Source organism: Lactuca virosa, chromosome 3 (assembly GCF_052849685.1).
Source record: "Lactuca virosa cultivar CGN04683 chromosome 3, Lactuca_virosa_CGN04683_v6, whole genome shotgun sequence".
NCBI lineage: Eukaryota > Viridiplantae > Streptophyta > Magnoliopsida > Asterales > Asteraceae > Lactuca > Lactuca virosa.
The window spans coordinates 129,197,732-129,269,820 of NC_136428.1; the positions used below are offsets into that span (position 1 = coordinate 129,197,732).

At 34.4% G+C, this 72,089-nt stretch overlaps 2 protein-coding genes and 1 long non-coding RNA gene across 8 annotated transcripts; 1 reads left to right on the forward strand and 2 right to left on the reverse strand.

The window, feature by feature from the left end:
• The first annotated feature begins 4,452 nt into the window (after positions 1-4,452).
• On the forward strand, positions 4,453-6,820 carry LOC145166542 (uncharacterized). Of its 6 annotated transcripts, none has more exons than XR_013740588.1 (7): positions 4,453-4,545; positions 4,818-4,850; positions 5,015-5,209; positions 5,289-5,436; positions 5,718-5,859; positions 6,287-6,422; positions 6,598-6,820. It is a non-coding gene; the product is annotated as an uncharacterized LOC145166542 (long non-coding RNA). The 6 variants fall into 6 exon arrangements; XR_013740586.1 differs by having other exon boundaries at positions 5,015-5,061; XR_013740590.1 differs by lacking the exon at positions 4,818-4,850 and having other exon boundaries at positions 4,460-4,545.
• Positions 6,821-23,221: 16,401 nt separating this feature from the next.
• On the reverse strand, positions 23,222-25,073 carry LOC145166544 (uncharacterized). Its single transcript, XM_079085552.1, has 2 exons — positions 24,723-25,073; positions 23,222-24,252 (listed from the first exon to the last, which is right to left on the reverse strand). Exons 1-2 carry the CDS (start codon positions 25,037-25,039, stop codon positions 23,373-23,375), a joined length of 1,197 nt encoding a protein of 398 aa, XP_078941678.1. The 5' UTR covers positions 25,040-25,073; the 3' UTR covers positions 23,222-23,372.
• Positions 25,074-34,910: 9,837 nt separating this feature from the next.
• Positions 34,911-36,384, reverse strand: LOC145166545 (uncharacterized). The gene is made up of 2 exons (XM_079085553.1): positions 36,047-36,384; positions 34,911-35,958 (listed from the first exon to the last, which is right to left on the reverse strand). Exons 1-2 carry the CDS (start codon positions 36,361-36,363, stop codon positions 35,079-35,081), a joined length of 1,197 nt encoding a protein of 398 aa, XP_078941679.1. The 5' UTR covers positions 36,364-36,384; the 3' UTR covers positions 34,911-35,078.
• Positions 36,385-72,089: the final 35,705 nt, after the last annotated feature.

Consider the following 72,089-nt stretch of genomic DNA (forward strand, 5'->3'; position numbering starts at 1 on the left):
TGAGAGCATTGACCGATTTCAAAGTTCTCTATGGGTAATTCATGATGAATTGGTTGGAGAGTCACAAAGCTTTTTATTGAGGACTGCGGTAAAGATGATTTGACTACCGCATAATAAGTCTGAGTTGGGACTTCAGTGGGGCTTTTGTGGAACTTCTGACTACAGTGTGAGACACTGCGGTCTGAGGGCAGAGATGAGAAGTCTTTCGAGACTTCGGGGCCCTCAATGACAATTTCTTCATCCACTACGGATGAGGTCTGAGAATCTGAATGGACTGTGCCATAGATAGGAGTCAGATCACTTGTGTGATCCGAAACCTCAGGCACAATTTCCTCAATGACACAATTATTACTTAGATCACGAAGTCTACCGAAGTGTGTTCTGATATCTTTGGGAAAAGTCTTGTCATTGACTGGGAAATGAAATTCTCGGTCAGGAGGGACATACAGTCGATCTTTGTTAAACCGGGGTGAGGAATCCGTTGCGGTAGGATATCCATTTGACCAACCCCAATTGTATGTATTGTCCACAGTTCCATTATTTACCAAATTTTCAATAGCTTCACTTTCATTGAACAATTTTTCTATCAAAAGATTTAAGCGTACAATTTCACTCTGAGCTAAATCTCTTTGGTTCAAAGCTATCTCTAATTGTGTTTCACTCAACATTCTTGCATCTTTTTCTAACTCTAAGTCCTTTTCTAAGATAGCCATTTTGAGTCTTTTGTTATCCAGTCGTCCTCTCACATGGAACATCTCTTGGGACGCAATGTTCTTCTCATCTAAGGCTTTGTTATAGTCTGTAAGGACGGCAGCACATGTGTCATTAAGATTATCTATGAAGGGTTGACAGTCATGCATGTTATAGTTTAGAGTTTGGATCATGAGTTTTACATGTTCGACGATGCTTAGAGTTCCATCCTTAGCCATGTAGCAGTAATTCTTTTCCAGCTTTGAAGAGCCATCATCTTCCGCAGTTGCCAGCATGCAGATTTTTCCCATTCCTTTGATACTGCTGATGGTTTCTTCTTCATCTCCAGATGACCAAACTTGGTGGTCTATTTTGACATGGGCTACGTATGCCTTTGCTTTTTCCTTATCTTCCAATTCTTGATCCATTCTAAGGTAGAATGCTCTGTCTTTCACTACATTGGCCTTACAATCTCTTGCAAAATGATTCTCTTTGTTGCACTTGTGACAAATTACAACATCAGTTTTGTCTTCTGAAGGAGTACCGAAGTCAGTGGTTTGAGTAGACTGCGGTGCCTCCTTTGGTTGAGTATTTTGAGATTGCGGTGGTGGATGAGAACTTTTGGGGTAACGAGAATGGTTATTCTGTGGATTGAAGTTACGGTTGAATGGAGGTTTGTTGAACTGCTGATTCTTGCGAAAGGAAGGAGGTGGTAGTTGATTGAACTGTTGGCTAACCAGAGCAATAGCCTTCTGAAATTCTTCTTCATCATTATACTCTAAGTCAGCTTCGTATGACTGCAGAGGAGTGTCATACGAGGGAGAGTAGGATTGATTATGTGGAGTTTGTGCTATGAGAGCCAGTGGTCCTCCGAAGTCAGCACGGTCTTTGAGTACGGTGGATTCTTGTGCTTGCAGTTCCCCGTAGAGCTTATAGAGAGACAAAGAGTGAATCTTTCTATCCCCTTGAACTATCATCTTGGCCGTAGTCCAATGTCTTCCCAAACCATTAAGAAACTAAAGATTTGTTTCATGGTTACTGCGGATGGTGCCCGCATTGGATAACTTGGTGACTATCACGTTGAACCTTTTGAAGGAGTCTTCCAAACTTTCGCCAGTATGAGCTTTGAAATTGTTGAATTCATTGAGTGCAGTTGTGAGCTTCTTGTCTTGAGCTTGTTATGAGCCTTCATACAGGTTTTTGAGAACTTCCCATATCTCTTTTGTTGATTTGCAATTTATGATAATATCGAAGTTGTCAGGAGCAACTCCACAAGAGATTTCATAAAAAGCAACAACATCATTTTCCATTTTATCGAGATCATCCTTGGTGGGACGGTTCATGACTGGTTGACCTCCTCCTAGTCTGGTAGTAGCGCCGTCAGTTTGGACTGGTGTAAGAACTGGGACATGTGGTCCTTCTTCTACGGATCGCCATATATCTCTACCAAGTCTCCTTAAGTATCTTTCCATTCTTTGAGACCAGTGATGATATTCATTTGCCACTAATATTGGGGCTCGATTAGAACCACCAACACTGTTGGAAACATTCAGAGATAACGATTGTGCCATATTTCCTTGTTTTTGAAATTTTTTTTAAGAAATGAGCTTCAGTGGTATAGAAGGCCCTTTGAAAATCAGAGTTCCGTTTTTCAAAAAGCAACCACTATGGCTCTGATACCAATTGTTGAGAGAAAAACTTTGAGACACACTTGAACAAATGTTAGAACAAGTATAGTTGCGGAATTTAGTTAATCTCGAAGGATCTAAAAGCTCAACAATAATATTAATAAGTTAGAGTTAGATAGTTAGAGAGTTAGTTGCGGAAAAGTAAAGAAATAGAAATGACAACAATTGTTATATCAAGAATACACATAAGTTGATTCATAACGAGGAATGCATTCAAACCAAGTTAATAAGTGAGATCAAACTTAGTGATTAAGTCACAAGAGACTTGCTCCGAAGAGAGATTGTAATCAATTATATTCTAGTAAAGTTTGGGAGTAAGATGCGTAATCAGATAGAGAGATAGAAAAGATAGCTTCAAGAGTTGTATTGAATAAGTGAGAATGAGCTCTATTTATAGAGTCTCAAGAGTTACACTAGATTACGTCTCTAAGAGTAGCCATGCAAGGCATACTAGACAATAGAGAGTATTACAGAAAGATAGATAAAATAAACTAAGTAAAGTAAGAAAACTGCGGTTGGCTAGATGACTTCGGATGAGGCTGCTGATGGGAGCTTGACTGCGGATGCTTGTGGACTGCGGTAGGCTAAGTTAAGAGGGTCACTTCATGTTTCAACAAATTTTCTATTGGTGCATTCATGCACACAATAGTTGCTAGAAACATTTGAACCTAGCTCTCTCTCTCTCTCTCTCTCTCTCTATATATATATATATATATATATATATATATATATATATATATATATATATATATATATATATATATATATATATATATATATAGAGAGAGAGAGAGAGAGAGAGAGAGAAAGAAAGAGAGAGAGGTAGGTTCAAATGTTTCTCACATCTATTGTGTGCTAGAATGCACCAATAAGAATTTAGTAAACATTAGATGTATATTAAATGATATCCATATTTATAATTCATTTTATGGAAACTAATTAAATTCGTCATTAATGTTAACAATAATATTCTTTCAGAATGAATTCGTATCTAGAAGAATGAGAGTATATTCTAGCAGAACGAGAGTATATTCTACTAGAATACACTCTCATTCTTCATATTCCATGCAACTTTATTGTATTTTAAGTGAGTGAGTCCTGAAAAAAAAAACAAACCCATACATAAAAATCTAGATACGAATTCATTCCGAAAGAATTGCTGACATTAATGACGAATTTAATTAGTTTCCATAAAAAGAAAATTATAATTATGGATATCATTTAATATACATACAATTATAGAAATTATTTAATATCTATATTTATTTAATTAAATAATTATTTAATTTTACTAAATTTCTATTGGTGCATTCTAGCATACAATAAATGTAAGAAACACATTAATAATTATTTAATATATATATATATATATATATATATATATATATAGGGCTAGGTTCATGTGTTTCTTACATTTTTGTGTGGTAGAATGCACCAATAGAAATTTAGTAAAAATTAAATAATTATTTAATTAAATAAAGATAGATATTAAATTACTTCCATAATTGTATGTATATTAAATAATATCCATAATTATAATTTTTTTTATGGAAGCTAATTAAATTCATCATTGATGTCGACAATAGCATTCTTTCAAAATGAATTCACATCTAGGTTTCATGTATGAGTTCGTGTTTTGTTTATGGACCCAGTCACTTAAAATATAACAAAGTTGCATAAATATGAAGAACGATATTGTATTCTACTAGAATACACTTTCATTCTGTTAGAATATACTTTCATTATTCTAGAATAAGCTCTCATTCTACTAGAATACATTATCGTTCTCCATGTTGTAGACAACTTTGTTGTTATTTAAAGTGAGTGGATCACGAAACAAAATACGAACCCATAAATGAAAAACTAGATGCGAATTCATTCTGAAAGAATATTATTATTGATATTAATGACGAATTTAATTAGTTTCCATAAAAAAAGAATTATAACTATGGATATAATTTAATATACATATAATCATGAAAATCATTTAATTAAATAATTATTTATTTAATTAAATAATTATTTAATTTTTACTAAATTCTTTATTGGTAAGATGATTGATTACATAGGTATACTCTTGATTTTCTGATTTGGTTTTGTCCTTTGTAGTTATCCTTTTTGATTTTCGATTTTGCAGGTTTCATTCTACATATAGACTCGATTAAAGGTATGAAATCACCCTTCTTCCCACATTTTCTTTATTTTTATAGTGTTTGAATTCATGGATTTTCATTCGGTCATGAATTGACTTGATGTTATAGTGATCCTCTAATTTGTTTGTTTGTGGATGTGTACCTTTCAATCCTCGATCTATTGTTTTCCTATTCTTTTGGATTAGAAAAACCTTGATTTTTGAATTCTCTCTTTCTGATATAGGTTTTTCAAAATTACTTACAGTTTCTGAAAAATCCGTGTGTTTGTGTGTATCTGTTTGTACAGGTATTGGATGTGAAAAATATCAGGGATTTACAGGTTTCCATAAATAGTTTAATCATTTAAAACAATTTCATGATTATATGATTTTACAAAGGCGAAAGCATTAAAAACTAAGTCCATACCCTGTTACCTTTTTACCATCCTAACTGTTGGATTAGATTTTACATTTACATATGATGTATGATATTGAATTTGTGCAGGTTATGTGAAAAAGCACAGGCTATAGTACATGGTGATATGCATATGGGTACGGTTATGGTTACCCATGAGCTAACTCAAGTCATTGACCCAAATTTTTTTGTTTATGAGTCAATGGGGTTTAATATTGGTGCTTTTATTGGAAATCGTTTTTGGCCTATTTTGCATAAGATAGACATAATGTTAATGACATAAAAGTATGTAATTTTCATTTGATTTGTAATCATGCTTTTATAATATTTTGGGTTTTATAGTGGTAAAATATTTTGAATGCAGACTACAAAACATGGATAATGGATACAATAGCAGACACTTGGAATTGTGGTGCTTTGATCTCTCATCATGACTGCGTTTGTGACTGTATGTGAGTGTTTGTGTGAAAAGGTGGGACTGCGTGATGTGTTGATCTGTGTGTCTGCAAGGGGTGGGTAAACCCATTACCATTTGATGTTTTGATTTTATCATTAGGTCTCCAACAATGAGGAATCACACAGTCAATTCTCTCTTTCTCTCTCAAAACATCCTAGATTAACCATTCTGTAATATCCATTTTTCATTTTATGATTTTGAAGTGCTAAAAATCTGTTAATGGCTTCTTTTTGTTCTTCTTCTTTATGGTTAGGTAGTTATAAATGTTGTTCCACTCTATATGTTCGATCAAATGCCTCAAAGAGTGTTTAACCAACGTTTTTTTTTTATTTTCAGTTAGCTCGAGAATGATTTGGAGACAAGTGAAGAACGAGTCCAAATAGGAGGTGTGTGGAGGTTGCCATTCAAGAAAAGCTCCAACAATTTGTAAAACAATGATTGAAATTAGGGGTTCTGTCACAGCAAAACTTAGTTCATGGTAGTTATTCTCCTTTTCAATTATCAATACAACCTCTAATTTTGATTTTGTCATCTCAAGCCACCTTTTGGTATTCTAATGTTCATTATTGTATTCCATTTCAAACAAAAGTGACTAATCTTCACAATCATATATATCAGATCTTTTATAATTTCTTATGAATCATTTGTTTTTTTATAGAGGGCTTGTGTTGTGAAGTCTATTTCGTAGAATCCATCTCTTATCCAATATAGCCTTACAGTGAAGAGTAATGTGAAATCATTTTTTTTTCCTTCAGTTTTTGGTTTTTTAAGCATTTGCATTTTGCTCTAAGATAATTCGATAGTCTGTTTATTTTCTTTGCTTTTGTTATGCACATATGACAATAATATATTACACTTAATGGGTTGAGATCTTTGTGGTTACTAATGTAGTTGTTTTTTTGTAGGTGACATGTCCTTTTCTGTGTTTGAATCGTGCAAAAGCCAAAGGTCCTTTGGTTGTCTTTCTATAATTTCTTGATTTACTGCAATGATGTTGATTAACCTTAAACATTCAGTCATCAGATTTCTCCCTCATCATGAGTAAGTTCTACTTTTATCTATACCTGGTGGATTTTAATAAGTAGTCAAAAATACATATAATATTTGGAAATTTGTTGGCTACAGGAGAGAAACTAGAGTAGTTCACTAAATCATATCAAGAAAGAGATTAATGTATGCATGTTTAATAAATTAAATAATGGTTTCATTTTTCCAGTTTTTCCAAGAAGGATGGAGACGTTGAACGTGATGGAAGCATCTGCAAAGTATTTTTAAACATTAAAGTTGTGGGCTTATGTGCTTTAAAAAATTCTCATCTGAACCGAATGAGCTACGTCTTCTTTTATTAGAGCAATTAACTAATTTAATTGTGGCCAATATTACTTGACTAAATGTTTTTTTTTTCTTTTGTAGCTATGTATACATATTTCTTTTGTTAATCAATTATGCATATAATCTATTTGTTATACGTTAACAGGATAACTTTGATTTCTTTTCCTATATATTTAGCATTTAGGACTTATCCGCCAACTTTTGTAATTAAGTTAAAATGATGTGTCTGATTTTTTATTATGATATTACAATAACCTAAGTAAAACAAAAATAATGTGTTAATAAAACGATATGGTAATTTGAAGTATTTCATTGAAATCAAAGGAGTTAAAAACGAGCTTACGATAACATGCTTTTATTTTGAACACCAAACCAAAACGTACTCATATTTTAAAATCAAAACAAAAAGGTACTTTTATTTTGAACTCGAAATAATGATATATTTATATTTTTAAAGCAGAATGAAAACAACTTCTATTTTCAAACCAAAACATAAATTTAATTAATTTCAACAGAAAAAAACCCACCGAAACGAACTAATCGACACCCTGGAATTATTCATCAAAAATATACTATGTGCTTTGATTGATGCAATCTTTCCATCAGTGGAAATTAATACTGATTCAGATTATTTTATTTTGCGCGCAATATTATCCACAAGAAATGATAGTGTCGATGATATTAATGATTATTTGATCAGCCGATACCACGGAGACGAAAGAATTTACTATAGTTTTGATGAAGCCGTAGTCGATATAAATAGCTTCCATCCTGCGAAAATTTTGAACACGCTCAGTGTGTCATTGGTTTACTCCTCATTACCTACAACTGAAACTTGGATGCACGATAATACTGTTAAGGAATCTCGACCCATCAAACGGATTGTGCAACGTTACTCGATTGAAATGTAAAAGTAGCTTCTAGCACACTGTTATTGATGTCGAAATAGATGTTGGTCAACATGCTGAAAAGATGGTATTTTTGCCAAGGATTCATCTATCTCCGTTTGAAGATGACATGTTCCCGTTCAAGCTGAAGATAAAAAAAATTCTCATTTGATTACGTTTCGCGATAACAATAAGGGACAAACATTTCTAAATATAGTAATTTATCTTCCAAAATCAGTTTTCTCTCATGACCAACTTTATATGACATTATCCAGAGGAATATCACGTGCTAATACAAAAGTATTAATGATATCTGACAAACAATTCAACGGTAGTCAAGTATATACATCAAATATGGTGTATAAAGAAATGTTGCATGATTTATAATGTACAATAAATCATGTGTTCATGTACATTTTTGTATTAATTCTTAATGATTTCATTTATACTAGGATGATTCTTATTGATGATTGTTTAGATGTTGTAAACTATTTGCAAAATAACTAATCTCCTCTAAAAACTAATTTCTAAAAAAACTATTAACACCCGTCGCTTGGCGCGGGTAAACGGCTAGTATATATATATATATATATATATATATATATATATATATATATATATATATATATATATATATATATATATATATATATATATATATATATATATATATATATATATATATATACACACACACACTTTAGGGAGTAAAGATGTACAAGATATTACACTTTGGCTTCAAGTGTTATTAATATTTGTTTATATCTCATGCTGTCGAATATTAGTTTAACCTAGTTAAAGCTTTATTTAAATTTTTTTGGAAACGAAAAGCTTTATTTAAGTAAGTGATGTTGACATGTGATCTGTATATATGTATGTGTATGTGTACATGAGTTAATGATATAGGAGGGTAATAAAGTTTTAATGTTGTCCACATTAGGTCTCTAAGGTTTTTTTATTGTACATATTATACTAACATAACATGGTTGTTATAACTGTTTAAAAAGGGTAATAAAGTTTTAGTTTTGTCAACATTAGGTCCTTAAGGTCTTTTTTTGTATATATTAGATCAATATGGTTGTTATAACCGTTTAAAAATGGTGTAATAAGGTTTTATTTTTGTCCACACTAGGACCCTATTTATAATAATTTTATCATTTCATCTAACTTTTTATTAGTATCTAGTTTTATCATTTCATCTTCTCATTTTACTCGCCCCTCCACCACAACCACAGTTTCAATTGAATGATTACATAATAATTTTTTGTTATTTTTACAAAAAAAAAACTAATAATAATCAAAGTCTTAATGATTAAGGCTATGTTTGGCGCACTATAGCTTGCTGATAAGCTAGTTTATTTTACGATATTTTTTATGTTGTCATGTTTGGCAAACCAAAAAGTAGCTTATAAGGTAGTGTTTTAAAAAGCTACTTAGATTTGTTTTTAAAAAAAAAAATTTCCAAATATACCCCTTAACTAATTAAGAAAACATATTTTTTAAATGTCCTTTTATGTCATTATATAAATTTCAGATAACTTATAAGCAATGGCGGAGCCAGAGTCAAAGTAAAAGAGTATCCTCGAAAAGTAATAGGGTATCCTCGATAAGTAATGGCGTATCGGGGATACCCCATTGGCGGAACCACTATTTATCGGGGATACCCCATTACTTTTCAGGGAATCTCTTTTACTTTGACCTTGGCTCCGCCACTACCTTATAAGTTATCTGAAATTTATATAATGACATAAAAGGGCATTTAAAAAATATGTTTGCTTAATTAATTATGGGGTATATTTGGAAAACTTTTAAATTTTTTTTTAAAAAACTAATTTAAGTATCTTTTTAAAACACTAACTTATAAGCTACTTTTTGGTTTGCCAAACATGACAATTTAAAAAAGATCGTAAAATAAACTAGCTTATCAGCTAGCTATGACGCTTCAAACATAGCCTTAATCATTAAGACTTTGATTATTATTATTATTATTATTATTATTATTATTATTATTATTATTATTATTATTATTATTATTATTATTTTGTAAAAATGACAAAAGAAATTGTTATGTAACCTTTTAATTGAAACCATGGTTGTGGTGAATAGACGACTAAAATGAGAAGATGAAATGATGAAACCATCTAACTAAATACTAATATAAATTGTAAAAGAGTTAGACGAAATGATAAAAATATTAAAAATAGAGAGCTAATGTGGATAAAATTAAAACCTTATTACCCCCTTCTTTAAACGGTTATAACAACCATGTTGGTATAATATGTACAAAAAAGACCTTAAGGACCTAGTGTAGACAAAATTAAAACCTTATTACCCTTTTTAAACGGTTATAACAACCACGATGGTGTAATATGTACAAAAAAAACTTTAAGGACCTAATATAGACAGAGTTAAAACTTTATTACCCTCTTAGGTCATTAACCCATGTGTACATGGGTAATTGTGGTACTCGTTGATTTGGCTGACTAAGGTGCTGTTTGTTTTTTAAAAAAAAACCTCTTCAAACCACTTTTTGCTGCGCGGCGCAGCACACGCGTAACACTTTCCCTCTCGCAGCAGTTTGTTTTTTGGAAGACTTCAGACTGCAAAACCTCTGCGCGTGTGTTGCGTGGCAGCAACACTTGACTTGCCTCTTCAAACCTCTTCAGCTTTCAATTTTTTGAAGTGTTTTTTTTTAGAATTTTGGTATAACTTGTTTTTTTTTTTAACTTTTATTTACGGATTTGATACAATTTCTTATTATAGTTTCCAGAAATTTTTTTAAAAAAACTTTGATTTTTATAATTTTTTTTACCGTTTCTATTAATAATATTTTCAGTTTCAATTTAATCTTTTTTAACATGTGTAATTTTTTACGAACTTTGTAGACATCGTTTGCAATACTTTCTTAATTTTTTTATTATTTTCTTTTTTATGTTTTTTAAAATTAGTTTTTTTCTAGAATAAAGCTGTTAGCTTCTTTTATATTTTTGCAAGTTTTTTTTTTTTAAGTTTTATATTTTTGTTTTTTTACATGTTCTTTTTAATACTCTTTCAATGTTTTAAGACTAGAATTATTAAAATTTCGGTGTTGAGAACTATTTTCAGTTTATAAAATTAGTTTATTTAATTTCAGCTTACTGCAGTAGTCTGCAGATGTTTAAAAACAAACAAGCTTCTTATTATGGGTTGCAACCGTTTGTTCCACCTCTTCTGCTACAGAGGATTGCAGAGGTGGTCCGCAGACTTCATGAATTTTCGTTTCGAAAAAACAAACAACACCTAAATCTAAGGGATCTAAATCCATCATTTATTCCATCCACATACATACTCGAATAGGACAAAACTTTCACTTGTAAATTAAGAAACTGAGTTTCTAACAAAAGGATCGACATTTTCCACCGACTAAAGAAGATCTACACGATTACACATCTTGCTTCCTAAAATAAGAAAGATTCAGTGATCATTATAATTAAACCAACTTGGATGTAATGCTACCCTAAAACTTGATAGTCTCTAGTTGTTCAAGCTATGCAGTCAAGCTTCTTATCTAGCTAGCCTATACCCAAAAGCTAAGGATCCAGAATTTGGGGGGCTTAAAAAAATACCTTTAAAGACACAATCTTCATGGATTAAGAAGACAAGAAGAAGTTGATAGTCAAGCAAATTGGAAAAAAGACACATGATACATACCCTTTAAGTGATCCATGTGGTTTTATTGCATAGTAGCGATGTGAAGACGACAGTTGATTAAGAACCGGAATGAAGACAATTTCATCATAAGAAACTTGTTGATATTGACCGGACCATGTTGTATAGCGTGCGGTCAATATTTTGTTCCGAGAAAAGGGCAACATTGCAAGAAACGAAGAGCTTGAGGATTGCTCTTATAGTGAGAAAGTAATCATGTCGCATACATAGTGAGACTTATTTGTAGTGTTTGAAATTGGTTGTGTTGATGTGATTTTTTATATACAATAAAGATTTGATACTTAAGTGATCAAGGATATGCTAAAATAAGTAATTTGATATATTATTTTATTGTGATTCCAATTTTGGCAAGTCAATTGTTGACTAAAAGTGTGGACATGAATACATGATCAAAGATCATCCAGTATATAACTATCTATATGGCTGTACTGTGGGCCAATAACTATATATTAATGAAAACATACATGTACTATACTACGATGGGCCAAGAATTTGCATTTGTAATCGTGGTTGGTACAGAATGGATTGCTCCAAGATTAGATTACTTCACGCAAGGGTCTCAAAATATTTTCAGAGCAAATTATAGAAATTGTCAACGTACTTATATAGAATTCATCATCAAATATTTGAAATTATATTTATTATTCTTTTTTCTATAATAGTAAACATTGCCGTCTAAACGGATTCATAAGTCATAACGAACCCTTCCACAACTCATAATATAGTGGTAAATCACGAAGTACTAACAATGTTTTATATGTATCATTGAACAATGGATCTTCTGTGTAGAATTTCTCACATCGACCGTACATGGGTCGAATACTATATGTGGGACAAATACTATAGGTTGGAGGGCATATGATAAGTTGATAACCACGAACATGACCCAAAGTAGCATGGTCGTGAAGGGGTGGGCCAAGGGTCTTAATTTGTGGCTTGGGCCTTAGGAAACATGAGCTAGAGGGGATGGGCTAGGAAGGTCTTCTAGGAACTTGTATGATGGGGCTTGGGCATGAGTCATAGACTAAAAATGAAAAACGATTAAATAGAACACGACATGACAAGCTATAATAATTTTTTAGGAGAGGGCAAGATAGTGAAAACCACTATGGTTGGTATGAAAACAAAGAAAGACACATGGAGTGGTATGTGGAGCAAGTATGTTTTCGCTACCTCTACCGACAAATTATAAAACAAGTCCATTTTATCTTCCACACGCCTTCTAATTTTGTTCATTAGTCGTTATCATACACTAAGTTTTTCCGGACATGATTACTTTCTCGCCGCCACTTCTCGCCATGGAAGTCGTCGTCAATTTGGAATTAGCCAAATTCAATCAAATCGGGTTCCTAGATCCTAAAATAGAAAAGAAAAACCACACAATGATGTTAGCTTTTCGATTGCGACGATTCATCTAATAAAATTAATCCAAGTATTTATTCATTTTTGTGATTAAACGTGTCAGCCACAAATTTGACACGATACGAATACACGAAGAGAAACTAGTGGTGTACCCGCGCAAAGTGTAACATCCATAAAAATTCACAAAATTTAAAACTTTTTCAAATACCTAAAACCACCATGTAATACAAAATTGTTTTCAAATAGTTTGAACATCAGAGTATCCCAATAATCAAAATCATAACATGTGAGGATGTGTACGGTCACGCCTTCGCCTTCCCGCGATCATCTGAAGTACCTGAAACAATAATCCATAAATGTAAGCTCGAAAGCTTAGTGAGTTACCCCCAAAATACCCGTACACAACAATACATATATAATAACAACATACTATGGGACAAATCAACCATCGGGTTGGAATGCCCCAGACCCTCAACCATCGGGTTGGAATGCCAACATACTATGAGTCCAATCATCCTCGGGATGGTATACCCCCGACCCACAACCATCGGGTTGGAATGCCCACATGTTATGAGTCCAATCATCCTCGAGATGGAATACTCTCGGCCCACAACCATCGAGTTGGAATCCTACATACTATGAGTCCAATCATCCTCGGGATGGAATACTCTCGGCCCACAAACATCGGGTTGGAATGCCCACATACTATGAGTCCAATCATCCTCGGGATGGAATACTCTCAACTACCAATCAAACATGTGCACCTATATCAGATAATCATAGAACAGTCTATAAAGACAACATATTATGGGTCCAATCATCCTTAGGATGGAATACCCTCAACTACAAATTAAACATGTGCACATATATCAGATAATCACATAACAGTCTACAGACAGTCAAGCAGATCTAGCAGATCACTAAGCATATCATCATCCTATCTACCAGGATACCGATCTAACAGATCATAGCAGCACACAATCATAAGATAATCAGGATAACAATCCAAAGGGTCGGCCTTGGTGCCTTAGACCCTTGAGTATAGTGAGGAGAACTCACCTCACAAGTAGTGCTGTAGTGACAATATCAAACTCGCAAATCACAGCTCTGAACTCAACCACATGTAACCACCATATAACTAATTCCATTAAAATCCCAATTTACCAAAATACCCTCAGAAGTCAAACTTGGTCAACCCTTGGTCAAAGTCAAAGTCAACAGCCAAGGTCAACAGTCCATGTTGACCCAACTCGTCGAGTGCAGCTACTGACTCGTCGAGTTCCTTCAAAACTCAGAAAACCGCGAAAACCTGAGTCAACTCGCCAAGTTGTCAAAACAACTCGTCGAGTCCATGCAGTGTCCACAAGATCGGGAAAAACTCTAACCAACTCGTCGAGTTATCTCACCAACTCGCCGAGTTTACTCTGAATCCAGAAAGTGGGAAAACCCGACTCAACTCGTCGAGTTGGCTAAGCAACTCGTTGAGTTCCTTCAGCCTTTACTCGTCCAGACGCTTTTAAGCGAAACCAAGGCTCCAAAATGTAGATCTAATCTTCTGAGGCTGAGATACTATGTAAAGGTGCAAGCTTTACGTCCATGCATGACATTAAGGGGGCTAACTTGCTAAAACGAGGCTTAACAAGGGGTTTAAGGTATGGAAGTTGGCCAAAGCTTGATAAAGCTTGAGTCTTTAGGCCTATGGAGGCCTAGAGGTGTCCAGATCTGAAGTCTTATGTCCAGAACATACTCAAGTCCAAGAATGATCCAAGAACAAAACTAAAATGACCCTAAACTCTCCAATGAGGAGATCTAACAAATGAGTGATCAAGGTGGCGACTTTTTACCTCCAAATGGTTGCAAAAACAGTGAAGCTTCTGGATCTAAGGCCTTCTATGCAATCCAACCTCTTCAAGCTTCTAGTTTCCTCCAAAAGGAACAGAAGTTTTACTCTCCAAAGCACACACACTCAAGAAAGTAGTAAAGCACGACTAGGGTTTCTTTCTGGACGAAAAGGTGGTAAGGGAGGCTGGTGAGGGGACTTAAGGTCCTTTAAATAGGGTGCAAACCCTAAAAATTAGGGTTTTCATGCACAACATCAACTCGTAAAGTTGGGGTCCTCCAACTCGTCGAGTAGGTTCCAAAATCCACGCGGCTATCTTAGTCTCTACATGACGAGTTGGAGCCTTCCCACTCGTCGAGTTGCCCTGAAAATGTAAATATAAAAAGCTTTAAATTCATACATGGGAATCGGGATGTTACACAAAGCGGCGACGGCGAGTTGTTTTGGACGATTATTAATTCTTTTCGGTGATTAGAATATGTAGCGATTAATAGTATAGTTCAGCGAATAGTTTCTATGAGGCAATTAGTTTTATTTCGACATGTTGTTTTGGATTAAAAGTAAATTATTTCGGCATGTTGTTTTGTATTAAAATAAAAATATGTTATGATTGACAATGGTTAAATAGTATGAGTGCTAAGTTTTTGAGAGAATAAATTGTGGAGATACCACTATTGAATCGAACATGCACATCACTCACCGCCTAATGTTTTATATATATATATATATATATATATATATATATATATATATATATATATATATATATATATATATATATATATATATATATATATATATATATATATATATATATATATATTGATCTTAGAATGAATCATGATTTCATAATCTACATAAAAAAAATCTTGCAACCATCATTGTATAAAAAAAATTGTTTGATTTGTGTTGATTCAAAAGACATAGAGTAAATTACAGGTCCCTATGGTTTAGGATAATTTGCATGTTTGGTCCCTAAGTTATTGTTTTAACTGGGAAGGTCTCTACTGTTTGTTTTTGTTACGCGTTTGATCCTTGTCTTATCTAAAAAGACTATTTTGCCTTTGATTTATTTATTTATTTAAATAAACACACCCCCAACCCCACCCCCTTACCTTACCTTACCTACCCCACCATTTTTTTCCTATTTAAATAGCAGTCTTTTTAGGTAAGAAAGAGACCAAGCGCATAGCAAAAACAAACAGTAGGGACTAAGCGCGTAACCAAAAGAAATAGTGGAGACATTCCGAGTTAAAAAAATAAGTTAGAAACCAAATGCGCAAATTACCCCAAACCATAGGGACCATTCGTGTAGTTTACTCAAAGATATGTTAGAACAAGAGTGTCTTGTATTTTTTAAATGATTACTTTAAATTATTTTATTCAAAAAGTTAAATTGTTATAAAAACCATAAAATTGTCATAAATAGTATTCTAGTCGATGGTGTTTGACTCAGATATTTAATGCACTTAACGTTTTTAAGCAAACAACCCACCATGGTAATATTTGGATAATATAATAATCACAAGATGTAGATAATACAATAATTTGAACTTCAACTTAAGTGATATGGTTATAAGAAATCATTTGTGTTCGTTCTGCTTTATATGAGATAAGATTTAGTAATGACTTTATTAAAAATAAAAAACTTAATGGTTCCCTTTTTTACATGATAAACCTTATGAATAAAAAAATAAACCTTATAAATATATTGTTATTTTCGTTTAAAATAAAAGTTATATTGTTATGTATTAATTCGAAACTTTTACGTTTTACCAATTTTTTTAGATGATCTATTGGTATTTCTCAAACTATTCAACACTACTTCCAAACTTGTCATTTGTCAAAACTCAAACTTGAGCCAATTATTTAATTCAAATTTTAAGGGACAAACTAAAAAGAAAATCCGATAACCAGCCAACAACCAAGGGCCAAGGGACAACTTGACTGTCTTATTTAGTAGGCTAGCAACAACCAATGGCAGAAAAATTATTTTTTACGTTTCATTTTATTTTATTAAATAATAAATAAAAGTAGTGATAATTAACGTAAGTCTGTTATTGTTATAATGCATTTGATGAAGGGCTTCTAAAAAAAATCTCTCTTGATCGCATGCCTTCCTTACGGTAAAAAGACATCTAAAATTCATTAGGTGTCCTCTAAAAATTGTAAAAATTAAAAAAATTTCATATGCAGTTAAAATGTAATACACCTTAATTTAAAATTTATAAAGAGTTATAAATTTGGTGTACTATTTGTTAGTTTTGGTCTATAGGAAAAATGGTCATTTTAAAAATGCAACACATGGCTATCAACTTAGACAACATAGAGAATAAAAAAATTATGGAACTTCAAAATACGAAACTATATTGCAACAGATGTTTTAGGGAACAAACTCTGTAAAAATTAGCTATATTCTTGGATCAAACACCTCATATCCATACATTAATAGTATTCTACTTTAGTTTCGTCATAAACTTATTAGTTTAATAGCTTCCTACATTAATAGTATGTTGATCTCAGATGGCGGCCTTGCTGCTCTACCAGATGTTTGTATGGTGACCTCCTGCAAGCACAATCTTGAAAGTTTATAAATTAACTCCATGATTGTTGTAAACATTCTAGAAATATCACCAATCTTGAAAGTTTAGGCTTTAAGCCGACCAAATGTTGCTGCTCAAATAATAACCTAATAATAACATGTAAGAAAAAAAACTAAATCGGAAAAAGAGAGGGTAAGTGGTGTGTTTTAACTAAGAAACATCAACGTTTTAACTAAGATTAAAGATGCAATCCCTGTAGCCATGTAAGGTTATTATTGTAAATTTGTAATTACCTAGTTCTTTTACCACTATTAGGAAATCAACTCCCTTATGTTATATTAAGGAACACCTTCACCTATAATGGCCACAACTCTAATTGCACGTTTTTTAAGAGCAAGCTTAAATGAAGCTGCAACACCGCATAAATTTGTAAAATATTAATAATAGTTAATTACCATAATAAAAAAGAAAAGACAAAACTGCAAATTTTGTCCTTGTGGTTTGCAAAAATCTTTGGATGGGGTCCAAAAAGTTTCCAGCTTGCACAGAAGGTTCAAAATCAAGGTTTTTTTTGGGTTTTTAGTCCAAAAAAACTTGAAAAGACGATTATACCCTTTTAATTTCTTTATTTTATTTTTTACAATTATTCTAATACCATTTTGTCTTAAAAATAAAAGGAAAAGAAATATATTATCCCCCACCCACCCATACGTTCTCTCTCTCTCTCTCTCTCTCTCTCTCTCTCGCTCGCTAACTCCCTTCACCAGTTATGCATCTCTAGCGTAGGAGGAAACCGGTGGAACTAGGAGACCACCAATCGCCACCATCACAGTACTCCTCCTCTTCCTAATATGCTCACCGGTCTTAGCCAAACACCCCCCTTTCATCGTTACTGCTACTGCTCAAATCCATAGCCTACAACAAGAAGGGAAACAGTCGAGTGGAGCACCGAAGCTACCCCCTTCCTCCGTGGCGATTGGTCGAGGAACACCATCCAAACACCCCTAACTCCTTCACTGCCGACGATGAGAAAGGAAGCCACGACGGGCCTACCGGAGACGTCGACTGTAGCCCCTCCTATTGAAGAAGAATCACGCAAATGCTTCCGATGAGGTTTTGTTGTTGGTTGATTTATGTTTGCTGTGTTTGTTGGTTGATTTATGTTTGCTTCGATGAGATTGAATCAATGAATAACTGTGTCTTAAATGAATCTGATTTCTCTGAAAGGTTTCTCGATCCAAATATTGAAAAAGGAATCCCGATTCATTTCTCCAAGAACAACATAAGACCAACATATGTTTCCAATTTCTTCCCTGTTAAATTCAAGAACTGGAAAGCTTTCAACTTTCACTGGTTGAGAGATGTGTGAGTCATTCAGCTGCGAATCGTGTTTTGGCTGAGAGATATGTGGAGAGGGATTATTTTGATTTTATTGATGGTGATTCGTTTGGGAGTGATTCCAGTTTCTTCAGGTGTGCATCTGATGTCGTATTCCAATCTCCTGATAATCGTTGAGCACCATCGATGATACATCAACAACTTCAGATCCAAGCTTTGACGATTTCGGTGGTGGAGGACGATTCATCGCTAATCAAGCCATCTTCAAAGCAGGTGAAGGGTGAAGAAGAAGAAGATGGGAGAGAGAGTGAAAGAGAAAGGAAAGGGTCGGGTGGAGTAAAAGAGAGAGGGGAGGGTCGGATAGAGTGATAGGGTGGGATATGTTATTTTTTTAATTAAAAAAGGTATTAAATAAATATATAAAATACAAAAAAGAAAATAAAAGGGCATAATCGTCTTTTCAAGTTTTTTTGGACTAAAATCGCGGAAATGTTTTGATTTTAGACCTGCCATGCAAGTTAAAAACTTTTTGGACCCTATCCAAAAATTTTTGTAAACCACAAGGACTAAATTTGCAGTTTTGTCAAAAGAAAAGTTCCATAGCCACTAATTACATAGGATAGAACTAACCTTCTGAGCCACTCCTCGCTGTTCTCCTAAATAAATGGAATATTTCATAATTCAAACCACCACAAGCTTCTCTTATAGTGGCATCATGGAGCATCCTGTTCTTAACTTCTTTTGGTGGTAAGGCTATGGGTGTGTTCACTACATATTCATTAGAAAAGTGATGTCTCGTATGTGCCACATCACCCCCAGTACATGTTCACTAGCCTTGGAAATGGTTATCACTACACATTGTTTTTTTTTTTGTTGTTTTTTTTTGTTTTTTTATATTTAGATTAAAATTTAAAAAAAAAACCTAAATTAATAACATAATTAAATATTTCACATTACATAAAAACACATTACATAACTTAAATTACAAAAAAACATAAAACCATCAAATTTCAAACCTAAATTACTAAAAACCATAAAAACATAAAAAATTAAACCTAAATAACTAAAAAACCATAGAAATTAAACATAAATAATAAAAACGTTAAAACCTAATTTCCATACTTTTTCCGAACTTGTTGTTGGATTTTCAGAAACACGGCTAGATTTTCTGGGTCGATATCCGATTGCGGCTTCATGTTTAAAATTTGAAGATCGGTGAGTGCTTGTTTCCGGCGCCGAGTTTCCTCCATTGCTTCTTTTTTTTTTTTTTGTAAAAAACTTAGAGTTTTGTCGATTCTTTCCGCAAGTACGTCTTCGTTACTCGCTTTTCCGCTTAAAGACGCAACCTTTTTCCCTTTATCCATTCCCGGTGGTCGACGAAGTTGGACTTCCGGTGGACCCTCCCCTTCGGTCCCATCGAAGTCGTCATTGAGGCCGACACCAAAACCCACATCCGACTCGAAAGTTCTTGACCTTTTGTTGGAGCCGGTGGTCGATTCCGAATGCGAAGTCTCCGGGTTAAGGACCCATTTTGGACCCTTACGACAAATTTCTCACACTTTTTGGTGGCCGAACGTTTTACCGCCGTTGGTAACCTTGTATTGTTGGCAAGCGGTTGATAAAATATTGAAATCTTTGCTACCACTTTTATGCATATTTTTCAGATTTTCAAATATGCCGTGAAACTTGGTGCAAGCCACTCGTAGTTCACGCCATTTTCCATTGACCGCGTCATACGTTCGGCCCGTTTGTCTTCCCAAAAGCAAGTGAAAGTGATCTAAAACACGAAGCCAAAAATTGTTTCTCATTTGCGCATCGCCCGTCCTCGAGTCACACGATATAGAAATCCAATCTTTAGCTAAATCTTCCTCCTCTTCTTCGATCCAAGCCGTTCCTATTTTATTTGTAGCTTTTCCTTTTGCTTTCCTTCTCCTAGATGGTTGTGTTTCTTCGACCCGGTCGTCGTCGTCGTTGTCCAAATTTATAGGTGGGGATTGAGAAAAAGGGACTTGAGATTGTTGTGTTTGGAATTGTTGAGATGGTTGTGTTTGGAATTGTTGGGGTTGCAATTGTTGAAAACCTTGGAATTGGGGTTGATTGAATTGTTGTGGTCTTTGTTGTTGGAAGTAGTTTGGTTGAAATGGAATGTTGGTAAATAGAGGTTGTTGTTGGATTAAGGATGTTAGCATTTGAATGTAACCTTGATATTGATCATTTGAAGTGTTTGGGGTTGTTGGGGGTGTTTGGAGTGGTAGAGGTATTTTGATTTTGCTCCATACTTTTGAAAAAAAATGAGCAAGTAGAGAGATATGTGAAGGATCTTGTGGTGTGAAATGGTGTAAATTGTTTGGTATTTATATAAGTTTAAAAAGTTAATTTTTTTCTTTTTTTATTTCCAACGGCTCAAATATTGACCGTTTAAAACATTTGACATTGATTGGTCATAACAACGCATGAATGGCATCAATCCGCACCACGTTTACGGACAAGGGGGGGCGGTGTTCACGCGTAGGAACCCCCCGCCACGTCACCTTTATGCGTCAAAATACGTACCACACCCAATGGCCTAACTGCACATATATCACCAGTAATCATCGGATTAAACAATTCTTCAATTAAAATCAAGGTATGTTTTGAAGGTTATACTGCTTCTTTTTCTTCTCATTATCAGCATCCTGTTGTAAAAGAAGTATCATCTAGTTAGCCAACAATAGAGTAATGGAAATAAGAACATCAAAAGTAATTAGCAACGTTTGACAAAAAGTGTATCAATCACTTGTAAGTTTGTTAATAAATCTGAATAGATTGAATTCCTGAAACAAATTTTAGGCATCTTGATGAAAAAATTTACCTCATCCCAAGAGGAATTGTCCATTCGAAGATCCACGCCTAATGTAAACTTCAGTATCAGTAGGAATGTGTAATAACCAATCAAGAATTTGAAATTTACACAAATTAAGTGAAAAACCCATCAACTAAGATCTAAAAATAAGAAAAATATTAAAGTTTTTGTGATCCTCTGTCTTTTCCAGAGAGAAAACGTGTCCCTGTTTTTGTTGATCCAAACTTTGTTAGGATAAATCTCGTTCAGGCAGATAACTACAAAAACAAAAAAAAAACCAAAATGCTTATACAGATCAAAGATTTGAAAAAAAAACTAAATCGGAAAGAGAGAGGGTAAGTGGCGTGTTATTTGGAACAAAACGTGCACATCAAACCAAACAGTATCAGATGTGATCTTGCACAAAAACTCCATTTCGGGTTTGAAATAAAAGAGAAGCTAGGTAAAAAAAACTTTACCTGGAATCAAAGAGAATCTAGGTCAAATCTATTTGGTTTGCCCAATCAATGAGTTCCCCTCGACCTGCGCACCCAATAGCAAAAGAAAAACCATTTTTAGCTTTACTTGGTGTGTTCTTGGTCGGGAGATTGAAGAGGCTGACACCATAGAGAAAATCGATTCTAGGGAGCTTTGTGGTGGCCGATAACAGATGGTTGGGTGTAGAGAGAAATCCTAGGTGGTCTCCTAGCTATAAAATGTCAAGATCGAGGTGAGTTTTAGGGATTGAAATCTAGATAGAGAGTGAGTTTAGGGCGTGATGGCGGTGGTGCGAAGTTTTAAAAGAAAATTATTTAGATAACCATGAACAATAGCAAATACATGTATCTGAATTCGATTTTGAAGTCAGTCCATTAAGGTTCTTTGGCTGATTTCACCCTTTTGAAGCCGATTTCGCTCTTCTTAGCACCATCCTTCATGATATTCCAACAATTCTTTTGGTTCCCTGCACACACAAAGTGAAGAGGTTGGGATGAGTCATCGAGAAAGGGAAAAGAAAGAGCAGTGGCCGGTTCGTAGAGTGGGAGGATTTAGAGAGATAGATGGAGAATTTGATTCTTTCGAAGCGATTTTTTTGGGTACGTTTTAACTTGTACTTATTGTATTATTTTTTTGTATGATTTTATATAAAAGGGCTAGTTTAAAATTTAATATTATTTTATTAGTGATTATTTGTACTTTAAGCTTAGAGACTTGAACGTCTTAAAAATGTATTATTATTATATTGAATCTATTTATAGAAATAATGAGATTTCTTTTATAACATAGTATATATAAGTTTTATCACAATTTTCAAGATGTATTCGTGTCATGACGTGTCACTCACAGATTCGTGTATTCGTGTCTCGAATTGGCAGGTCTAGTATTCATGGTGGTGGTTGTTGTCACTGCTGAAACACATGGTAAAGGAGCAGGAGGTTGATGGTGGCTGTGTTGATAGAGCCAGAGAGAGAAGGCTCATTAAGAGTTGGTTTTGTTTGTTTTTCCTTCTGATTTTTGGTTAGTAGGAGTTTGTGGGGGTGGAAATAGGTGGACGATGGTGGTAGCAATGGACAACAGTAAGAGTATGTGGTGGTAGACTGTGGTCGGAGTACGAGCTGGTAGCGGCATACGTTGGTTGGAGTAGATGTTAATGGCGAAGGACGATGGTGTTCTTAAATGTTGAGAGATTGAGATGGAGAGAGGTACAGGGAGAAAAGTATTTTAGACATTTCATATATTCCTGCTAGTAATTAACGGTATTGACCTAACGATGTTAGTCATAAGGACCCGTGGTGTTACTACTTTTGTCAAAAGGGACCAATGAAGTACTAAGTTTTGTCGAAAGAGCCCATTAATGTAAAAAGGTTTCATAAGAATTGTTTTGGGGACAATTTTAAAAGCACAAGCATCATTTATGAAATTTTGTCTATTGTAATACTCTAAAAATATCATCATATAAACATAAAAATATCATCATATAAAACATATGATTTTAACATTTAACCATATCTCACCATAATAACAATTCAAACTTTATTAATTTCACCATAAAATACAAGAGAAAAACAAACACCGTCTGACATATAATGTACATACTTATAAAATTACAGGATATTAACATATTATCGTCTCATTCTTATACAAAAAAACATATAAATCTTATTCAAATATGGTTTTAATTTGATGGATATGACGGAAATCATATGCCATTACTAAAGTTCCATCCATTCTTTTGAGCACAAATCTTTCAACCAAAACATAACAACCAAATCTCTTCCATCCACCACTTCCTTCAAACTTCTCTTCTCTCGTAACCATATGTATCCTGTTCTCTCCACCATCAACCCATCCAACTTTTTCTTCTTCCCACCTCATTCTTTCAACAATTTCTCTTCTCAACCCTACACTTTCTTCTTTTTCATTATCACCCCCTCGACAGAAAAACCATAAGGTTCCATCTACCATGTCTTTCTCATCCCATATAGCCTCCTGCTGACTCTCACCAATGAAAACCGCTTCATTTTGAAATGAAGCTTTCAAAAACACATCATTTCCTTTGTCATTATGCTCGTTTTCCTGTTCGAAAACTCGTTCCCATTTTTGTTCCAATGTCATTTCATAAAAGATAGACATTTTCACCTGTTCGTTCAATCTTCCTTCTTTTATGAACATAAAAGGACAATACCACTTGCCAACGACCACTGAATTGGAAGTTTTGGTGGAGGGTGGGAAACTAAATTCAGGGAGGCGTGAACGAAGGGAATCATTGAGTCCATTTGCTTCACGTAACTCATAATTTTTAGGAGTTTTAGTGTAGATTTCCCAACCTTTTCTCCTTAAGAAATGTGGAGGGTATCCATCTTCAGCGACAGATTTGGCATTAAAGCTTCCATCACCTCTACAAGATGCTTTGTAAGGAACGATCTCAAACTGTTGGTACACATCATTTGGCTCCAATGGCCTTGGTTTTACATCACTAACACAATTACAGAAACAACATGGCGTCATGTCTTCCTCCTTGGAGCATGCAAAAGCTTCCCTGAAAAGCCTTAACGTTAGTTTATTCGACATCAATAGGACTTGTGTTTCTCTCATGCTTCTATTGTTCTTCTTGAGTATGCTTATTATTGTCTGTCCAAACTTTTTTTTAGATAAACGGCGTTGTACTTTTATAAATTTTTATGTTTTGATCCAATTTCTGATATTTTAACTTCCTGAAAGTTACATAATGATACGAAAACTTCATATTTTATACCTTTACCATTATTTATAGTTTCCTAACATTGTGTCAGTTACATAAACACCCTTAAGGTTTTATTCGATCATCATTATAAAATCATGTGTTAATAATATATATGTGTGAAATGACATTGATGGATTAAGAAGACAAAAAGAGTTAACAGGCAAGCAAATAGGAGAAATCAGAAAACACATGATACATATCTAAAGGATTACTTGAGGGAAAAAGTTACTTCACAAAACTAAGCAATGTATAGCATATACACATACCCTTTATGCGATCCACGTGGCTTTATTGCATAGTAACGGTTTGAAGACAATGGTTGATTAAGGACAGGAATAAAGACAACTTCATTGTAATAAACACGTCGATGTTCACCATTCCCTGAAGCGTAACGTGTGGTCAATCTTTTGTTCTGAGGAAAGGGTAACCCTGCAAGATACCTATTCTTGTAGAGCCCAAAGCATGAGTAAGTTTCAGACTCTTCATCTTGGATTACCAAGCAACCCGAGTTTGGACCCTCGGGAGGCTGATAAAGAGCTTCCGGAGAGCTCTTGTAATGAGAAAGAGATCGAGTCACATACATATCAAAACTTATGGTTTTAGTTTGTGGTTTTGAAAATAGGTTGTTGATGTTATCATATATATATATATATATATATATATATATATATATATATATATATATATATATATATATTAGAGATTTGAGATTTAAATGATTATCTTGGAGAAGTTAAACAAGTAATTTGAATTTTCTTTTAATTATTCTATTTTGACCAAATCAACTACTGTTGACTTTTTTGTGGACATTAAAGATATTATCTGATACAGATCGAGGTTTTGGATGTTTAATATATTATGTTGGAAACTTCGTTGCATCCGTGTATGATTAGAGATGAAGATCCTAGGTAGCTTCACGGAAAGTGTTGGTATTTTAAATTGGAATGTTAACAAGCTAGTTAAGTGATATTGTCATTTTTAATAAAGACAAAACTTCAAAAATGGTCCATGTGGTTTTCGAAAATCTGAAGTTTAGTCCTTCATTTTTAAAAACTTCACAGATGGTCCATGTGGTTTCAAAACTTTTGACAAATGGTCCTTTTCGCTAACTCCGTTAGCTTTTGACCGTTAACTGAAGGGCATTCTGTCATTTCACTATCACAGGACCATTTATGAAGTTTTGCCTTACTTAAAAAAAAAGAAAAAAGTATAATTATTTAATATTAAAGTCTCTCTCTCTCTCTCTCTCTCTCTCTCTCTCTCTCTCTCTCTCTCTCTCTCTCTCTCTCTCTCTCTCTCTCTCTCGAAAAACAAGAAATTGAAAATTGGGTGAGAAATCCTTTTGCCCCTTTTAGGTTGAAACCAAACAAGGAATCCAAAGTTATGTTCATCACAAATCTTTTAGAAATCCATAATTAGGTTCGTGTCACCAAAAAACACTCAAATCAAACTATTACAGATCATAATAGGCACATTCACCAGTTTGAATCCTTTCTGTGCTAAATAGATCGACAATGGAGTCTTCCCTGTTCGTCAAACACCACCAAGAACAATGTCTGATTTATGTAAGTTCTGGGATAAAGTTTCGTCATCTTGTTTTATGGTGAATTCAATTGCATCGATTCTCTTGAAGTAATCTCCAGTCAGGGGGAATTTTTTGCCCGAAGCACCGCGATACACCACTGTTCACCCACTCCTTCCCAACCACCGCCGGTCTTAGAACCAGATGTAGAACCATCTATAAATATGTATTGTAAATACGATGAATTAGGAAAATTGAAGTTGTTAGCCTGTTACAACTAGGGCTAGACAACACCAGCGATGGCAACAAGTAAGGAACATTACGGAATTGAGTTACATGATAGTAATCAGTTCTACCTAGAACATTAGGGCATTTTGACAATTTCTCATACAGAAGAACGGGAAATAGATATTGTGAATTGAGTATTCATCTGAATGGAATCATCTGGACTTCCTCAAACATTGCGAAGATTCCAGATAGTTGGAAATCATGAAATCACTTCATTTTATTCATCTTCGCCGCGTCCTTCACATTTGAAAGCTAATGAAACGCCGCCACGGATCACCGCCCCACAACCGTCACCCCCTCGGACATCGAGGTATGCAACAACTTATTTGAAATAAATAGGGTTATTAAATCCAGGGGTAAATTGCTAATTCTAGAAAGTAGAATTGACAAAGTGTGAGTGTGTGTTTTGTGTGCGACTGGAACGAGAGAGAGAGAGAGAGAGAGAGAGAGAGAGAGAGAGAGAGAAGCTGAGAGAGTTTGAGATCGAGATGGACTCCATGGATGCTCTTTCTAACAATGTTGAAATTAATGGGAGAACAAGAAAGATACATTCGTGTTCTCCGGCAACGACATTGGGGAAGAGAGTGTGATGTCCGTTTTGTTCATGGGGCTGATGTTGTGAGTAATGCTTGGGTCGGATGCATTTTTCTTGTTCGTGGTTGCTTCTCGTCCTTCCGGCAACACTGAAAGATATGAACTCCGGTGAACTTTGTCTCCCGGTGAGCTTGGTTTTTCTTTTTGTTTCCGTTCATTTGACGTCAAATGTGTGCACCAATGGAGAGAGAGAGAGAGAGAGAGAGAGAGAGAGAGACCCTTTAATATTAAATAATTATATATATATATATATATATATATATATATATATATATATATATATATATTTAAATAAGACAAAACTTCATAAATGGTCCAATGACAGAAATGCCCTTCAATTAACGGCCAAAAGGTAACGGTGTTAGTGAAAAGGATCATTTGTTAAAAGTTTTGAAACCACAAGGACCATCTGTAAGATTTTAAAAATTAGGGATTAAACTTCAGATTTTCGAAAATCACACGTACCATTTTTGAAGTTTTGTCTTTAATAAATAAATAAATAAAAATAAAAAAAGAAAAAGAAATTCTAGTCGAACGTGAAGAGATGTTTTTTACGAATCTCAAAAAGTTGACACAAGCTCCTAAGCTACACGTATCATATCACATTTTTACATATTAATTATTTTTTTATATGGTACTTTCGATTGGTTCATTTGAAACTCTGTTGATTTATTTTATATTTTAGAGTAAACTAGTACTTTTATTGGCCGTACATAGAAATTAATTTTATGTTTCTAAATGTAACTAAAAATAACCACATAAAAAAAAGTACGCCTAATTTTTATAAAAAAACATACCAAAAAAAAACAAGTAAGTTTGTTTAAAAAAAATTAACGAACCAAAGTTCTAAAGTTACGTCAAAACGTTGGGCACCTCAAATCTATACCAACACATATAAAAATATAAACGTAAAAAATAATTTTTCTTAAGATAACGAACAAAAGCTATCTTGAAAATCAAATTTTATATATATACTAAAAGGGATAAACATTAAAAGTTTAGAAAGTGAAGGAAGTAAATCAAATGAATGAAAATAATATTTTGAAAGGTATATTAAAAAGTATCTTATTACAAATTAAAAGTATAATTACGACGATAAAAATCAAGAATGTCTAAGGTGTTGTTTGTTTTTTCGAAATAAAATATAGCACCCTGTTTATTTAATAAATAAACAAATAAATTAATGAATGAATAATAGCCCTGAAAGCGGAATAGGCAAGGAGTTAGTTTCGGGGATTAAAAAGTTATAATTGAAAGTTAAGGGGTTAAAATATAATTTTCGGATTTGTTTTTAAAGGATTTTGAAGTCAGGGGCTGAAAGGTAAATATTGGATTAAGGTTGAAAATATTTTATGGAGTAAGGGGCTAAAGAGTAAATTCTGGACCAATTTGGAAAGGATTTCTAGAAGGAGGGGTTGTTGGTAAAATTCGGATCCAATTTCTAAGGGGTTTTGATTTCAGGGGTTAAATGGGTAACTTATGGACTCATTTTGAAAGAAAATAAGGAAGGAGGGGCCGATTCCGTTATTATGGAAAGGAGTTTAGAGGCACCGGGTGTATAACCCTTACGGAACCCTAACCATAGCCTCATTTTCAGCCGTCACCATCTCCGGATCTCCCTTCTGCCGTTTGCCATCTCCAGCCGCACACTCCTTCTCGTTCCGATCGATCAAGACCGCTAGATGCTACCGTTCCATCCTCCGCCACCCTGTCATCGAACGCCACCATAATCTTCTTTGCCGCCTCCGATGAAGTCGTGAACGGCTGGAGAAGCCCCACCAAGAATGAAGGCGGAGCTGTGACCGGCGGACACGAGTCGTAGGAACGCTCTCGGTGAGACTATATCTCATCTCCTTCTTCCATTTTTCTAGTTGTTTGGGTCGTAAACGCCGTTGGTCGCCATTTCAGTGGCGTTCCGACGATGTCCCGCCACTTTGTAGGTGGCTAAATGCATGTGTGTTGCCTTAAAGGGCCGTATGGGGAGCTAATCGGGTTGTATTTGCGTTAATTTGCTCACAGGAATCAAGAGAACCGCTGCCACCACCATGAGGTGGTGGCTGTCATCGCAAATTCCACCGCCTGCCGCCATTCCTTCCACTTTCCGGCGTCGCTGCCATCGTGAATAGCTGCGGCTGCCGCCGTGTACCACCATGGGTGGGTGTATTTTCGTATGTATGTGTGTTTGTAATTAGATTAGGGTGTGAGTGTGATTATCGGATGGGCATTGTAATTGTAACAAATCGGTATAGTGGAAAGGAAAAAACCAAACCACCACCGTGAGGTGGTGGCTGCCGCCTCCTGCCGCCATCGACCGCCGTGTCGGGTGGCAGTGTGCTTGTCTTGTGAGTTTGATTAGTTTTGGAGGTGCTTGAAACCCTAATGGGCCTCGTAAGCCCTAATGGGCCCAATAGAGCTTAATGGGCCTAAGGAAAACCCTAATGGACTTAATGACTTTCTAGTGGGCCTAGTAGGCCCGATAAAGCCCTAATTGACCTAAAAGCCCAACAAATTGATAAATGGGCTAGTAGTTGGGTTGGAAACCCTAAATAGGGTTTGGAAAACCCTAATGCCAATAAAACCCTAATTTTTGGGGAATTAATCGGAACACGCGAGAATTATTTAATAACTTGAAATACTAAATAATAATCAATGGCACAAATTAATCTAAGCAACATTGGACTTAATGGATTAAGTCCTTAATGGGTTAAGTAGGAAACTTAACCCTAATCATCATTTTATGTGAAACCCTAATTTCACTTGGGTTTATTGTTGGGCCTTTCTATTGGGCCTTGATGATTGAATTATTATTGGGCCATCCAAAGTCAAGCAATTGGACTAGAATAATTAATGGGCTTTGAGGTAAGACCCATATGAGGAGTTGGGCCCAATTTGGAAAATTCGGCCATAGATGGGCCATAGTCTGGGCCTTAATGATTATATATGATGTTGGGCCTTAGAATAAGGTCATGTATAGACTTGGGCCCAATTTGGAAAATTGGGCCATATGTTGGGCTTTGAGTCCTAGTCGACTTTGGGGGTTGGGCTTGAATGAGCCAAGCTAGGGGTAATGTAGTAATTACCCAAAGCATGTACTTATGGTTATGTAGTGGAACCCAATTATTAATTGGGTAATGTTTTGATATTGACAGATCGGGAATCTGTCATCCAGCAGCTAGGGTTGAGTCTTCGGGACTTCAGCAGTGTGGGGTTGAGTCTTCGGGACTTCAGCAGTGTGGGGTTGAGTCTTCGGGTAGGGGTGGGTCTAAGGCCACAATGTCGGCCCACCAACAGGGGTAGTTGGTAGATAATTGTCTTTGTGATAATTATCTTGGTATGCTTATGTGATATGCTTATGAGATATGCTTATGAGATATGCTTATGTGATATGCTATGTGTGTCAGTGGTAGTAGCAGGGAATAGTTCTTCCCTGACTCAGTCATTAGGATCGAAGGGTAGGTCAGTACCCTAGATATGTCTGACTGTATGATTATATCCTGTTATTATATGATAGTGGTAGGGGTGAAATAGTCCCCGATTACCGGTTGAAAGATACCGATGACGGATACCGGTTGAAAGATACCGATGTCGGATACCGGTTGAAAGATACCGATGGCAGATACTGGTTGAAAGATACCGAAGGCAGTTACCGGTTGAAAGATATCGAAGGGGTATACAGAACCCATGCAATGCTTATCTGTCTGTTTATGATGTTAGTATGTGATCAACATGTTTATGATGTTAGTATGTGATCAACATGTTTATGATGTTAGTACGTGATCAGTATGTTTATGATATATTACTATGTGATAGTGGTAGGGGTGAAATAGTCCCCGATTACCGGTTGAAAGATACCGATGGCAGTTACCGGTTGAAAGATACCGATGGTATTATGTGGTATGTGGTACGATGGGGGAACTCACTAAGCTTCGTGCTTACGGTTTACAGTTTTGGTTTCAGGTGCTTTGTTTTCAAAGGAAAGGAGTCGGCTCGATCGCAGCGCATCACACTATGTTTTCCGCACACGAGATCCTTGGGATTACACTCTGATATGGTTTCATGATATTATATTTGATTATTAACACTTTGGTTTTGACATGAGACATTATTATGAATGTTTTTATACTAATGGTTTTATGTAATAACTTATTTAAAAATGAAATTTTTTGGCCTTGAATTTTGGGATGTTACAGAAAATCTATGAAGTCTGCGGACCACCTCTGTAATCCTCTGTAGCAGAAGAGGTGGAACAAACAGCTGCAACCTATAATAAGAAGTATGTTTGTTTTTTTAACATCTGCAACAAACAGAAATTTAAATAAATTAATTTTATAAATTGAAAATAATTCTCAACACCGAAATTTTAATAATTCTAGTTTTAAAACATTGAAATAATACTAAAAAGAACATGTAAAAAAACAAAAATATAAAACTTTTTTTTAAAAAAAAAAAACTTAAAAAAATATATAACAACTTTATTGTAGAAAAAACTAATTGTAAAAAACATAAAAAAAGAAAATAATAAAAAAAATTAAGAAAGTATTGCAAACGATGTCTACAAAATTCGTAAAAAAATACACACATTAAAAAAGATGCAACTGAAACTGAAAATATTATTAACAGAAACGGTAAAATAATTAAAAAAATCAAAGTTTTTTTTTTTAAAAATCAAGTTAGAAAAATTTGTGGAAAATACAAAAAGAAATTGTATCAAATCCTTGAAAAAAGTTGTAAAAAATCAAAGTTTTTTTTAAAAAAAAAAAGTTATACCAAATTTTTTTTAAAAAAATACTTGGAAAAAATGAAAGTTGAAGAGGTTTGAAGAGGTAAGTCAAGTGCTGCGCCACGCAGCATACGCGCAGAGGTTTTGTAGTCTGAAGCCTTCCAAAAAACAAACTGCTGTGAGAGGGAAAGTGTTGTGCGTGTGCTGCGCCGCGCAGCAAAAAGTGGTTTGAAGAGATTTTTTAAAAAACAAATAGCACATAAATGTCATTTGAAAAAGTAAAGGTATAAAGTTTTATTTTAACAAGGAAAAAGTAGTTGAAATAAATAACCGACTTTTGATTTTAGTATGTATATAAGATAATTACAAGACCAATATTTGAAGTAATTTATTTGATTGTTTTTTTTAATTTTTTTCATTGGAAATGTTCTTTTATATATATATATATATATATATATATATATATATATATATATATATATATATATATATATATATATATATATATATATATATATATATTCAAATGTGGATGAACAAATATTGTATGGATGTAGGGATTAATATGGCCAAGTATTATTTAATTTCAATAAATAATTAATTAAATCATCTACCCTTTAATTTAGGCAAATTAGTTGATTGAAATCCCTATTGTCTCTTCCATCGACACCCACAAAATCGTATCCCTCCCGCTTCCATCGACCTTCGGCCCCATCAGATGATCTCACACCACTTCTCTTATCTCTCGCCATCAGTTGGAAACTGATGCATGCTCTTTGCTTCCAAGTTCCACCATCTTGAAATCAAGAACACTGTCGACCTCCGATCTGTATAGAATTTGTTGTTATCTTTCGGTTCAAGGGTTTTAAAGAATCGAGATTTTAATTGGTTTGTCAAACGACGAGTTCATATTCATCATATGTTACGGTTTTGAGGCTTTCTCAAGTAAATTTTAAGAACATCATAGTCTTGTGATTTCCGTTTATCAGACTCTGTTTACATACCCAATATAATTTATATTGGGTTTAGTTTTAGTATAGATAATTTTACAATGTTCTTAATTTTACTTATTGTTTAGTGGTATTTGACCAACAACAAAGATAATTTAATGTTCTTACTTTTACTTGGATACATGTATAGAAACAATATATATAATTAGGTTGAGGTTGAAAAGAAATAATTATAGGTTGGATTTAATGTTCTTATAGAATGAAGATTTTTTCAAGAATAACTTACTATAAAGCTTGTATTCTTATAAAATGTGGCAAAAATTCAAAAAATGTCATTGTATTTTTATAGAATGTGACAGTAAAAATTGTTTTTTGTTTATTTTTGGACCTTAGATTCTTCAATAATGTTAATAATAAATGATTATTCTTTAAGAATGTTGTTATTCTTCAACTCATGATTCAAAAATTTGTTATTCTTCAAAATGTTCATTCAACCAGAATATGTATTCTATCAGAATTTATATTCAATGAGAATATGTATATTAAACTCTTGGTCCACATTTATTCCTACATCCACACAATACTTATCATCCACACTATAACCTATATATATATATATATATATATATATATATATATATATATATATATATATATATATATAAACTAGTTATTGATCCCTTTTGTTACATTGTGGTGACCTCAAACAAAAAAACATCAATAATATTCAAAATATAATAATTTATAATTTCATTTGTTTAAAATCAAACATTAAAGTTTTATTATTTTCCAATGTACTATCAAAATAAATTGTTATATAAAATTAAATAGAAATAATAAATAAAATAGGATGTTATAATCTACAAATATAACAATATTTATTCTTATATGTTAATGGATGTAAGTTTATTCTTTTATATATATATATATATATATATATATATATATATATATATATATATATATATATATATATATATATATATATATATATATATATATTCTAATTCTTTAAAACTCCTTCAACACAAACACATCATAAATTTTTAGCAATTTTTCACATCATAAATTTTTAGCAATTTTTCATTTATTTAGAAGGTTTACAACTTATATGGTTGTTTTAGTATTGTTGTTAAAAAGCTTATAAATATAGCCTTTAATTCATTGTTTCCATATATTCTAAATCTCTCTCTTTTATCGACTATTATAATCCATATACAACTTCTCGTGTAGTGTATTTTAATATGTGTATTGTTTCCATCCAAATTTGATTTTGTTTTATGTTTTTTTTCTCTTTTTAGATTAAACGAATTTTATTAGGCACTAGGTGTGAAACCCGTATGTTATACGGGTTTGATAAAACAAAAAATTAAATATGAAGTTTAAATAAAAATTTATTTAAATTTGAAATTTTAGATTTGAAATTTAAAATTTAAAATTTGAATTAAAAGGAAACATATTAAATAATATATGAGTACTAATATTGTAATTTATTTGTTATTTTCAATTAAGGTAATTATTAATTGAGATGTAGATATGATTGTTAATTAAGAAAAGATGAAAAAAAATGAGAAAATGACAAATGAAAAAAACATTTAATCAAAAATACAAAAAAATGACATGTGTCCAAGTTAATGAGAAGTTGACATGTGACAAAATTATTTTCATTTATTAGGGAGGATGAGTATTTAGTATCAAATCATGATTTTGTGCTGATACGAATTTAAATATATGAGACCGTACACAGTACTCTAAAATTACAAAAAATGGGATTTGGTATTTGGTATCCTTTTTCAACCCAATTTGGTATAAGATTTTCTCGGATCGGTCCGTATCCAATATCATCCTTATCCCTAATATATATCACCCAGTGATTGTTCATTAGTTTTGGGCAAAGAGACTTTGATTAGGCTTGGTGAATATTTTTCCATATGTCTTGTTTATTAAAAATGGACTATTTATCTATAAAAAAGACTACATAACACAACTTCTACATATAATTTTTTAAATTAGGGTTGTTTGATAGTTGACTGAATCATATTTGATTGAGCAAAGGTCTGGTTATAAACAATCCTAAATCTAGCCGAGTAAGAGATATATCAGAAGAATCAGGACCAAATCAGAGGCTTTTAAGTGTGTTATCAAATGGTCAAAATCTGACTGAGTCAAATTCAACCCCTTACCATACCGAATAGAAGACATATCAGAGAGCCCCTTAATCTTAAAATGCTAAATTGTGTTGAAAATTATAGCTACCTTCTTAAAACAATAGTATCATCATTTAATACATATAGATTATGAAATGTTATAAGGTTTTAAAATGTATCTCCTTTTATAAACTAACCACGTCTTATACACTTGACATTGTAAAGAATGATCGTGTTTTAAAGCTTAACAGGAAATAATAATTTAATTTTTATTCATTCCATTAAGGAATACACGACAAAACAATATTTCTGAAACTATTTGACATATAAGCAATGAATCTAAAAATACATGATACTAATATACTATCATTTGATACAAATATAAAAAATAAACATATAAATTATTCGAAAATGGTTCTAACTTGATGGCTGTGACCAAATTCATAGGCCAAAAGTAAACTCCCATCCATTCTTTTAAGAACAAATCTTTCAACCAAAACATAACAACCAAATCTCTTCCATCTACCACTTCCTTCAAACTTCTCTTCTCTCGTAACCATATGTATCCTGTTCTCTCCACCATCAACCCATCCAACTTTTTCTTCTTCCCACCTCATTCTTTCAACAATTTCTTTTCTCAACCCTACACTTTCTTCTTTCTCGTTTTCACCCCCTTGACAGAAAAACCACACAACTCCATTTACCACATTTCTCTCATCCCATATAGCCTCCCTCAAACTCTCACCAACAAAAACTGCTTCACTATTAAATACAGCATCAACAAACACAACATCTCCTTTGGTATTGTCCTCGTTTTCTTGTTCAAGAACTCTTTCCCATCTTTGTTCCAGTGTCATTTCATAATATATAGAGGTTTTCACCTGGTCGATCTGTCTTCCTTCTTTGATGAACACGAATGGAGAATACCACTTGCCAACAACCACTGAATTCGAAGTTTTGGTTGAAGGTAGGAAACTAAATTCAGGGAGGCGTGTACGAAGGGCATCATTGATTCCATTTGCTTCATGTAACGTGTAGTTTTTAGGTGTCTTAGTATAGATCTCCCAACCTTTTCTCTTTAAGAAATACGGAGGCTCACCATCTTCCATTAGAGATTTGGCATAAAATCTGCCATCACCGCTTAAAAATGCTTTGTAAGGAATGATCTCAAACTGTTGGTATACATCATTTGGATTCAATGGCCTTGGTTTTACATCATTGAGAGAACCACCACAACAACAAGGCGCCATGTCTTCCTCCTTTGAACATGCAAACGCTTCCCTAAATAAATGAAATAAAAACGTCAATTTGAAGTTCAAAGACAACAACGAGTTAAAGAGAGAAAGTCAAAAAGACACATGATACATACCCTTTATGTGAACCTTTTGGTTTTATGGCATAGTAACGATTTGAAGATAAGGGTTGATTAAGAACTGGAATAAAAACAACTTCATCAAAAGAAGCACTTGCATTTTCACCCACCCCTGATGAATAACGTGTGGTCAATCTTTTGTTTTGAGGAAACGGCAACTCTTTAAGATACTTATTCTTGTGCAACCCAAAGAATGAGTACGTTTCAGACTCTTCGTCTTGGATTACCAAGTAGCCCGAGTTTGGACCCTCGGGAGGCAAATGAAGAGCTTCAGGAAATCTCTTATAGTGAGAAAGAGATCGAGTTACATACATATTGATCGAAACTTATGGTTTTAGTTTATTGTTTAGAAAATGTTTATGTTGATGTGATTGTATATATACAATAAAGATTTGAGATTCAAGTCGTTAACTAACGTGGAGAAGTTAAACAAGTAATTGACTTTTCTATTTTTGCCCAAGTCATGATGTTGACTTTTTCTGTAGACATCAAAGATTATCCGATATACATGGTCTAGAAAATACTATGTAGGATGTTTCCTCGCGTTGGAAGCTAAATGAAAACTCTTGTATTCTTTAAATGGTATCTTTTCAAAGGAAAAAAAAAAGTTTGAAGTGTTTTGGGCTATTTTTAAGGCTAAACTAAATATATGGACTATGAAACCTTTGGAGTTTTTTTAATTTGGGTTACAAGTTGGTAAAATTTTGGGTTTTATTTAATTATTTACGGTTTAATTATGTGTTCATTTTATGATTTCATTTCCCTTTATTGTTATTACTATGAAAATTGTGAATGTCCTATGTTGCACAAAAATAAAATAGAGAGTCATTTGCATTTTTGGTCCACGAGTTTAGTTGATTTCATGTTTTTATCCTAAAAAGGTCCGTGCTGCAAATTTTATCCTTATTTTGAAGTTTTAAAATGATTTTGACCCTTATTCCAAATAAAATGACTACACTATCATTTAGGCGTTTCTAATAAATATTTATTGTATATTTTAGTTTTATATTAATATTTAGAGGTGAACAAAATCGGTATAGGTTTTTTGTTTTTTATTTATTTATTTATTTATTTATTTTTGGGGTGGGGGTGGGGGGGGGGGGGGGGAGGGGGGACATGAATATAAAAAACTTGAATGTTCTGTTAATGTTTAAAAAAAAAAAAAAGCTTAAAAATTGCTTCATAAAAGTACATAAGCTGTATGACATAAACGTAGACATAAATGCCCATGAGAACGAATTTGCGTTAGGTTTGGCGGTTCCTAATGATAAGGTAGTCGACATTTATTTGAATAATTTGGCACACAATTTGTTTATAATAAGGTTCAGTGTAGTGATTTCATAATAGAAACCCCAACACACAACGTTTATAGAGAAAATGACAAATTTCAGCGTAATCTTTGAATAAATAAAGAAATAACCATAAAAATAAGAAATGATCTATATAGCCATGGAAATTGCATGTAGAGTTTCATGGTATGTGATTTCTGTCATTTAGACCGTAATTAGGGGTTATACTTATACATAAGATTATGCATTAAACACTTACACAATCTCGTCTACAATTCCCTCTACTCAGTCGAGAATTATATTATTGTCTAATGCATAAGATTACGCATTAAAAACTTACACAATCTTATTTGTATTCAAATGAGAGTAATTTCTTTTCAAACATTAGATACATCAGATCATGGGCTTGACACTCGTGTCAAAATTGAGCCCATAAGTGATATCAAAAGCCATTATGGCCAAATTGTGGGTCATTAAGTGTCTTATGTTGCGATTTCAATGGTTATTTCGAGTATTTCTTATATTTTTTGCAGAATAATTATATAATTAGACTAAATTCATCGTGCAATTATTTATCTTAAATTTGGTGTTAAGTGCATTTCTAGTGGCGGAGCCAATATCAAAGTAAAAGGGTATTCCAATTTTTTTTAGGGTGGCCCAAATTTTTTTTTTCCAGGGTATTTCGATGTGTGACTCAAAGTAGTTATCAAATAAAGCATGAGGATAACATGTTTATACAATAGACGAAAATGGCTGAGTTTACATGTGTTTGACGATGTGAGATAGAATAACATGGAAAATAAAACAAAGGTAAACAAATGATATGTAAGGAACGAGAATCGATCCTGAGACATTTGCTTGAATAAGCCAATGCCCTAACATGCAGAACAGTTGTTTGTTTGTGTTTATAAGTAAATGGATGTGTATATATTACACTACATAGAACAAAATTTTCCTAAAAAAATTACCTTAAAATTTTTGAGGGGCATCTCGGGCTACCCCGGGATGCCCTTGTATCCGTCCATGTTAAGATTTCTTGTCTCGTATGTCTTAAAATGATAAATTAGATGAAAAGACTTTATAAAATATTTTAGATAGATGATAATAAATTAATCTTTTTTTTAAAAAAATAACTATTCAATAATGTTTCTAGAGAAAGTTGCAAAGATGTTCCCGGGGAAAAAACACTAGGTTTGGTCCAAAAAATATTTAGATTTACGTTAGTGATATAATTTTCGATCTTTTGGTGATTTTTTACCCCTATCAACATGAAAAAATGATTATATAATGATTTTAAATAATTAAAAATAAGAGAATAACTCACCCACCTCTCTCTCTCTCTCTCTCTCTCTCTCTCTCTCTCTCTCTCTTTCTCTTATTAGTCATCATTCCATGAACGTTTTCTTTGTTTGTGCATCCAACATAAGTGTTACATAGCTCAACTTTTACCTTTCTTACATATCCATCAACACACGATCGTTCCTTCGATATCAAATCTACTATTAGTCATCAACATAACATCTAACCAACATTTGTGGCAGATCTACCACCATCGCCATTTCCTTTCGCACACAAACACACAACCACTATATTTTTTATTGTTCTCTTACATCGCCTTGATCGTCAAACCCTTAATTGAACCTATAAAGGCGCCAACGAAAGAAGAATAAGGGTTTCCGGTGAGGCGAAGTTCCAGGTTGAGAAGAATCTGCCATTTTCTACATCGGTGAGTTTATTTATGATCAGATAAAGTGTACAGAGATCAACGCCGGCGAGTTGTTATTGGGTTATAGAATAAATTGAGATGAGAACTGTAAGAATGTGTGTAAGTAATTTGAAGAAAAGATGTCTGAGAGGAAGTTGGTGATGCCTAAGTAATGAAGCATTGTTTTCGCATTTTTTTTAGTTATGTCGGAGTATCTGAGTGGGTATTACACAGACATAAAAACATAAAAACAGTGACACACATATGTTTTTGCTTATTTTTTGTTGTAAATCAGAACACAGACATAAGAAAAAAAAAGCTTTGTTTATCGCTTTTCAAACCAAATTCCCTTGAAGGCACCATAAAAAAACGTCCACCATCGGAAAAGTGCCCTAGTGAAGTTAGGGTTCCAACAGCATATATTGCGGTGGTGGTGGTTAAAGTTATGGGTGGTGGTGTTGGGAGGATGACACCCCCCCCCCCACCCACACAACCACCCACCCACCCACCCACACACACCCACACCCATACATACATACATACATATATATATATATATATATATATATATATATATATATATATATATATATATATAGCGAAATGATCAAATGAGAACACCTAAAAGGTTGAGAACGCGAGAACAGTTCTGAACCAATCAATATATAAGGGCATACAGGTAAATTTGTCTTTTAATTAAATTATAAAAAATAAAATAAAATGATATTTTCCTAAATTTTTGGGATTCTAATTGACTGTTATCAAAAAAAGATTTTTTTTCCATTTTCTTTATATCATTAATGAAAGAGAAAAAAAAAATTATCAATTTCAAATGATTTTATTTTGCTTTACGTGATTCTTGTCCTTAAATGAATAAATATTAAACTAATTTATTGAGTATACAATTGACTAAAAATATATAACAATTTACTAATTTGATGATTTAATTTTATCAAATAGTGTCATATTCATAAATGAAAATGTCGTGACTGGATTTGTCTTTTGTTTTTTGTTCATGAATTGATATCAAAAAATGATTAAGAATTCATCATTTCATTACAAATAAATACGCCTCTAATTACAATCATAAATGAATACAACTCTAATCATACATGAATACATTTACCATAATACAAAATACATCTAAATTCCTATATTTTCAGTAGTTATATTCATAAATGAATATAAAGTGAATCATAAATAAATGCCTATAACATTGTTTTTTTCTTCCAATTTTCTTGTTGCTATCATACATATAGAAACGAAGAGCGCTGCATTTCCATGCTTTACAGTTATCCTTCTTCGAAACATCAAGCTCTAAATTACAACTGTTCAAAACATAAATCATTAATGTATAAAATCATGCAGTTACAATATACTTATATTCATTGATGATTAACTACAAAATAAGACATTTGACATTGTATTCATATAAGATTACAACTAAATTTATATTGATAAATTAACAGTCACATTCATAATATATAAACAAGAGTTAGAACAATAAGAAGTGATGAAAATGAAATCATACGAAATTCTGAATCATTTCTCTAAGATTAATGCATCAGGGGAGACGAATAGAGAAGCAGACAGAAGATCAGAATTCTAGTCCTAAAATGGGAACCGCAGTAAACAAAGTATCATAGAGCAATAGATCAAGAATGCTTCAAACCTCATAGATTCTCAGAACATATACAAATTAAATATGGTTTTTAACTAGCGGAAAAAAAGAACACAGGTAAGAGTATGAACGTGAACTGCCAAGACCTAATAAACATCTATTAATCAAAGCTGAACTTAAAAATTATCTCAAATGAGTCAAAGATTCCGATTATATCGCATTCCTCATAGACGCGTCAATTATGAGAAAATTTAAGATGAAGTCAGGGTACTACAAGGGTACTACAAGTGAATAATACCTCATTCGATCCTCCATATCGAATTCGATCCTCCTTTCATGAACCGCTAATTTTTTAAATCCCTCCTGCTCCACTGTTCTCTTCGTCCCCTTTGTATTTCTTGTTGTTTCTCCGTTCTTTTTCAATGCGGTCATCTTCAACATCTTCGCCATCATCTTCTCTTCCCTTCCGCTTCTATTTCATCAAATTTAAGGATGCAGGTCTAGAATCTCCAATGAATATCGATGAACTAAAATTGAGTTGTAGGAGAACGATTGGAGATCGAGTTGCAGGGGGACGATTTGGCGTTGAAGCCTTGGAGGGTTTTGGTGATGGCGAGGTCTTGGTGATGGCGAGGTCTGATAGTGGCGTAGGGATGAGGCGGTGATATGTTGAAGATGTCGATTTAATGCTCTATGAGATTAGGTCAAGAAATAAAGAGGCAGAGAGTAAGTATAGGAGTTTACAAAATTAGGGTAATGTTTATTTACCTTAATAGCCTTTATAATTTTCTTTAATTTAAAAATTAAAATTTAAATGTATTAATAATTAGAAAAATAACAATTATATATATATATATATATATATATATATATATATATATATATATATATATATATATATAATTGTTATTTTTCTAAGAGAGAGAGAGAGAGAGGTTGGGTAAATGAGATTTTCTTTTTGTTTTTTTAATTAAGAAATAAAATAAAATAAAAATGAATAATTTTAAGGAAGTATTAGTCGTTTTAAGTTGGATGTAAACAAAAACCACAAAAAATACAACCATCAGGGCCAAAATCATAAAAAAGAACCAAAATACCAATTGTGCAATTCCAAATGTTTTTGGACCGAACCTTTAATTTTCTGCCCACAACAAAGATCATTTTTTGTAGTTTACTTGAGTTTTTATAATATTTTTTATTAAATTAGGATTAGTTTAACCGTTTAGATGAATAATCCAATCCTCACTTAAATTTTGTATTTTTGTTAGTTTCTTGCTAGCTTTAGTTTCTTTATAAAATTTTACTGTAGTTCAGAAAATATTAGTAGAAAATTAATATTTTATAATAATAAATTAAAATTACAATCAACCACTACACATGTTCTTAGTTAGTGATCAGTTGAAGCTTAAACATGTTTGATTAAGGGAGTACAATTAATGTTATCACTTGCAGAATTGAAGGTTTGGTGATATTATCCCCGAATCCACCAAAGTGATTTTAGAGTCTCGGTTTTTGACAAAATTCTCATGGGTTACAAAAATAGTCCAATTAGCGAAACTCATCACTTTTCCATAACACATTATTCTTTTTTGCAATGTTTTAAAAACCGGTTTGAACCGGTAGGTAGAACCGGTTGGACCGGAAACAACGGTAGATAGTGGTTCAACTATCACCGGTTTTATGTCTATTTTTGAACCGGCCAATTTTTACAAAAATTTGGTTGAACCGGTTCAATTAAACCGGTTGAACCGGTTAAATTGAATAAAAATACATGGAATTGAAACCTTCCGCATAATATACTTTGGTAGTTTTTTCACATTTATTAAGATTTTTCTGAATAAAAGCACATGATAAATGTTATGAAGTTTTATGATGCGTTTATATTCATCTAGGACTTTATTTTTCTTTTTAATGCACGTGGGTTGGTGTAAAGCTTATGGTTATGTGTTATTTTAATATATTTAAATTGATATACAACTTGTTTTCATATGTATTTTAATATTCGAACTTCTGGACATCAAATTCTTGATTTGTGTATGTATGTATGTATAGGAAAACGCGAAAAAATATGAAAATTATAGAAACCGGTTTACTCAGTGGTCGAACCGGTTAAATCGGTTGAACCGGAAACCGGTCACCATACCGGTCCAACTAAAAAACCGGTTTTTAAAACATTGCTTTTTGTCGGTACTTCAAGATTGTTTATGGCTCAAACTGATGTTTTTCTATTTCTACGGTTTTCTAAAACTTTGAAATTATATGCTTGAACTAGATTTTTATTAGGTCGTACGTTATGTTTATGAAAATAAGTTATCTTCTTGTATAAGTATTTGTGTCTTTTATATTTTTGTGGAATTTGAATTTTATTTGTATATTTCCGTTATTTACTTTCATTTTTATGATATAAGGGATCCTTTGATCAGATCGTCTGTACATCGATTATGAGGTTCTATAATGAAGTTAAATGTAGAAATTTGATTAAGTTTGTGCCTAAAACTTTAGATTATTTTACTAGGTTGTTAAAGATATCTTAAAAGATAAAACAATAATTGTAAAATCTTAAATCATTGAAAATAACATTCAATCTACTTTATGTTCAATCTCATATTCAATTATTTCAATTTAAAAACTAATAAATAATACCACTTAAAAATATTATTTGTACATTTGTAATTATTAGTATCAACTTGTTTAAGTTTCAGTTATTTTTTTCTTTGATGCAGATATAAGTAACATTATAAAAATTTTAAAAATCTGTATATCAAAGCAAAACTTAACCAATACTTTATCTTTTGAGTCTTTGAGTAAACCATCTTCAAGAAACCTCTAGTTTGAATCTTTTGAGGTTTTGAGTAAACCATCTTCCAGAAACCTCTAGTTTGAATTTTCTATATGTTTCACAGAACTTCTAAAAAAAATCTAATAAGTTACCAAACCAAATGATTGGAGAAAAACATAAAAAAAAAGTTGATGTATTAAGTAATTAATAAGCAAAAGTAGTGATGTAATAATAGACCAGAAGCAGGCTTTGTCCAACATGCGTCCACTTTATACAAGCACCCATCTATGCACATGTCTATATGTTTTTTTGGTCTTTGTGTGGAGGTAAAAAATAAGGGGTTGGCTATTCTTTAAATAGTTACCTATTCTTTAATGTTAGTAATGTTAAAATCATTAAATTATAATATATATATATATATATATATATATATATATATATATATATATATATATATATATATATATATATATATACTATAATTAACGATAAATATATGCTATTATTAATTATGATCTGTTTTACCTATATTATTTATATTTATTAAACATATAATAATAATCAAAAAGATTTATCAAGTTATATTCAAGAACATATATTAAACTCTTATATTTTTTATAGAGAAAAACTTTATTTGCTTTTACCATGATATCTATGGTATGTCCCTGTTTCATGTAAGGGAACCAACTCACAAACATCTCTCTAAAACATGCAAAAACTAACAATTAATATGTTTCTTCTCATTTCCTTTATGTAAAAAATATAAACTGCAAAATACTAACCAAAGTTATCAAAAATATGATAAATGAAAAAAAAAAACATAAAAAAATTGTTTTGCCAGATTGGTCTAATAAATTGGTTCTATAAAACTAAAACTGATTGAAAATTTACTTCTTTTACATACAATTAGATATAAAATAAATATATACCATAATTAAAAATCTAAAGATATCATTCATGTAGCATAAAAATTATGAATCATAATTTGTAAGTATTATTGATATTCTTTTATGATCGGCAAAAACTAAAGAGTTACCAAAATCTATTTGGCCTAATGATATCAAGGTGTGTGAGAAAAGATGTCATTTCCAAATGGTCGAGAGTTTATATATATATATATATATATATATATATATATATATATATATATAAGTATAATTATATGTATATGTGTTTGTTGTTCCCAAAGAAAAATAACTAAACAGTATTTTGTATGTCATGTTCGTTTGTTCAACTAATTGTAACTTGTAAGTAATATTCAAAAAAGACTGCCAAGATCAAAATCTTATATAAGATCTTTTTCAAGTTTTGAATATCAAAATCGGGATTCTAAGATTCTATAAAATATTACATAAAAAGGTAACTGATCATATATAACATGGTTAAATAACTCAAAAAGAAAGGCAATTGGTCATGTAGTGGTTAATGACATGGTTAAATAGCTAAAAAGAGCATTAATACTAATCATTTATCATACATAAATAGCAACTCACAACCTTCATCTTATTTATTTTAAATATAAAAAGAAAGCGATAACAATTTTAATTTTTGAAACTCAATTAAAAACTACAATTTTTCTCAAGTTCTTAAAGAAAAAGGTTTGACCAGTAAAATGAAAGATCCCAAAAAAAAACACACCTTTATTGTTGAGCTTGAACCATTAAAGGAAGAAATTAATAACAAAACCAATGCTAAATCTAAAATTCTACCATCAATGAGAGTAAAATGTAAAAGGGGAAAAAATTATATGGTTATTGATCATTTACGGTTCAAAAAATAGAACAATAATAGGGCTATTCTCGATTGCGCCTTGGATAAAGAGACCAAGTCAACCAGGTAAAGATAATAAAAATCATATCAAAATTTACAATTTTCATGGAGTTGTAGGATCAGATCAGATTAGATCCTAATCTTACGATCTCGATCCTGATCCTATGATCCTATCTACGATCTTACATATCGATCATATTGCGATCCAACAATGTTTTTATAGGTAGGATCGTAGGATCTTACGATCAAAATTCCGATCTTGGCAACCTTATATTCAATATTTGCATTAATTTTAGCTATAATATTTAATATAATATTCTTAAAAAAAATCGTTAGAGATTGAATTTATAGTTCTTTTCGTAATAATGCCAGAGAAAGGTAACTTATATCTACTTGTCGTAGTTGATTGCTGCAATTTGATTTCTCAATTATTTACCAATGAAATAAATAGGCGATGGCTTCTAAAATACTAATAATAATAATAATAATAAATCAAGAAAATTACAAATGTAAAGTAAAGTAACTAATCAAGAATAGAATAGAACATTAAATGTTAATAAAACTAACTATTAAAAATGAGGTGGTTAACAAAATGTATCGTTTTTTCTTCAAGGAATAGTCGATTTATTTGGAATCAGGTTATTTTAGAGTACCATTCCGGATTTGGGACCGACATAACAAGTGTTTTCTTTACGTTATGTGTTTAATGTTGTAAACCCAATCTTCAACTTATAACATTGTATTTAAAAAAAAAAACTTATATAACAGGAAATTTTATGAATACAACAAAATTCACCTAACATGAACATTGTTATTAGTTAAATATTACTTTCAAGTTTCAACGACCACTTTTACTCTTACTTACCTCTAAAGATGAACCTACATTGGTTGCAAGGGCGTCTATGGATAGCCTTTGCATTCATAGAAGACTAATATAATGTTGATTTCTCATTTTATTTGCATGAGTCCTGACTAATCTATAATTAAACATATGAAATGGACACCCATTACCTCCCATACCAATTCCAACACCAAATTCTTTTTGAATGAATTTTCTCGATGGACGTTATTTTCCAAAATATAACAGCACATGTGACTTTCCATAAAAGAATTCTGTTCATCCTAATTTCATATCTTATAATAGGGATACAATAACTAAAACTTACAAACACCATGCTCCAATATGAAGAAAAAAAAAACATCAAAGGCAAATTTATATAGGCCGTAATTTTTAATTATGTTTATCTTAAAAATATATATATTTTTTAAATTGTATTTAACTTTTAATATTAAAATTATACATTGATATCTTTTTAACTTACAATTGATATGTAACGCCCTGTTTCAAATCGTTTCATAATTCGGGCCCGTGACCCGAAGATCAGTTATCATAAGACTTCGAGCATTGAGGAAGAGAGAGATTTAGGCCCCTTTGGACGTGGGTAATGTGGATTAGGTGATTCGAGAGTTCGGTTGGTGCTTTGGAGCCCATGTGTATAATCGTAAAGTGATAGTTCGGGTCTTTTATGAATTTTGGATTTAATTTTGGGAAGTTTTAAGACAAATGAGAGTTGATAGGATTGTAGAGCTTCTCATTACCTTTCTGTGGATATAAAGATCATCGAAAACGGAGTTCGGACGAAAAAGTTATTACCGTTTGAAGTTAGGAAGATTGTGGGGCTTAGGGCTTAGTCTAGTACGTTGGGCGTACTGGGCATACATTGAGTAAGTTGGGCGTAGTAGGCATTCGTGGAAAATGCTAGGCATACCTGGAGTACGTTGGGCGTACGTGATCAGTGCCTAAACCCTATTTTCGTGGTTTGAGCCATATTTAAGCTCCTTAACTTCCCCAAACCCATTCCATTATTAGCCTCCACCTCTCCAACACCCTCCATTGAAACCCTAACCCTAGTTTGAGCCTTGTGAGAAAAAAGAAGGTGTTTTTAAGTGCTTTGGAGTGTTCTTGGTGCATCTTGGAGAAGAAGAAACTCATTTGAGAAATGTTGGTTGCATTGGAGCTTGTAGATCCAGACTATGTTCACTGTGATCTTTCTTCTAGAGGTATAAAGTTAGAATCTCGATGATGCATTTGATAGATCTAGCTACTCTTGGGTGTTATGAGATTTTGCTCACTTTAGTGCATAAAGTTTAGATCTTGAAAGTTTGTGACCTTGTTATGGATAAAGTTGGAAACTTTATCCATCTAAACATCATATTAATTCATATCTAAAAGCTTGAGATTTGGACTTAATGGATTAAGTTGGAAAATATGCACTTCTGGTCCCTTTGAGACTTGAAGACTAGATCTTGGTTGGTTGGACCATTCTAATGGATAAAGTTGGAAACTTTATCCATTATGGAGTTATTAGGAACCGTAAAAATATCATATTGATGGGATTTGATGAATCATGCTTAAGTTGATGTTCAGATTATGGGTTTAGATGGATAAATTTGGGTTTTGGGTCCCATTAAGACATGCAAAAACATAAAGTTGGCAACTTTATGGCTTACTACGTTTTAAGTAGCCTAGATCTGAAGTTGGACATTATGTATTAACCGATTAAGACCTCAAAATGGAAGTTGGTCATCTGGGGTGTATGCAGGGCGTACGCATATGTACGTTGCGCGTACGTGCCGAAGGTCCTGATGCTGCGAGGGTTTTGAGTATGTCGGGCGTATTCCGAGGGTACGCTGAGTGTACTCACTAGAGGGTAGACTTGGGCTTATTTCGGGCTGTTTTAGGGCTTAAGGACTTTAGGCTCTTGTTGGGTCGTGAGTTTTTCTGTGATGGGCTTTTAAACTTGGAACCATTTTCGACATGGCATATCTTTTGGGCTTTGGAACTAACTGTATGTGGGACTTGGAGGGTTAGGCCCAATAAGGCAAGGATTAAGTAACTTTTTCCCTTAAAGAGAGGATTTGGGGTTTGGACCCTTGTGGCGGGCTATTGACCAAATTTCTAATTAGGATTTATTTTACTTGTGATTTAGAGTGAGAGGATTTTACGAGTTAGCAACTCGAGTGTGATCTATGTTTTCTCTATTATACATGCATACATTCAATATTCCAAAGCATCATCCTAACTAGCATACAATGAAGCGTAAACAACATGAAATACAAGTTAGATGCCATACCTTTTAGTGTAGTTGGAAGCCTTGAACCTTTAAGAGCTTAGCACCAATAGTATGAATGCCTCAAATGGAATTACAACACACCTAGGACAAAGGTGGCTCTTGAGAGAGAATCTTCTTGCACTAAAACACCTCCATGAACTCCAAGAACATGTTAGAGGCGTTTTTAGGCTATGGAGCACATATTTATATGTAGGATTCTAAGGGTCATGGGTTAACCCTAATCCATACTCATGGGTTTATGATCCATGGTTCACGTGGCCCAACTCTTTATGTATCCAAACATAAACTTAGTCCAACATGGATCATAAGCCCAACATATAAATATAACTAATTTACACAATTAGTCCCCATTGATTTAATTAGTCTCTTTTGATCACTAAATTAATTCCAAACTAATTCTTGATCAATCCTAATTAAATCATATGATTTCATATTAATATATTAGAACTTATAATATATTAATAAACCATAAATAACCTCTTCTCAAAAGTCTATCCTAACAAATTGTCCTTATGATATGCAACCCAAATGGACCATGCTACTCTCGGGTCAAGTACATACCAATTATAGTTATGGGCTTAGACATCTAATCCAACAGTCTCCCACTTGGATAAGTCTAATAACTATTATTGCAAGTACGACTCCAAAATCCCGACTAGCAATCGTAGCTCTTAAAAGCCGTTGTCGATCTCTGACCTAGTCAATGACGCGTCTATTAGATAAGGGATCATATATTCCCCCATTCTAGATATCATATGGACTGAGACATGGATTATAATCATTCTCTCTGTCCATTTGTTGTTTCCCGATTTCCGATTTATGATGACCGACTAATTGAACAAATCAAATCAGTCCAGGCACGGCCGAGCACTTAGGGTTGTCATCACTAAATCATCGAGGGGCCCACATATATCGCTTTTATCCTTCCAAGGGTAAAAGGAATGGATAAACTTCGACTCATATGCTTGCTCTATTTACGCACCAAATCACACACAACAATGTGTTTTATAACACCAAGTTACTTGTGCGTTTTCACATTATCAATGTGCAACCGACTTGTAAACTGCAACTCATATCTCTTCGTTTGAAGAATATAAGATATTATCGTCTCATGATCACTCATGATAAAATCCATGAAGTGATTTAAATGAGCGTGAGTTTAATCCAATACTCGAATCTTATTCCAGGAGCACTCATGAATACTGCAACTATGTCAAGGCCACCTAGACAAAATACAAACCCATTCATGACAGTCTTGCCTCAATACCTACTTCCAAAGTATGATCGATTGTGGACGGTTTGAATGACCTAGTTATTTGGGAAGTCAAAACATGCAAAGTGAAACACAAGAATAATACTAATCCTATATGGCCCCAATACTTGTGAGAGCAAATAAAACACCTTTTATTTAATCACCATATTGATTACTCATTATTCATTGTATAATATTTCGAATAATCAACTTTATACTAGAATCAAAACAATAGCTGTCCCATGCTCCAAGCATGCACACTATGTTTACCTATGGTCCTTTGTTTGTGGAATAGATCAATTGACAACATTTCAAATGATACTCATTTCACAATTCCAAATCCCTATGATAAATGTAAGAATAGAAGATTCTTTGCCATTTACTAAAATCTGTTAGATTCTAAACTTATATGCAATGATCCTCTTGTAATGACTATGCACAAAAGTCACAAAGACTTGGCAACAAACATTACAAAGTATTCCAATAGAGAGCAATTCCATGGAAACGAAGTCTCACATTCAAAGTACATTCCTTTGAACATCCTTCTTGCATTAAGTTTTCTAATCTTACACAGATTTGAAGAACAAATTCCACCTATGGAAACATTTCCATATTCCCATTTTTTACTATCACTTCTGAACAAGAGTTGCCTCTTTTCAGAATATGTCAATATGGTCTTTCCAAAAATTAACACTATACTTCCAACCGTCCACGGGCAACCAATCTTTGATAAACCTCAGATTGTCCTCGACAATTGCTTAATCATTTTAGTCATATCCAGTCCTAGTCCTTTTCCCTCTTAATGACCTAGGCATTTGGAAAATTTAGAACGGATGAATATTATAGCACATGTAATCGATCCTATATCCAAAGCATATGGGACACGATTCATGATGTCTCACATAAAGATATGATACTAGACCAGTCTTTTGCTATAATATTTCTATTTCTATTTGCCATGTTATCATAATTCGAATTATGAAAATGAATGTCGTAATCATAATCGAATTTTAGAACGCAAATAATGTAATCATGACTAAATTTGATTAAAGACTCACAATCTAAGCTTTTAGAATTGGAATAAAGTATAATTTCCTCTCCCTTAATTATAGCAAAACAACTTTCCAAACCCTGCAACGCTGCAACTTGAAACTTTTGTTTTCTATAATTAATATTGCTAACTCGCAACACTTGCCATAATCATTATGCTCCCACTAGCATAATAACCATTATTAGCATAACACTTATGCTCCCACTAGCTTTGACATGTATCCAGAAATCAGTTGGACTTCTAGAAATCAACACTTATTGACTTTCTTACCAAAGTTCAGATTTCTGATACAAGCTGCTTCGATAAGACTTTATCTAAGCTTCCCAAAATCATACACCTTTCCTTAGATAGCACACATGTGTGTCTAAACAATTTTAGAACTACGAAAAGGGATGTCGTAATCATAGTCTCAAATGTTTAGACCTTTTCCATTGCTCACAATTCAAATTATGAAAAGGGATGCCGTAATCATAATCGAATTTGAGAAATGAAAACATCACAATTGCTAACTATTCAAAATCTACTTAGTGAAAGCGTTTCCTCACAATCATTTTCATGAAGCGGAGAGAAACCTTATGACACTTAGATTTTTATGGTGTATGTGTTCCTATCCATGTGAATTTGTCAAAACCATAATCATAAGACAAGGTTAGTGACAAATCCAAACTCATATGGACTGAACTTGTTCAATCTTAATTTCTTGCCACCTGGCAGCATGGGGACTACCATTGCTTCCAGGTTGTTATGTAACCAATTGATAACTCATAGAACTCGCAAGCATAGTCAAATTTTAACTGGAATGAGCACAGGAATAAGAATATGTCAACACGATAGGTTACAAACCTCAAGTCGTGTGCTAGTGATAAACAACAGGTTTTATTCTTGATTAGTTCTTGAGACCCTTTCAAGATCATTAAGACCCCCACTGACTCCATGAAATATGAGATTCTATTATCAAGAACCATTCCTTGACAAACAAATATTCAAGATTTAGTGCGGATTCTTATCAAGAAAAACACTTCACACTATTTGCCTTAGTTGGTCTTCGTTTTATCCAAAACATCACAACTTACCAATTTCAAATGCACAAGAGTAGAAAGCATTTTACTCTACATTTGACAAGTGTTATAAACCTTTCTTAAGATTAGTCACTCGATTTACAATCTTGGAGTATGACTCTAAGACTTGTTTTGGAACGAAGTATGACTCATCTTCTTGATTTAACCTTTTCAACAATTCACGATTCCTCTTCTTAGCCAAACAAATGCACCAAGATGTCCTTAGAGGATCAATTGTGACATGCCTTTCCATAATCTTTAAGATAAATATGTAAGTATAACCATATTTACTAAGCTTTAGTAAACCATAACGAATAGTCTTATTTTTCTTTGTGGTGGACCTGACCAGCGCACAACCAAGTGTACACGATCCCCTAGTCCTTCACTTGACTCACATATACACGTGAACAAGAAATTAGTGTTACTTTTCCAAAGATGAAGTTCTCATTCATCATACAATACAAGTTGCATGATGCCAAGTTTCTATCCAACTGAAACTTGGTTGATGAGAATACTTTCCTTATTTGGTAAATTATGACACTACCACAAACGAAAGAATCAAATATATTTTCCAATATTGCTATCAATGGAAACATGTAAACAACAATTTTCACAAATTCCATTGTAAGAATACTTAAAATAAATAAAATCAAATATTTTTCTTTTATTTAAAAAAATGCAGAAAAACTTATCCTTACAATGCAAATACACATGAAAACTATGTTGTTATCAATTCCTAAGCAATTTATCATAACTCTTAGCAGCAACTCAAAATTCTGATCTTCAGATCATGCGATCGAAATCCATCTCTTCACGATCAGAATTAACTTATTCTTCCTTTAAGCTTCCTTTCTTTTGTTCGATTCTACAAAACATCAAAATGCGACCTAGTTACATCATGTAATAAGAATCTCCAAACAGGAACTTAATAGAGTTAGATAGTGGAGTTTACCTGAAGCATAGTCAAAATTTTGACTTTTACCATCCTAGTGAACTTTCAGGTAAACAGGGCAGCTTCGCAACCAATGCCCCTTCTTTTGGCAATAGAAACATATGGGCTCTTTAGTAATGGTACGCATGACTATCTCAGACTTAGCATTTCTCTTTACCATTTGGTCAACCGGGTTGACTATGGCCGATCCCTTTCCATTGGGAAGAGAAGACTTTTCTGGACTTCCAATGTTTCCATTGTCAATGTCCATGTAAGTTTGGGAAGCAGATCTGCCAATAAAATTTGCTTTACCAGTGCTCCAAATCATTGTTGATTCAGCAGCAACAAGCAAATAGGTAAGATCATTAAGTGTCATGTCGTGGCCTGTCACATAGTCCTTAATGAACTCACTATATGACTCGGAAAGTGATTAAAGAACCCAGTCAACAATCAACTTCCTTGAAACTTCGACACCTAACTCTCCCAGCCTGTCAATATGTGACTTCATCTCCAAGACGTGAGTGCACATAGACTATCCATCTTTGTGTTTGCTTCCCAAAAGGGCTTGAGTGACCTTGAACTTTTTCAAGTCTTTGAACTAGTGGGTTAGGGAGAATAACTGGAGGCAGTAGAGGAAGTGAAGTATGATTTCGAATCCCATTAATGCACGACAAAGGGATTAATCTTTCACCTTGATCGCCATATGGGATATCATCTTCATTAGGAAAGCTTTTATCCAAAAGGATAAGGAAGACCATAGTTGTCATAACTAGACATCTATGAGGGAGAAATTCAAGTTTAGTTGATTTAAGTCCTTAATATAACACCCAATTTGAAATATTAAGGCTAGGACCCAACACAATACTTAACAAATTGGAAGAGGGATGTCGTAATCCAATTTGCAAAACATTTGAAGGTAGGTAAATGACGATTTACCAATTTCCACCACGAAAAACGAAAAAGAATTTTAGGTTTTAAGTGAATTGAAACTCCTAGATCTTTTGAGCTTCATTGAACTTTTCAATGGCATGTTTAATCTCAATTGTGCCCTTCAAGTTTCTGACTGGGATGTTGAGGATCTCAAACAAGGTGTGAATAACCATGCAAATTATCTTGGTACACCCAATGTTACAACCACCTAATCAATGTGTCGGTTAACCACACACGCCCCATTGATTTATGATTAACATCAAACTACCCTTTTCCATGCATTGTCAGTCCCAGATTAGTGTGTCGGTAAACCACACACGCTCCACTAACGAATTAACAAGGTGAAAAGTGCAATTTCATGGGTTAGCACCATATTCACATTTTTCCTAAAGTAACTAAGATTGGGAATTTAATAAAAGTTTAGTTACTTTATATTTATCATTATACTTTTAATGAAGGGAGAATTAGTGTCCTGTCCTACTCGTTCGGCTAACGACCCTCCACCAGTCAAGGAAGCGATGGGTGAGAGTGAACACCCATTAAACTGCCATTTTATAGGCAGTAACCTTATACCCCCTTATAGACCGGCTTCGTGAATGAGGCCTACTAACGGTAAGACTGAATTTACTCTTATACATATATATAAATATTAAACCTATAATATTATAATAGTATAAGGGTTGAATTTTAAACTTTTAAAATTCTAGGGTTTGGAACTAAATGTGTCAAAAGAAGACTCTACATTTACAAATTCCAAAATTTGAGGGCAAGTTTTGAACTATTCAAAAACCATTGGAATCCATAACATGTGAGTTTAATATAGGCTTTAATGAAAAGACTCTTGGACATAACTTGAGGACAAGTTATGGAGTTCATAAAAACATTTGTGGAAAAAACTCTTCAAGACCATAACCTATGAGTTTAATGAAGTCTTTTAAAAGAAAAACTTTTCATTTTTCATAACTTGAGGACAAGTTATGGAGTACATTAAAGGCCATAAAAATCATCAAATAAACTAACAAGCATGTCAAATAATGTCCATGATCTAGATTAAACTCATATGAACAAGATAATTCATATCAACCAAATTTCATGCAATTAGCATAATCATACAAAACATGAAACTTTGACAATTATCTTATAAATTTGATAAGCATGATCATTACCACATCAAAAACATGTTTATAAGTTCAAAAATAGCTTAGGGTAATGATCCTAGTCCAATTCTAGCCAAAAACATCAAAATCTGTATTCTGGAGCACCAACTCGTCGAGTGCAAGAACAAACTCGGCGAGTTGGTCAGAATTGTGCTGGGACTCGGCGAGTCCCCTAGTGGACTCAGCGAGTCCACTCTCCAGAATAGCAGAAAATTGATTTTTCAAGCTTAAACAACAAGCAACATCAAGTATAATTGAAAACAACCCTAAGCTCTGATACCACTGAAGGGTTTTGAGCATTCTAACACTCCTATGGTGTACATGCAACCCTAGATGCTTTGGATCTATGGTTTCTCTATTATACATGCATACATTCAATATTCCAAAGCATCATCCTAAGTAGCATACAATGAAGCATAAACAACATGAAATACAAGTTAGATGACATACATTTGAGTGTAGTTGGAAGCCTTGAACCTTTAAGAGCTTAGCACCAATAGTATGAATGCCTCAAATGGAATCACAACACACCTAGGACAAATGTGGCTCTTGAGAAAGAATCTTCTTGCACTAAAACACCTCCATGAACTCCAATAACATGTTAGAGGCGTTTTTAGGCTATGGAGCACATATTTATATGTAGGATTCCAAGGGTCATGGGTTAACCCTAATCCATACTCATGGGTTTATGATCCATGGTTCACGTGGCCCAACTCTTTATGTATCCAAACATAAACTTAGTCCAACATGGGTCATAAGCCCAACATATAAATATAACTAATTTACACAATTAGTCCCCATTGATTTAATTAGTCTCTTTTGATCATTAAATTAATTCCAAACTAATTCTTGATCAATCCTAATTAAATCATATGATTTCAGATTAATATATTAGTACTTATAATATATTAATAAACCATAAATAACCTCTTCTCAAAAGTCTATCCTAACAAATTGTCCTGATGATATGCAACCCAAATGTACCATGCTACGCTCGGGTCAAGTACATACCAATTATAGTTATGGGCTTAGACACCTAATCCAACAATATCCACTTATGTATTTATGTATCCCGTGATTTTGGGAGTTTGTACTATGATAATATTTTATTATGATATGCTCTCGACTGTTTTGATATGATTATCGTATGATCAGAATGAATGTAAAAATAAAAGGTTTATCTGAATTTTTGGGATGTTACAAGTTAGTCTTAGAGCCTTGGTTTGAGGGATTCGGCATACTCTCGGGTGTGTCTGAACTCAAATCGAGGAGTTGGTAGATTTTTCCATAAAAAGTAACATTTAAAACAAGGGATTTTAGTAAAAGAAAAGGGTGTGATGCGTGCAATCAGCCGAGCTCAAGTAAGTCTTCCCAAAATACCCATACATGTTATATGTTTTACGCTATGATATGAGAATCGCATGCTAGATTAGGACTAAGGATCTGCTCAGGATTGCTTGATAGTATGCTAGGAGAGATGCCTTTATATGTATGATTGTTTGAGCTTTTAGAATTGCATGCTAGTATGGATTTTAGATGATTGGATGGATTGGCATGATATGTGATAACTTATAGCCTAAGAGGAATTGGATGTTATACTAGACGTGGAATCTTTATTAGTAGGAAATGAGCATGAGATGTCCTCTGTTTGGTTGTGGCTTGGAGTGTCACTGCACAAATGTTGCTTGCTTTGTGCTTTATGGGACCCTTAGTTATGTGAATTAACTATTAAGTGAATATGTTAAGTCACATGTTACATAGGTTAAATAATCTTAGAGTGATAGATTTGACCCTACTGCACAACTCTTGTTTGATTCTAGTCGTTGTAGGGACGAGTCTTTTACTTGAAGGATTATATAAGCTTTGTTGCATGTGATTGTATTCATGAAGTAGTTAACTGACAGTATTGGGAGTTCTTCAGCAGCTGATGGCATGGTGAGGTCGGGAACCTAGGAGAGCCTAGGATGTGTTGTAGTGGGTTGGCTTGTGTTGTTTAGCGATGGGTATTTGTTTGAGAACAGGTGTATAATAATTGATAGAATGAATGTGGATATGAGTAGTTACTTAGAGGATCTGAGATTATTCTTGAGGAAAGTATGGATAAGTGTGGAAGGTAGTATTGGGCCCGTACAACAGGAAGCACAGGATCTATACTCGAATCAAGGAAAATTTAGGGGATTCTAAGGAACTGGTTAAGGAAGATAGTATGGTTTGGCACCATGATTCGTCGCAATGTATTTCCGACTTTATCGGTTTATCAGGTATGGTTGTTTGGGCTAAGGATGGGCCTGGTGATTGTTTGGGCCTTAGTGGTCATGTCTGTTGGGTTTCAAAGGTGCAGACCCATGAGAGGTAGTGGATTTCAAGGTCTAGAGGGCCTTGTTCAAGTAGTGACGGTTGAGTCGCGGGACTCGAGAATGAAGCGATTGTAGTGAATGGCTTGAGGATTGCAGCCGGAGGTTAAGTGATTGGCAGATGGCTTAGGATGTCACTATCATCGACAAGGGGTTATGTAGTTCCAACTTTCCGCATTCGGAGGAAATAGAGAGTAGACATGTGATTTTCAGTCCCGACATGGGTCTAAAAGATTGTGGTATTCTTTGTCGACAGGTATGGCAGTGTAGGAATGCACAAAAGGATTTTTGTGGGATGGTTGCCTTGAGATAAGATCAAGGGTCTGCTTTCTTGAATTTAGTTAGGTCAGATGCTAATTGATTGTTTTAAGAACCAAGGGAAGTGAATCAGTAAGAACAACTTTTGTTGTCTCTGATGTATCCTAACTAAGAGAATGATGTTTCTTAAATTTATGAGTAATGCTCGCGATGAATTGTTTGCTGGTAATTAGGAAAGGTGTGTGGTAGTTCATTTGTTTTTAGATAGAGAATCGGTGTCATGAGTGGACATAATTATTTTTTGTGCATCTGCATGGGATTCTGATGTTAGGGGCGGTTATGATTGGGAGGTTTTCGTGGGCTCCATCTGAGATCCGGAATAACTTTGATTTCGCATGGTCCTTATTTGGAAGAACAACTTTTTATTGTGTTATATATTCTAAAGATTTGGGGATGCTACGCATCCGGTTGAACCCGTTTGAGATGTGGTTTGTCTGCAACATCATTTGATGGTAGTTCGAACCCTAATAAGGGGAGAATTGGCTATTTTGCTTGAAGGATAATCGCTATGTTCGAGTTTATGATTTTAGAAGAATGGGTCTTAGGGATTTACGGTTCAGGTATGCAAAACTTTATTTCAGGATTTGGTCATGACAGATGTGTATGGCAAGTTATCATCAGATGTATGTGTTCAGGAATGCAAGAGTCGTCTACACGACAAGAAGATATTGGATAAGGAGCTTGTTGTAGCCAGTGGTGCCTCTCGGAATGTCGCCCAATAGATCAAGAGGCGTTTGGGATGCTCATGTTGAGCATCGAGTGCTGAGGGATTCCTCAACTCGTTGTATAGATTACTATCCCTGTTCTTAGGTGAGCAGTTATTTATCGATAAATCAGCTTCAGATTTTGGTATGTTTAGTTTCACATGGGTTTTTTCAGTAATGTATTGGGTTATTGGGTTAGTTGTCAGTGTATTCTCGATCGTTGATCATTTCGTTCATCATCAAAAGTGGAGGTTTCTCGAAAGTTTTGAGTAGTGTCAGTTGACGTTCAGTAGATGCATCAACCTATCGTCAAGTTCCGTATGTTTTATATTTTCTTCGGTTTCTGGGTATGTTTACCCTCAATTTTGGTGTGGAATTTTGGTTCATAAAAGGCTCATGTTCGATAGTTGTCCTTGGTTATCGGAAGTTCGGATGTTGGGGCAATGTTGTTCAGCTTTCCAGGTGTGACCTTGATCTACGTAGAATCTAATTTTTGTCGTGTTGTGTCGGTAGAATTTGTAATGGGATTGGTACGACTAAAGTTTTGGCAGTATTTCTAGATCACCTTGGAAGTTTTCTCGGGCTATTGTCTATAGGTGGGATCTATTCAGATTCAATCGAGGTGGGGGATCTTGTATCGCTTGTTCATAAGGATGTTTTTGTTAATGGTTGAGGTTATCATTTCGTTAAATATGTTGGTACTTCACCTCTTGGGGTAAGGTTGTGAGGATGAAAGTGTGCAGTAGATCCAGGGTTAGTTATGTGTCTCCCCTTGGAGGTGTACATTGTGATAGTGCCTTGATTATGGTCATGAGCAGTGCAAGTAGTCTGAGTAAGATAACATGAGACCGCTTGGTTAGCATTATTAGCATGATTATCATTTGGGTTATAACCTTCGATTTGGAACAAGCATGTGACCATCTATCTCATTCTCTGGTTGTGTGCGACCATGTTTTCGTCTAGTTTTACGTTGATATCAGTCTGTGCTGTGAAGGGAATTGTGTGTGATAGAAGGGTATAGCCCATGTTGTCTTTAGTTAGCATTGAAATGGATGTTGATTGGCTTCCTACACGTCGGTGGAATGATAGTTGGGTATATTTGGGCCCCTATGATGTTGTTTGCGAGTCTTACGGCTATGGATGTGATGACAACAAGATCGGTTTAGTGCTGTTAGTTTATCGCTTAGTGGATAGCAGGTGTCACGGCGTATCGTGAACCAGTGGTTGTATGATTTATATGGGTAAAACCCGATAGTCTTTTGATTGAGACTCTTAGTGTTGGATAAGGTGTCTAAGTCCATAACTTATTTGGTATATACTTGACCCGACCCGGCATGGTCCATTTGGGTTGCACTTCACCTGAACTATTTATATGGATAATATTATGAGAAGAGTATATTTGCGGCCTATTAATATATTATAAATTATAATATATTAATATGAAATTGTATTATTTAATTAGAATTGATCTTAAATTAATTATGAATTAATTTAGTGATCATAAGGTGACTAATTAATAATGGGCTATTATATTTATATGGTGTGGGCTAACACTCATTAGGAAATGGGCTAAGCTTAAATGGGAGTCCATGGATGATCCATGGAGCTTTTAACCCATGGATCCTTGGAACAGGAAAAGACATGGGTTATTAGGGTTTGCATGGTTCATAACCCTAATCATCTACACTATATAAAGGGGCTTATGGTGCTTGAAAAGACACTATGTGTGTGTGCATAAGAGTGGCCGATTTCTAGAGTGTTTGTGTACTCTCTCATAAGTTTTCCAAGTTTGTGGTGATTTGTGATTTCCATTTGAGGCATTCACATTATTGGTGCTTGGCTCTCAAACTCCTAAGGAATCAACTCACTAACAAAGGTATGTAATTCTTCTAGTATCTTTTATGTTTAAAAGTACCCCATGCATGCTAGATAAGTTATGAAACTTGGAAAATTATTTTGCATGTATTTTAGACAAACATAGATCCAAGGTTTCTAGGGTTACATGAACACCTTAGGAGTGTTAGTTTGCTCAAAACCCAACAGTGGTATCAGAGCCTAGGCTTGTTTGTTTGATACTTGATGCAAAATAGCTAAAAAAAAATCGAATTTTTGTTGTCTAAACAGGGGACTCGCCGAGTCCATGGGGGGACTCGACGAGTCCATGTACAAATTCATCCTACTCGTCGAGTAGGTTACTGCACTCGACGAGTAGGAGGATCAAAATGCAGTTTTTCGACTTTTACTGCTGGAAATGGACTAGAAACATTACCCTAAACTGTTTTGGTGTTTTAAAACCTGTTTTAGATGGTGTAATGTTTATGCTAATCCATTTAAAATGGCTTATATCAAAATTGCATGATTATATGTGTTCATATGTTCTTGGAATTTTTGATATGATGTTCATGTTCTTATGAATTATTGTTAGATCATAGGAATTATTTGCTAAAATTGTTTATTGATAATTCTTGATCATTTATGTGTTTTAATGGAGTCCATAATTTGCCCTCAAGTTATGGATTTCCAAAGGTCACTTTCTTTTATGCACATTTAAAACACATAAGTTACATGAAAATGAAGAGTCTTCATTTTTATGAACCTTTAATTCATAAGTTATGAAATGAAAAGTTTTGAATAGTTTCAAAACGTGTCCTCAAGTTTTGGAATTTGTAAAGTTACACACACTTTAATATACTTTAATTCCAAACCCTTAGAGTTTTAAAAGTTAAAATTCAACCCTTATACTATTTATAACATTAATGGTTAATTATTATATATATGTATAAGATTAAGTCGTTTTACCATTAGTAGGCCTCATTCACGAAGCCGGTCTATAAGGGGGGTATAAGGTTGTTGCCTATAAAATGACAGCTTAATGGGTGTCCATTCTCACCCACCGCTTCCTTGATCGGTGGAGGGTCGTTAGCCGAACGGGTAGGACAATGACTTTAAATTCTCATTAAAAGTATAATGAATATTATAAAGTAACTAAACCTTTTATAAATTCCCAATCTTAGTTACTTTAGGAAAATGTGAATATGGTGCTAACCCATGAAATTCACACTTTGTACCTTACCAAGTCGTTGGTGGAGCGTGTGTGGTTAACCGGCACACTAACTTGGACTAGTAAGGATCACGAAGGGTGACTTAATGTTTATCATAGATCGGTGGAGCACGTGTGGTTAACCGGCACATTGATTAGGTGATAATATTAAGGGTACCAAGTGAATTTGCATGGTTATTCACACCTTGTTTTGTGATCCTCGGCATCCAAGTCACAAAACTTGAAGGGCACAATCGAGATTGAAACATGCCATTGAAAAGTTCAATGAATCTCAAAAGAATCTAGGAATTTCAAAACCAATTAAACCTAATAATTCATTTCGTTTTCATGGTGGAAATTGGTGAATCATCATTCACCTACCATCAAATATGTTATTGCTTAGATTACGACATCCCTCTTCTAAGTTATAATATATTGTGTTGGATCCTAGCCTTAATATTACATTTGGGTGTATTATTAAGGATTCGATATATCTAATCTAAACTTGTTTTTCTTCTTTTCAGATGTCTTCCAACAACAATGCTTCGGGCTCTAACCCTACTGGCTCCTTTTCTCTCATGAACCTTTGTAGGAGGGTCATATTTGATGGTTCCAACTTCATGTATTGGATCCGAAACATCAGGATGGTCACTCGTTACGAGGACAAGGAATATGTCCTCGATAAGGAGCTAAAGGAGCTTGATGAGTCCACTGCTACTCCTGAGGAGGTCGCTGAGTATCAGGCACATGAGAGAGATGCCACCAAGGTGGCATGCATCATGATGGCCACCATGACAGCTGAACTCCAAAAGTCCTATGAGGACTATTACCCTTTTGAGATGCATCAAGATCTGATGGAAAGGTACCATCAGAGTGCTCGTCAGGAGCGGTATGAAATAATCTCCTCCATGATCACTACCCGTATGAAGGATAGCGAACCAATCACGGGCAACATGCAGAAAATGCCAAGGTATGTGGACCGTCTAATGAAACTGAATGTGAACTTCCCTGAGGAGTTGGAAATTGATATCATTTTGCACTCCTTGCCCTCGTGTTATGATCAATTTTGTATCACATACCACATGAACAAGGAGGAAGTCACACTCAGTAAGCTTCAAGGACTTCTGAAGACCGCCGAAATGGTCTTAAAAGTAAGTCGGTTGCTACTCCTACTCCTACTACTACCCCTGTTTTGGCTATCGGGCAAGGCAAAGGGAAGAAGAGGAAGCACCCTTCGAATGGTACCAAGGGAAAGTCCCTTGAAGGCTCCTCATCTGGAACCAAAGGTGGTTCTATCACTCCTTCTGCCATCCCTAAGGATGTTGAATGCTTCTACTGTCAGAATAAGGGGCACTGGAAGCGAAACTGCCCAAACTACTTGCAAGATGTCAAGGATGGGAAAGTGAAACCATCCCATGCAGGTATTTACACTATATTGTCTAATAACTCACCATATTCTAACTCTTGGGTGCTTGATACAGGATGTGGTATTCACATATGTTCTGATTTGCAGCGCCTAAGAAGAAGTGAGGATGTGGAGCACGGAAAGATAAAATTAATCATGGGGAATAGGAAGATTTCGCCTGTTACCAAGATTGGAGTTTATACTTTGTTGCTAGATAGTGGGTTAAAGTTAGATTTGAATAAATGTGTGTACTCGTCAGAAATGGCGAGGAATATTATTTCCTTTCATGCTTTGTACAAACAAGGTTTTACCTTTTCTTTTGATAATGAAGTTAGTAGTATTAATGCTTTCTTTAATAATGTTCTTTGTTTTAAAGCATTACCTTGTGATGGTGTGTATGAAGCTGTATCGGTTGTAGATAATTTAGGAAATAATGTATTGTGTATTGATTCTTCTACTAGCTTGGATAAAGCATCTTTGTGGCATTGTCGTCTTGGACATGTAAGCAAGAAACGCATAGGCCAGCTCCAAAAGGATGGAGTATTGTAGTCATTCGCCCTTAAGTCGGATGACAGTTGTGAATCTTGTCTACTTGGAAAAATGACAAAATCACCCTTCACTGCCACAATGGATGCTAATCGCTATTATGTGACTTTTATTGATGATTTTAGTAGATATGGTTATGTCTACTTAATCAAACATAAGTCAGAAACTTTTGAAAGGTTTAAAGAGTTTAAACAGGAAGTAGAAAATCAATTGGGCAGGAACATTAAGATGCTTCGATCCGATCGAGGTAGTGAGTATCTTAGTACTGAGTTCCTCGACTATCTTAAGGAGTGTGGGATTGTCTCACAATTGACACCTCCCAGGACACCACAGCTGAATGGTGTAGCTGAGAGGCGTAATCGAACTTTGTTGGACATGGTTCGCTCTATGATGAGTCGAGCTTCGCTACCAATCTCTTTTTTGGGGTATGCCTTAGAGACTGCCGCCCACATCCTTAATCTAGTCCCTACAAAGAAGGTTGCCAAAACACCTCATGAGATGTGGACTGGGAAAGTTCCCAATTTGGACCACATCAAGCTTTGGGGTTGCGAGGCGTTCGTGAGGCGCGAGACTCATGACAAGCTCGAACCTTGAAGTGAAAGGTGTATTTTCATCGGTTACCCACAAAAATCTTTTGGTTACCTCTTCTACAGACCCAGTGAGAATGTGGTCTTTGTGGCTAGGAGAGGGGTCTTTCGAGAGAGAGAATTTATAAACCAAGGAGACAGTGGGAGGCAAATTGACCTTGAAGAAATTCAAGAGTCAATTGGTGAAGGAACCTCAGACACTAGCAATCAACCTGAGGAGGAAACTCCTGTTGATCCAGCTGACGAGTCTATACCTCCGAGGCGTTCCACAAGGGTTAGGAACACACCTGAGTTTTATTATGGATTTCATATTACTACGAAAGGTGATACATTTATCAGTGATAGTACACTGGTAAATCTGGATGAACCTAACAGAGTTAAGGAAGCCATGGCAGGCCCGGAGTCTGCTAAATGGAAGGAGACTATGGAAAGCGAGATAAAGTCCATGTATGACAATCAAGTTTGGAACTTGGTTGACAATGTATCAGGCCGTAAGACAGTCGAGTGCAAATGGATCTTCAAGAAGAAGACCGACATGGATGGAAAGGTACACACTTATAAAGCACGACTGGTCGCGAAGGGTTTTACTCAGACTCAGGGTATTGATTATGATGAAACTTTTTCACCAGTAGCGAAGATTAAGTCTATTAGGGTTATGCTAGCCATTGCTGCATTTCATGATTATGAAATCTGGCAAATGGATGTCAAAACCGCTTTCCTTAACGGAAAGTTGGCTGAGGATGTTTACATGAATCAGCCAGAGGGTTTTGTCAGTGCAGAGTACCCTAATAGAGTGTGCAAGCTTGAGAAATCCATTTATGGATTGAAACAAGCATCTCGAAGCTGGAATCTTTGTTTCGATGAGAAGGTCAAAGAGTTTGGTTTCTCAAGAAGTGAAGATGAGTCTTGCGTGTATGTCAGAGCTAGTGGGAGTATAGTTAGCTTTTTGGTGTTGTATGTAGATGACATACTACTCATAGGAAATGACATCCCAACCCTGCAGGAGGTTAAGTCTTGGCTTGGGAAGTGCTTTGCTATGAAGGACCTTGGAGAAGCTACCTATATCCTAGGGATAAGGATATTAAAAGAAAGGAGTAAAAGACTAATTGGATTTAGTCAGAGTATCTACTTGGATAAGGTGTTGAAAAGGTTCAACATGCAGAACTCCAAGAAAGGAGAATTACCGATCCAAAGCAATGCCAAACTGAGCAAGGCTCAGAGCCCGAGTACAGAAGATGAGATAGCTGAGATGAGTCGATTACCTTATGCTTCCGTTGTTGGGTCGATCATGTATGTTATGACTTGTACCCGTCCTGATGTGGCCTTCGCTTTGAGCATGGTCAGCAGATATCAGGGGAACCCTGGCAAGGCTCATTGGACCGCGGTAAAGAATATTCTCAAGTACCTGCGGAGGACTAAGGATTGGATCCTTACCCTTGGTGGGAGTGATGACTTGAGAGTAGTAGGGTATAGTGATGCTAGCTTTCAGACTGATAGGGATAACTTCCGCTCTCAGTCGGGCTGGTTCTTTACCCTAAATGGAGGGGCAATCACTTGGAAGAGTTCCAAACAGGAGACTGTAGCTGATTCGACTTGTGAATCAGAGTACATAGCAGCGAGTGAAGCGGAAAAGAAGGCGATATGGCTGAAGAACTTCATCGGAGACCTTGGAGTTGTACCAGCTATTAAGGAGCCTATGGAGATTGTCTGTGATAGCAATAGTGCGGTTGCCTTAGCCAAGGAACCAAGAGATCATGGCAGATCCCGACACATTGACATAAAATATCACTTCATAAGACACAAGATAGAAGAGGGACTCCTCGTGGCAAAGATGGTATCGTCAGATGATAACCCTGCGGATCCCCTTACGAAGGGACTGACGAGGGTTAAGCATTTGCAGCATGCGAGACGCATCGGGCTGAGGGACGATATTAGTTTTACAGATTAGATAGTTATTACTGAAACTTGTAAAATGTAATCGACGTTTGATGATGAATAAAAGTTGTGATTTATTTATGAGTAAGGTGTTGCTATCATTGTCAATTATTTACTATTGTTTCAGCTTTGCATGTTTTGACTTCCAGAATAATAAATTTATTCAAATTCTCCATAGTCGGTCATATGTCGGAAGTAGGTATGAATCAAGACTGTCATGAATTGGGATTGTAGATGACTAAAGGTGTTTAGCCATAGCAATGGTTGCTACAACATTCATGAGTTCTCATAAGTTATGAGTATTGGAATAAACCCACGCTCACTTGTATCACTTCATGGAATTTATCTCGAGTGATTGTGAGACGGTAATATCATATAAGTCTTCAAACCTAGAGATATGAGTTGTTACCTATGAGTTGGTTGTGCATTGATTGCACGTGAACGCATCAGTAACTTGATGTTATAAAACGTGCCTTTGTGTACAATTCAACAAGTAGTAGAACAAGCATATGAGTCGAAGTTTATCTGTTCCTTCTTGACTTAGAAGCGATATCTGGGCCCCTCGATGATTTTGTTTTGACCTATGTACCGGGCCCGATCAGAACTAAATTGATGTGTTCGATTAAGTTCTTTGTCAAATAAATTGGAAATCGGGAAACAAACTGCTGGACAATAAGTAAGACATTGTTCCATGTATTTGTCCGGCTGATATCATGATAGCATAGGATTATATGATCACTTATCTAAAATGGTGCTTCATCGTTCAACAGAGTTTTCGAGAGCTACGATTGCCGGTTGGTTCCTGAAGCTATATAGGAAAATACAGTTATCAGACTTATCCAAGTGGGAGACTGTTGGATAAGGTGTCTAAGTCCATAACTTATTTGGTATATACTTGACCCGACCCGACATGGTCCATTTGGATTGCACTTCACCCGAACTATTTATATGGATAATATTATGAGAAGAGTATAATTGCGGCCTATTAATATATTATAAATTATAATATATTAATATGAAATTGTATTATTTAATTAGTATTGATCTTAAATTAATTATGAATTAATTTAGTGATCATAAGGTGACTAATTAATAATGGGCTATTATATTTATATGGTGTGGGCTAACACTCATTAGGAAATGGGCTAAGCTTAAATGGGAGTCCATGGATGATCCGTGGAGCTTTTAACCCATGGATCCTTGGAATAGGAAAAGACATGGGTTATTAGGGTTTTCATGGTTCATAACCCTAATCATCTACACTATATAAAGGGGCTTATGGTGCTTGAAAAGACATTATGTGTGTGTGCATAAGAGTGGCCGATTTCTAGAGTGTTTGTGTACTCTCTCATAAGTTTTCCAAGTTTGTGGTGATTTGTGATTTCCATTTGAGGCATTCACATTATTGGTGCTTGGCTCTCAAACTCCTAAGGAATCAACTCACTAACAAAGGTATGTAATTCTTCTAGTATCTTTTATGTTTAAAAGTACCCCATGCATGCTAGATAAGTTATGAACCTTGGAAAATTATTTTGCATGTATTTTAGACAAACATAGATCCAAGGTTTCTAGGGTTGCATGAACACCTTACGAGTGTTAGTTTGCTCAAAACCCAACACTTAGGTCTCGGATAATTATCTTTCTTGGCTTATTTGGGTGTTAGTGCATTATAGGAGTCGAGAGTTTCAGTGATCAGCTGCTTTGAATCATGTGGGCAGTTAATGGTTGTTTGGAATAATAATTGTGCATCAGTAGCTGTTTGCAGAGTGTTTGCATTATGAACTCTGTTTGCTTGTGGGCTGTCTATCAGGAGTTCAGTTACCAATGCTAGACATCGATTATGTAATCTCGAGTCATGAAGTTCATTGTGAATGTCTCGAGTGATTTTTTAGGTGGGGGTACAACTGAGCTGGCATGGGATTTGGATGCAACGTGAGAATTTTTGGATTTACCATCCTTATGCTCATGGGATCAGCAGGTTGGTGATGACTTTTTAGGAAGTCAAGTGTGTATTTAAGGTTGTTAGACGCAACCTCCGAGTTGAGGATTTAGTGAAATTCACTATCGGTATATTTTGAGCATTCCTTCTGCATAGTAGAATGGTATTCCTAGCCAGAGACTAGGGGAGGGTGCGATGAATGAATAATCAGCACACTTAAGGAATAATATTTGGGTTTAAATTGATTGGTTCATGTTTTCGGGAAGTTTCCTGCCTTTAGTGGTTATCGCTATGATATGAGGTCTTCCAGTTGGCAAGCCTAAGGTAGTTGTTTAAGTTCGCAGGTAGAACAGTTGGGCTTCTTTCTTTGGCTAAGGGAAGGGTGTTAAGGTTCATTCTTTTGGAGGTATACGCAATTTCTACTAAGACGGGGCTTGGATGGTAGGTTTGGGAGGCGGTCGTTAGTATGGGATAATTCTTCAGTCTTAATCGAAATTCAGGAAGTTCTGGCATGATCGACTAGCATAGCAGAGGAAGTAGTAAGGAACGATTTCGAGGAAGAAATCTAATTTAAGTGGGGGAGAATTGTAACACCCTGTTTCGAATTGTTTCATAATTCGGGGCCGTGACCCGAATATCAGTTATCATAAGGCATCGCGCCTTAGGGGAGATAGAGATTTAGGCCCCTTTGGATGTGGGAAATGTAGATTAGGTGATCCGAAAGTTCGGTTGGTGCTTTGGAGCCCATGGGTATAACCATAAAGTGATAGTTCGGGCCTTTTATGAACTTTTGATTTAATTTCGGGAAGTTTTAAAGAAAAGGAGTGTTGATAGGATTCTAGAGCTTCTCATTACCTTTATGTGGATATAAAGATCGTCGAAAACGGAGTTGGGACGAAGAAGCTATGACCATTTGAATTTAGCAGTGTTTTGGGTCTTAGTCTAGTACGTTGGGCGTACCTGGAGTACGTTGTACATAATAGGGATACATCGAGTACGCTAGGCATACTTAGAGTACGCTGGGCGTACAAGGCATTCATGGAGTATGCTGGGCGTACGCGAACAGTGCCCAAACCCTATTTTCGTGGTTTGAGCCTTATTTAAGCTCTTTAACTTCCCCAAACCCATTCTATTCTTAGCCTCCACCTCTCCAACACCCTCCCTTAAAACCCTACCTTAGTTTGAGCCTTGTGAGAAAAAAGAAGGTGTTTTTAAGTGCTTTGGAGTGTTCTTGGTGCATCTTGGAGAAGAAGGAGCTCATTGGAAAAGTGTTGGTTGCATTGGAGCTTGTAGATCCATACTTTGTTCTCCATGATCTTTCTTCTAGAGGTATAAAGTTAGAATCTTGATGATGCATTTGATAGATCTAGCTACTCTTGGGTTTTATGAGCTTTCGCTCACTTTAGTGCATAAATTTTAGATCTTGAAAGTTTGTGACCTTGTGATGGATAAAGCTGGAAACTTTATCCATCTAAACATCATATTAATTCATATCTAAAAGTTTGTGACTTGGACTTAATGGATTAAGTTGGAAAATATGCACTTTTGGTCCCTTTGAGACTTGAAGGCTAGATCTTGGTTGGTTGGACCATTCTAATGGATAAAGTTGGAAACTTAACCATTATGGAGTTATTAGGAACTATAAAAATATAATCTTGATGGGTTTTGATGAATCATGCTTAAGTTGACGTTTATATTATGGCTTTAGATGGATAAAATCAGGTTTTGGGTCCCATTAAGACATGCAAAAGCATAAAGTTGGCAACTTTATGGCTTACTACGTTTTAAGGAGCCTAGATCTGAAGTTGGACATTATGTCTTAACCGATTAAGACCTCAATAACGGAAGTTGATCATCTGGGGAGTATGCAGGGCGTACGCATATGTATGCTGCACGTACGTGCTGAAGGTCCCGATGTTGCGAGGGTTTTGAGTACGATGGGCGTACTCCGAGGGTACGCTGAGCGTACTTACCAGAGGGTAGACTTGGGCTTATTTAGGGCTTAAGGACTTTGGGTCCTTGTTGGGCCGTGAGTTTTTTGTGATGGGCTTTTAGACTTGGACCCATTTTTGAAATGGCATATATTTTGGGCCTTGGGACTAACTGTATGTGGGCCTTGGAGGGTGAGGCCCAATAAGGCAAGGATAAAGTAACTTTTTCCCTTAAATATAGGATTTGGGGTTTGGACCCTCTTGGCGGGCTATTGACCTAATTTCTAATTAGGATTTATTTTACTTGTGATTTAGAGTGAGAGGATTTTGCGAGTCAGCAGCTCGAGTGTGATTTGATACCTTCAGTCTGAGGTGAGTTTCCTTCACTATACCATGGGTCGAAGGCACCAATGTCGGCCCACTAGTTTATGATGTAGTATGATGATTGTCTTCATAAAAATTGTCAGTTATGTTTGTATTTGCTAGATGACTATTTGATTCTTTTTGTTATGATATTATGTGGTAGTGGTAGGGGTGAAATAGACCCGATACCGGTTGAAATAGACCAAAGGGGATTGCAAGCACCCATATATGCTTGACTCTATTCAGTTGAAATAGACCGAAGGGGATTGCAAGCACCCAGATATGATTGATTGTATCCAGTTGAAATAGAACGAAGGGGATTGCAAGCACCCATATATGCTTGACTTTATGTTTGTATGGTATGAAGTATTTTGGGGGAACTCACTAGACTTTGTGCTTAGGGTTTTCAGTTTATGTTTCTGGTACTTTCAGCTCGAAAGGGAAGGGCGCGACGTGATCGCACTGCATCCACCTTTGTTTTTCCGCATCACGTGATTTTGGAATTTTTTACTCTAATAATATTTTATTATGATATACTCTCGACTGTTTTGATATGATTATCGTATGATCGGAATGAATTTAAAAATGAAAATTTTATTTGAATTTTTGGGATGTTACAAGATATTCGGAAATAAATTATAATTATATTATTTATATTCGGCCTAGATTTTTCGATTTTTTTGTTTTGTCACATCGATTAAATTGGATTGACATAAATTTTAATCCTAGATTCATTAGAGCTTACCATTTAATTGTGACACCAACATCCATCTAACTCTTTAAAAAATCATTAGATTCTCCATTTACCACCATATTTAACATCTATTTAAACCTACTAAAATTATAAAATATTTCACATTCAATTCTAAATGGGAAGTGATTCGTACACAACAAAATTTATCCATACACAACAATTTGTGCTTTAAATTGTTGTATTGTACAACTCTATTAAGCATAAAATGTTGTGTACGGATAAAAACTGTTGTGTACGAATCACTTCCCATTCTAAATCTATATGTCCTTCAACGACCAAAATAAGCTTAGGGTATGGAGCATGCATATTCATCAGGATGATTGTAGATATTAAACGAACGGTGTATGAAGAGCTGAATGTAGAATCTAAGCATGTCGGGCAACAAAAAATGATATTATAAGAGTTATTAAAGAAAAGAAAAATGGGTATTGGTAATGAAAATTATATTTGTGTTGCAGAGTGTTGGGTAAAACAAGTCAGACGTAATGGTGGAATTGTAGAATATGAATATTGTCAAGTTGCGGAGAAAATGAGTGGAGTGAAAATATATGTTTGATGAACAAAAATCAAAATTCCCTTATAATTATCATTAATTTCAGTTCAAAAAAGGAAGATATATAATTTAATATACATGATCATTTTTAATTATCATTTGACAGTTATGCATATTTTTATGTTATGTTTCAAATTTATTCTATAGTTGCATGGTAGATGTGTTAAACAAACCTAAATGTTCGTATAAATATAAGTAAAATATGTGCATAAATTGCCTATGATATGTATCAGTCAAGTCGGAGATGAAACCCTTAATGGTGTTACGTCCTGAAAATACTAAGTAAAAACTTCATTATTAATTTATCAAAAGTTCAAAACCAACAACCACTCATTCGAATAAAAAGATAACCAAAGTATTATAATGTATCCTCAAAACATCAATGACAAATCATAAAGATATTCAGAATAAACTCTAAGGTATGCAATGCGATTAGGTCGAGCTCTTCCCTTTAGAATTGGAAGTACCTGTAGCATGTAAACACAAACCACAAGCACAAAGCTTAGTGAGTTCCCCAAAATATCATATACCATATAAGAACGAGTCCAACCCAACATATATGCTTCTGGGCCCAACCCACTCATTCAAGTCCAACCCATGTAATCGGACCCAACCCATATAATTTAGCCCAACCCATATAATCGGGGCCAAACCATATAGTTGCGCGAAACCCATATAATCAGGCCCAGCCCATCAAACATACGTAAACATGTAAGATTCACAAAGACAATCTAGCATCCCAAAATATAACGAGAAAACTCATCTGACTCACGAAATCATCTAAACCACAGCTCAATCGCAACCAGTGCTACAACACACCTATCAAATAATGCAAGATCCAACCTTAGTCTATACACTAAATCCAACAATCTTGACCAAAAGTCAACCCAGGTCAACAAGTCAACGGTCAAGGCAAAGTCATTGGTCAACAACA

Coding starts and splice junctions, on each gene's coding strand:
- LOC145166544 (XM_079085552.1), bottom strand. CDS start 25,039: ATGTATGTGACTCGATCTCTTTCTCATTACAAGAGCTCTCCGGAAGCT. Junction 24,253..24,722: donor CCACGTGGATCGCATAAAGG/GTATGTGTATAT, acceptor AAGGCTTTTCAG/GGAAGCTTTTGCATGCTCCA.
- LOC145166545 (XM_079085553.1), bottom strand. CDS start 36,363: ATGTATGTAACTCGATCTCTTTCTCACTATAAGAGATTTCCTGAAGCT. Junction 35,959..36,046: donor CCAAAAGGTTCACATAAAGG/GTATGTATCATG, acceptor TCATTTATTTAG/GGAAGCGTTTGCATGTTCAA.